This window comes from Artemia sp. Qi Xiang Cuo, chromosome 2, assembly GCF_049724085.1.
Source record: "Artemia sp. Qi Xiang Cuo chromosome 2, ASM4972408v1, whole genome shotgun sequence".
NCBI classification, from domain to species: domain Eukaryota; kingdom Metazoa; phylum Arthropoda; class Branchiopoda; order Anostraca; family Artemiidae; genus Artemia; species Artemia sp. Qi Xiang Cuo.
Window position 1 is genome coordinate 7365194 of NC_142795.1, and position 72089 is coordinate 7437282.

The 72089-nt window shown below is 32.3% G+C and overlaps 1 protein-coding gene across 1 annotated transcript; it reads right to left on the reverse strand.

Annotated features, from left to right (window-relative positions):
• Positions 1-7006: 7006 nt before the first annotated feature.
• LOC148954859 (pyrimidodiazepine synthase-like) lies at positions 7007-51655 on the reverse strand. Its single transcript, XM_089098938.1, has 6 exons — positions 51528-51655; positions 48257-48368; positions 46557-46797; positions 29667-29799; positions 27386-27501; positions 7007-7188 (listed from the first exon to the last, which is right to left on the reverse strand). Exons 1-6 carry the CDS (start codon positions 51610-51612, stop codon positions 7060-7062), a joined length of 816 nt encoding a protein of 271 aa, XP_088955064.1. The 5' UTR covers positions 51613-51655; the 3' UTR covers positions 7007-7059.
• Between the last annotated feature and the right edge of the window lie 20434 nt (positions 51656-72089).

Here is a 72089-nt window from a genome sequence, read left to right on the forward strand (position 1 = left end):
CATGACTGAATTACAGTGGACAATTTGGATATCTGCTATACCTACTTTGGTTCTAGTTAATGAACACATGCAGAAACTGACTGGCCTCGCGGTGTTGACTATTGAAAATCACGCAGAAGCGATATCTTCGAGGAGAGCTGGAGACGTGGCGGACATCGAAAAGATAGTTCGATGCATTTAGCCCCTAGAACACTTCAGGCAGGAATCACAGCTGTTGAACGTGGTTACTGGTGTCCGCGCTTCATCATCTGTAAACGCAGACGATACCAAATCTGTGGGAGAAACAATTTTGAAGGATATGGAAGCGAAAGACATTGACAAATATGTTTTTAGGAGAAATGAGAAAGCTGTAACTATGGCTGAGAAGTCATCTGTGGTGATAGATAGCGAGAGGGTAATGTTCGACCCTCCTCTAATCTTTCAATGTCTAGCCACAGTGGCTAGAACCAGTGGTTCTGACTTGAACGAGGTTCTGTCGTTCAAGCTCTGTACTTTTCCACCATTACTCTTTAGTTCGTTCGAGGTGATGAGGACAGCCGACAAAGCCTCTCTAACAAATGTACTGATGAAAATTGAGGGACTCGAGGGCCCAGTGACATTGCCAACCTCCCAGAAAGTTTTTGACGGTGGCTGGCTAGTTCATAAAATCTCGTGGACTGCCAGATACACATACTCTAAGGTAGCAAAATCTTACGTAGATTGTGTCAAAAGACATTTCGGCTAGGAAGCTGTTGTTTTTTACTCTCACTCTGATACATCGACGACGAAAAATTGCACACAGCTGAAGAGAACAAAAGTTTTGTCGTGTCCAATGATTGAATTCTTTCCTAATATAAAGGTTGTCAAAAGTAAGGAGGAAATTCTGAGACATCCCAAAAATAAACAACGCTTCGTCGACCTACTTACTGAGAGGCTGGCGAACTCAGGATGCAAAGTTCTACATGCTCAGGATGATGCTGATGTCTTAGTTGTACAAACTGTAGTCAGTTGCGCAGAAACTTCATCGACTAATTTGATTGGGAATGATACCGACCCATTAGTCCTTCTGCTGTACCATACCAAGCTTGATGCATGTGATATCTTTATGCGGACAGATACAAATGGAAATAACGGACGAGTGTACGACATAAAAAGGATCAATAACAAACTAGGAGCCGAAGCACCAGAAAATCTACTCGTTTGCCACGCAATGTCTGGTCGTCATACAACATCTAGACTTCACGGCGTAGAGAAACCAGTAGAGGTTTCCTCGTCACTTAAAGATGGGAGTTTTAAGGAGGCTTGCAAGATCTTCATGACACCAGAATCCAACCACCAGAAGATTGCCGAAGCTGGAGAGAAAGCTTTGCTCCACATATACAAAGGGAAACGAAATGAGAAGACCCTGAAGGATGTCCGGGTGCGATCATTTACAATGCAGGTTGCAAGTGCAAATGTTTCGTTCAGGCAGAGTGGCTTTCACCGACTTTTTCTGCCGCAAAGTATCACTTTTACAGGTGCCATTTTCAAATAATGAAGTGGCAAGACACGTCCAATTCGCTACAGCCCGAAGAGTGGGGTTGGTGCCTCTCTTCGTCACGGAATATGTATCTTCCTATTATGACAGATGCTTCACCAGCACCGGAGAACCTACTGAAGATGGTGCAGTGCCAGTGCACCAGCGGGTGCGAGTCGCTTAGATGAAGCTGCAGTCGGAACTGTTTTCCCTGCAGCTTTGCCTGCGGGGAGTGTAATGGGGCGTTATGCACTAACGCTGCAGTAAGACAGGATGAGGACGACAACAAAGACGAGCAGGAAGATGAATTAGCTTTAGGTTGTGCTTTAAAATTAAAATTATTCTTTTGATAAATTTACCTGAGTTCTAAAGGTTCCTTTTTATAACTAATTGATCTGAAGTTTTGATCTCGATTGAAGAATTGGTTTTTCAAGATATTATTCTTAGCAACCCTCATACTACAGGCCCCTTAGAAGTGGAAATGAGGTAAATAGTAAAAAAAAACTGCTTTTTGACCTCATTTTTGGCAATACGGTATTTTATTTGATATAAAATGATCCTTTAGCCACAGCAATCTGGCAAATAATGATCCGCGTACTTTAACCCCCCTCCCATTCCGTGAAGATTAAAATTGATACTAGGGTACGGAAAAATTGATTTCTGACGTCGGATTCGGATTCTTCATGCTTGATTTAATAGAAGACGACCACTTAAAACCAAAAATACGTCCAAATAGAAATTCCGATGTTCCCCCTCATTTTCCCCCTTTAAGGTGAATTTCGGGTAGTTGTGCAAGGGGGATTCGGGAGGATTTATTTTGTGTGATTCAACTGATTGGTCTAAACATTTTGGTGTAAAAAAAAATTCTGTAACAATTTCCCCGAGGTCAAACCGTATTTTTCCTCCACTATATATAAAAGAATGGCTGAGTTCCCGGAGAGGAAGGATTTCTTTTATGCAAACCAATTTGGTTTCAGAAAAGGATACTCTACGGAGCATGCGGTTTAGTATTTGACATCTATGATCAATGGTGATCAAGACATTTTGAAGGCATTCGACACAGTGGACCATGTGATTCTTCTGAAAAAGTTCGACAACTGTGGTATTAGAGGAAATGCTCTTAAAATTATTTCATAATATTTGAGTCACTGATCTATGTATGTGCAACTGAATGATGTGAATTCAAGTGATTACCATGTTAGTTGCGGTGTTCTCCAGGGGTCCCCTCTCGAACCTCTTTTCTTCTCAATATATATTAATGACATCCATCAAGCAATCTGAGATTTGACAACAAATGTTAGAAATGGAGACGAAACGTATAAACCTAAGGAATCTCTTGTCCTGTTTGCTGATGATACGAATTTTTCAGTTGCGGAGCGCACCGAAGCTCAGCTTTTTGGGACACTGAGCAATGATATGGAAAAAGTGGAGAAATGGCTAAAGCTAAACATGCTGAAAGTAAATCACAGCAAATCGGGGTTCGTTGTCTGGGGCAGATCACTTTCATATTACTCCTGGTTGTAAGAGCTTACAGTAGGAGACTCGAAAATAAGACGTCAGAAGTCAGTGAAAAACCTAGGCGTAATAATTGATGAAACACTAAGTTTTTCAGAGCATGTACAGTGTATATCGTCCAAAGTAGCTAGGAATATAGGTATGATAAGGAAGCTAAAGCATCAGTTTCTGCAGAAAGTTTTACGTCCTTTATATTTCTCATTAGTCCATCCTTATTTACTATACTGTTGTTCTGTTTGGTCTGGAATATTTTATGTTCACCTGAAACCTTTGCGTGTTCTCCAGAATTCAGCTGTGCGTGCTATTTATGGAATCGATAGACTTGCCTCAGTTAGAAATATTTATCCTTGAGTCCGTATTTTACCGTTTTCAGGGTTGTGCTGATTTTATAAGCTTCAACTAATGTATGATATTATTAATAATATTGTTCCAATGTTTCTTCGTCATATGTTTGAGACAGCTGCCGATATCCATGGGGATTTAACGAGACAGGTAGGTATGTATAGAAGGCCGATTAGAGTGTTTGCAGGGTCTGCTTTCTCTGCTCGTCATATTCTTCCGGTGCTGTGGTCTCAGACACCATCTTCTATTAGGGATATTGCTGAAAGGCCTGGCTTCTGTGAGTAGTTGAGGCACCATTGCCTACAGGTTTGTAAATTCTAATATATTTTTTTCAAGTAGTTCTATATGTTTAATATGTGTTATATGCGTTTTTTGTTTTGTTGCGAAATTGGAACCCGAATGTACTGATGTAAGTGGATGTAAGTTTTTTTTGGAGTGGCAATACAAGCCCAGGTTACTGGGCTTCATGCTTTTTTTTTATTTTTTGGGAATAAATTACATCTCCATTGAAAAAAAAATATTTAAATATGAGTAGCAAGCATAAAGTCACAACAAAAAATAGATTTAAAAATTCATCCACCACATAGTATTAAAAACATTTCCAACTTCTGCAGTTTTGCCCTGGAATTATATTCAGTTTAGAAAAAAAAGTTGACAATTGTCTTAAAGCGTTCATCCCATAACTGTCTTAAGTCCTATTTCGAGACATTTTCACTTAGTTTTCAGTATCTTGAGATGACTGGTGTGATTCTGCATTCATGAAGGTAATAGTATGTGCATAGCCACAGGTTAATTCCACCTCTTTCAAATCCTGTCTTTTGCCTGCTCAAGTGAAAATATACAATCCATACCAGTGAACTTCACTTCATGAAGATTAGATAATGAGGGCAGTAGTGCTTCTTTTATAAAGTACAATTTGCTACCAGTTACTAGACGTAAATACCACTGTCCTAATTGCTTTACTTGATATATATGGACGTTTTCAGTATACTTAAGTTTTTCATCGCTAACTTGTCTGATGGCTATTTTTTGGTGATTTATTTTTTCAAGAAAAAGTAACTTATTTTTCACCCCTGGTGAAAACCCTGCTCTTAATTGCAGATGAAGTTCAAATCTCTGTAATATCTGATGCCCCATTCCCTGGATTTGTCCCTGCTTCCTCAACACTTTTGTCTCTTGCTGTTCTTTGGTGTTCGTCGAATTTTTTCATGTATGAAGGATAAAACAGATCAACATCACTTATTTTCTCTTTTGAAATTTCATCTGGAGTCAACATATCACCTTCCACTCTTTTATTGAACATGGCTCTATTAGACGCATTAGGAGGATATTTGGCTTTACTGAGCTCGGTTTTATCACTGTATAAAAATGAATTCTTCTTTGGACTTTTCAGGAGACACTTTTCCATAATCTCATCACCAGAATCAGATTCCAGGCGCTGCAGCGGGTTATCATTAATATTTCCATTATCTATTTGACTTAAGTCCTTGTGTGGCTTGTCTACTCCCGTATCAACTTCATCGCTGTCACTGTCTTCATCAGTGCTCAACCATTCGTTCTTATTTGGCTTGAGCATGAAACTGCTAAGAGCATGCCAATTCTCGGTCTTATTTTTCCAAGGATTTTTTAGTTTAATGAAGGAAAACCACTTTTTAGGTCTCAATTCAGGTAAGCTTGATTGCTGCATTCTTTGTTCAAATTTACTTTCTTATTTTATGGGCTACTTATTTATTCGAGGCTAATTGATTTTATTAGATTACGACCATGTTTTGCTGCAAACATCCAAAAACTATCCTGCAAAACCAGTTCGATTCCTTAAATTATTCTTAAATTCAGCTTTGAGTGACAGTCCAATTTTGTACTTTGTAAAAAAAAAATTTAGTTCTTCAATTTTTAGTAGCTAGAGAAACACACAAACTGTGTAATCAACGGCATCATACGTGAAACCACACCAGACCGTGTTACAAATTGGAAATTTTGAGCGCGGATGTTGCTCACCATGCGTGTAATTTTCAACTCGAGTCGTTAGACTATGTGCTTAAGCATACAGTAATCATAGTACTTAAAACTAATATTCTAAGCCATTAGTTTTAAACGTTCAGCTGTATGAAGGGCCATTGAGAGCTAACAGTTGACTCAAATATTTTCAAGCACTACGAAGGCTGTATCCAGGGGGGGGGGGGTTAGGGGGTTTGACCCTCCCCCTGAAATTTTTGTCCAATTCGTAAAAACGTAACAAAAATGCAAATGACCAAAATTTTGTTGCGTTTTTTGAATTTTTTGTAGCCCCCCGCCCCCCCCCCCAGAAAAAAAATCCTCTTGTAAACTTTCGCATCGTAAAAATGGTCTGTCGAAAACAATAAAACCAGATATCAACCTCAGGGTATCTAAAATCTACCCAAATGAATTTTATTTTATCCATGTTCTCCTGGTAACATTATTTCGCCCCAACTAGGGTGTTTTGTTCAAGTCTAGAATCTTTTAGTATATTAATCAAATGCCTATTTTCCAATCTCTGCTCTGATTTTTTTTTTCCGAAAACCAAGAAGTGACCACGATCCATGCGCAACAGAGCTTCACGAATGCTTATTAAATCGCATGGGAGCTCACTGAAAAACTATCAATAAATAGGGTTATCTCCTGAGCAGAATTGTATTTATTTAAAAAGAATTTTAGGCACTACGTGACCCCGGTCTGTTTGTACACCGGTTCAAGCTGAAATTTTTTTTTATCGAAAACACTGATAGGAACGTTATTAGGGAAAGGGATTGCAGTTTGAAATCATAGTTTTGTCTTGATCGTGCAAATACCCGCTAAGGAACATCGACACTGCTTTCGAAGTCCCCTGTTTCTATTCTTTAAGCGTGTAAATTTATATTTAGAACTGCCTGAAAAAAATATGGCACATTACATAACATATTTCAAAGGGACAGTCTGCTTAGAAAAGTTGCACTTTGTGCTATTTAGTTTTTACGAACTACTACGTTTTTAGTTGTTTTACATTTATATAATGCCGGGAGCCTGGGCTTTGACCTGGCCCTACCACTTGGCACATGGCAGGCTTTTGTATATTTGATTCTCTAATTACGTAATAGCATAATCATCGCGTTATTCTTTAGTTTTAAGTAATGAGGTGTCAAAACTGCAATTTCAATTCGGTTAAGGAATACAAGAAATACAACCGTAATTCAATTTAGAAGTTTTATGTGCTATGCTGCGCATTTTCGGAAGAGCTTTGGGTTCTGAGGGGGCGGAATCTTCCCTCTTATGGCAAATATTGCAAGCGTAAAATAGAATTCGGAATTTACATGCTTATCTACAGAGACGGGCAGAGATGGGGTATCTTTCAGGAGCAACATTGGCCAAAGATTTCCCTTCCCTTTTTGAAAAAATGCCAAAATTAGAAAATAGAATTTTTACTTTTAGAATTGTGACCTTTGAATTTAGATTAATTTCACAGACAGTACAAAAAACGAAATAAAAACGAACAAAATAACAACAACTTGAAAAAGAACGTAACCAGAAGAAACTAAGCGTCTAAACCAACTGATTTAACAAGAGTACAGAACAGAAAGATCTGATTCTGTCTTTGGTCACTTTAGGCGCCAAAAAAGTGTCATCCCTTCACTGTCTTTCAGATATATATATGCTTAATCATATTCTTTGTTCATTTATTGCAATAAAAAAAACAATGAACAAAATACAAATCAGTTCTTGTTCAGATCGTAGTTTGGATTTCCACTGACGAAGCTTTCAATAAACTTTAAATGGACCTCAGGGGAAAAGTAGCTGACTCTAACCGCCGGGTCTCTCTTCATCCCTTCAATCCAGGTCTCCTAAAAAAATTAACAAATATGAAAAAACCAATCGACGAGATAGTACTACCTAAATATTGTTACCATATTGTTACCATAAAGATAGTACAGATAGTATAGTAAAGATGGTAAAGATAGTATAGTAAATAGTTACAGCAAAGATAGTAAAAAATATTGTTACCATAAAGATAGTACTACCTAAGATATTGTGTAAAAGATACAAATCAGACAGGGAATTATTTCGTTCCAAATACAAATCAACATTTAACTATCTAAAGTATCGAATTATTTCAAAAAAAGGATCAAATAATGTTTAAAAAAAATCGAATCGAATTTTAAGTCTTATGGCTGTTATCATTGATATAAAAGGTCTATATCTCCCCCTTATATGAAGTATTTTGAATCAAATAGTTCACGCTCACCAGCTAAGAAAATGCTCTTTTTTATATTATACTCTTTTTACTCGATGAGTATATTTAGATGACTGGATATCGGCTTAATTTGACCATAATAACGCAAGGGTGATTAATCTCAGAAGTTTCCTCAAGAGCACTAAAATCTGGACTGAGACGGTCTCGGCTCTTTCAGGCCCAAACTATCCTTAAAACTTTGGGGTGCCATATCCACAGATTAATGTATGAATAGATATTAGATATGACAGAAAAACATTGTAATAGGAGAACTGATAAACAACCACCGGGTATGTAGCAAGGTATTAAGGAACCTAGGCGGGCATCTTTTGTGTTAACAGAAGAGTAGACCTAAACAGCCAGGTTTGCCTGCTTCAAACATCTTGAGGAACCTTTCCCGGGGGCATAAAATGAAAAGTACAAAATGTTGTTCAAAACACACACTGTATGTAGTCTATAATTACCTTATACGTCTATATTCAAATCTGAAATGAGGGTCTTTATATATCTTGGCGCAGAGCAGACAGTCACGAGAGAAAAAGCTAGCGAAGTTGTGCTCAACGTCAGCTGGAGCGAAAGGAATATCATTTTATTGACCCACATTCATCTCAACCCCCCATCCTGCATTCGAAGCATGTCCAAACTAAGTAGCGGTCGTGAAGGATTTCACATACCCCGGCTCCATTCTGTCAAATGATGGATCAGTTGAGAGCAGAGTCAACGCACAAATGTGTTTAGGAAAATCTTACTTTAAAAGAATCCACAGTCATACTGTAAATGACAGTCTTATGACGAATTATTGCATAAATCAATTAAATATTTTCACAAAAATCTCAAACATCGATGCATTGTATTGGGAGGGGGAGACTGGCTAGGTAATTTCAAAGGGGGATAGAGACTTTAAAAACCCTATTTCATCTCAATTTCAATAGCTCTTCATTTCTATTTCTACACTGTGTTTTCTTACACTCAGATGTTCCTTGGACGAGCCAAACGTGTTCAGAATTGCTTCAGTGACTAAATGTAGTTAAATCACTAGCAAACTTCTCTATGTGTGAAGATCCCTGCTGTGTTGGATTGTGTTATAATACCTGGTTGTATTAATACGGTTAACACAAAAAAGGATCCATACTAACAAGTTGGTATACATATGCATACATACTAACAACTTTGTATGCATACATACAAAGTATGCATACATACTAACAACATTCTTTTCACAGCTGGAATATAATTCTATCTAGTACCTGAAATTTCCATATTTAGAATCTAACTTAATAAAGCTGGGTATCCCTAGAAACCAAGAATACAAAAACGTCAAAACAGTTTTAAAATCAACATTATTTTTTTCATTTTAATGTCTCCCAATTTCAACAGCAGTGTACAATTAAGCCTGAACAGATCTTCTCCCAAACCGGCTCTCCGCCCATGCATTAAAAAAGATATTTAGCTGATATTAGTTAAAAACTGTTCATTTCAATTTCAACAGCAGTTTACAATTAATTTTCACCAGAAATTTTCCCAACCCGGCTCTCCACTCATGCAATAAAAAGGATATTTAACTGATGTCTAGCTAAAAACTGTTCATTTTAATGTCTGCAAATTTAAATGCTAAACAGCAGTTTACAATGAATTCCCACCAAAACTTCTCCCAGCCCGGCTCTCCATTCAAGAACTAAAAAGGATATTTATCGGAGATGTCTAGCTAAAAATTGTTCACTTTAATGTCTCCCAATTTAAACAGCAGTTTACAATGAATTCCCACTAGAACTTCTCCCAACCCGGCTCTCCACTCATGCAATAAAATAGATATTTAACTGATGTCTAGCTCAAAACTGTTCACTTTAACTTCTGCCAATTTAAACAGCAGTTTACAACGAATTCCCACCAGAGCTTCGCCCAACACGGCTCTCCACTCATGCAATAATATAGATATTTAACTGAATTTTAGCTAAAAAGTTGTTCACTTCAATGTCTTCCAATTTTAACAGCAGTTTGCGATAATTTCTCACCTGAACATCTCCCAGCCCGGCTCTCCGCTCATGAAATGAAAAAGAGATTTAACTGATGTCTAGCTAAAAATCGTTCACTTTAATGTCTCCCAATTTAAACGGCAGTTTACACCGAATTTACACCAGAGCTTCGCCCAACACGTCTCTCCAATCATTAAATAATAGAAAAATTTAACTGATGTCCAGCTCAAAACTGTTTACTTAAATGTCTCCCAATTTCAACAGCAGTTTACGATGAATTCCCACCAGGACTTCTCCTAACCTGGCTCTCCACTCATGCAATGAAAAAGATATTTAACTGATGTCTAGCTCAAAACTAATCACTTTAACGTCTGCCAATTTAAACAGCAGTTTACACTGAATTTACACCAGAACTTCTCCCAACCCTTCACTCATGCCATGAAAAAGAAATTTAACTGATGTTCAGCTAAAAATTGTTCACTTTCGTGTCTCCCAATTTAAACAGCAGTTTGTGATAAATTCTCACCCGGACATCTCCCAGCCCGGCTCTCCACACATGCAATAAAAAAGGTATTTGACTGATGTCCAGATAAAAATTGTTCACTTTAATGTCTCCCAGTTTAAACAGCAGTTTACAATGAACTTACACCAGAATTTCTCCCAACATGGCTCTCCACTCGTGCAATAAAAAAGATATTTAACTGAAGTCCAGCTAAAAATTGTTCACTTAAATGTCTCCCAATTTCAACAGCAGTTTACAATTAATTTCCACGAGGACTTCTCCCAACCAGGCTCTCCACTCATGCAATAAAAAAGATATTTAACTGATGTCTAGCTAAAAACTGTTCACTTTAATGTCTCCCAATTTAAACAGCAGTTTACAATGAATTTACACCAGAACTTCTCCCAACAAGGCTCTCCAATCATGCAATAAAAAAAATATTTAACTGAAGTCGAGCTAAAAATTGTTTACTTTAATGTCTCCCAATTTCAACAGCAGTTTAGGATGAATTCCCACCAGGACTTCTCCTACCTGGCTCTCCACTCATACAATAAAAAAGATATTTAACTGATGTCTAGCTCAAAACTGTTCACTTTAACGTCTGCCAATTTAAACGGCAGTTTACTCTGAATTTACACCAGAACTTCTCCCAACCAGTCTCTTCAATCATGCCATGATAAAGAAATTTAACTGATTTCCATATAAAAATTGTTAACTTCCATGTCTTCCAGATTCAATACCAGTTTGCTATTATTTCTCACCCGGACTTTTCCCAGTCAAGCTCTCCGCACATGCAATAAAAAAGGTATTTAACTGAGGTCCAGCTCAAAACTGTTCACTTTAATGTCTCCCAATTTAAACAGCAGTTTACAATGAATTTACACCAGAACTTCTCCCAACACGGCTCTCCAATCATGCAATAAAAAAGATATTTAACTGAAGTCGAGCTAAAAATTGTTTACTTTAATGTCTCCCAATTTCAACAGCAGTTTAGGATGAATTCCCACCAGGGCTTCTCCAACCTGGCTCTCCACTCATACAATAAAAAAGATATTTAACTGATGTCTAGCTCAAAACTGTTCACTTTAACGTCTGCCAATTTAAACGGCAGTTTACAATGAATTTACACCAGAACTTCTCCCAACCAGGCTCTCCCACTCATGCAACAAAAAAGATATTTAACTAATGTCTAGATAAAATTGTTCACTTTAATGTCTCCCAATTTCAACAGCAGTTTACGATGAATTCTCACCCGGACATCTCCCAGTCCGGCTCTCCACACATGCAATAAAAAAGGTATTTAACTGAGGTCCAGCTAAAAATTGTTCACTTTAATGTCTCCCAGTTTAAACAGCAGTTTACAATGATTTCCCACCAGAACTTCTCCAAACATGGCTCTCCAATCATGCAATAAAAAAGATATTTAACTGAAGTCTAGCTAAAAAGTTGTTCACTTTAATGTCTTCCAATTTTAACAGCAGTTTGCGATAAATTCTCACCTGAACATCTCCCAGTCCGGCTCTCCACTCATGCAATAAAAAAGATATTTAACTGATGTCTAGCTCAAAACAGTTCACTTTAACGTCTGCCAATTTAAACAGCAGTTTACAATTATTTTCCACGAGGACTTCTCCCAACCTGGCTCTCCACTCATGCCATGAAAAAGATATTTAACTGAAGTCCATCTAAAAATTGTTAACTTTCATGTCTTCCAATTTTAATACCAGTTTACTATAAATTTTCACCCGGACTTCTCCCAGTCCGGCTCTCCACACATGCAATAAAATAGGTATTTGACTGAGGTCCAGTTAAATATTGTTTATTTTAATGGCTCCAAGTTTAAACAGCAGTTTACAATGAATCCCCACCAGAGCTTCGCCCAACACGGCTCTCCACTCATGCAATAATAAAGATATTTAACTGAAGTCTAGCTAAAAAATTGTTCACTTCAATGTCTTCCAATTTTAATACCAGTTTACGATAATTTCTCACCTGGACATCTCCCAGTCCGGCTCTCCGCTCATGCAATAAAAAAGATATTTAACTGATGTCTAGCTCAAAACTGTTCAATTTAACGTCTGCCAGTTTAAACAGCAGTTTACAATGAATTTACACCAGAATTTCTCCCAACCAGTCTCTCCACACATGCAACAAAAGAGAGATTTGACTGAGGTCTAGATAAAAATTGTTCACTTTAACGTCTGCCAGTTTAAACAGCAGTTTACTATGAATTAACACCAGAATTTCTCCCAACCAGTCTCTCCACTCATGCAACAAAAAAGATATTTAACTGATGTCTAGCTCAAAACTGTTCAATTTAACGTCTGCCAATTTAAACAGCAGTTTACAATGAATTTACACCAGAACTTCGCCCAACACGGCTCTGCACTCGTGCAATAAAAAAGATATTTAACTGAAGTCTAGTTAAAAATTGTTCACTTTAGTGTCTCCCGGTTTAAACACTAAACAGCATGATTTCCCACCAGAACTTCTCCAAACCCGGCTCTCCACTCATGCAATAAAAAATATATTTAACTGAAGTCCAGCTAAAAATTGTTCACTTTAATGTCTTCCAATTTTAATACCAGTTTACAATGAGTTCCCACCAGAACTTCTCCCAACCCTCCACTCATGTAATAAGAAAGATATTTAACTGAACTCCAGCTAAAAATTTTTAACTTTATTGTCTCCCAGTTTCAACAACAGTTTACAATGACTTCCCACCTGAACATCTCCCAGCCCGGCTCTCCACTCATGCAATAAAAAAGACATTTAACTGATGTCCAGCTAAAAAATGTTCACTTTAATGTCTCCCAATTTAAACAGCAGTTTACAATGAACTCCCACCAGAACTTCTCCCAACCCTTCACTCATTTAATAAGAAAGACATTTCACTGAGCTCCAGATAAAAATTGGTCACTTTAATGTCTCCCAGGTTCAACAACAGTTTACAATGACCTCCCACCAGAACTTCTCCCAGCCCGTCTCTCCACTCATGCAATAAAAAAGACATTTAACTGAAGTCCAGCTAAAAATTTTTTACTTTATTGTCTACCCAATTTCAACAGCAGTTTACAATTAATTTCCACCAGAATTTCTCCCAACACTCCACTCATTTTATAATATAGATATGTAACTGAAGTCCAGCTAAAAATGTTTCAATTTAATGTATACCTAATTCAACAGCAGTTTACAATGAATTCCCACCAGAACTTCTCACAACCAGTCTCTCCACTCATGCAATAAAAAAGATATTTAACTGAAGTCCTGCTAAAAAATTTTCACTTTAATGTCTCCCAATTTCAACAGCAGTTTACAATGAATTCCCACCAGAACTTCTCCCAACCCGTTTCTCTACTCATGCAATAAAAAAGAAATTTAACTGAAGTCCAGCTAAAAAATTTTCACTTTAATGTCTCCCAATTTCAACAGCAGTTTACAATTAATTCCCACCAGAAATTCTCCCAACCCTCCACTCATGTAATAAGAAAGATATTTAACTGAAGTCCAGCTAAAAATTGTTCACTTTAATGTCTCCCAATTTAAACAGCAGCTAACAATGAATTCCCACTAGAACTTCTCCCAGCTAAGCTCTCCATTCATGCAACAAAAAGGATATTTAACTGATGCCTAGATAAAAACTGTTCAATTTAACGTGTGCCAGTTTAAACAGCAGCTAACTATGAAGTCCCACTAAAATTTCGCCCAGCCCAGATCTCCATTCAAGCAATAAAAAGGATATTTATCTGATGTTCGGCTAAAAATTGTTCATTTCAGTTTGTCCAAGTTTAAACAGCAGCTAACAATGATCTCCCACCAGAACTTCTCCAAACATGGCTCTCCACTCATGCAATAAAAAAGATATTTAACTGAAGTCTAGCTAAAAATTGTTCACTTTAATGTCTTCCAATTTCAACAGCAGTTTACAATGACGTACCACCAGAACTTCTCCCAACCCGGCTGTCCACTCATGCAATAAAAAGATATTTAACTGAAGTCCAGCTAAAAAATTTTCACTTTAATGTCTCCCAATTTCAACAGCAGTTTACAATGAATTCCCACCAGAACTTCTCCCAACCCTCCACTCATGTAATAAGAAAGATATTTAACTGAAGCCCAGCTAAAAATTGTTCAATTTAATGTCTCCCAATTTAAACAGCAGTTTACAATGAATTCCCACCAGAACTTCTCCCAACCCGTCTCTCCACTCATGCAATAAAAAAGAAATTTAACTGAAGTCCAGCTAAAAAAATTTCACTTTAATGTCTCCCAATTTCAACAGCAGTTTACAATGAATTCCCACCAGAACTTCTCCCAACCCTCCACTCATGTAATAAGAAAGATATTTAACTGAAGTCCAGCTAAAAAATTTTCACTTTAATGTCTCCCAATTTCAACAGCAGTTTACAATGAATTCCCACCAGAACTTCTCCCAGCCCGTCTGTCCACTCATGCAATAAAAAATGCATTTAACTGATGTCCAGATAAAAACTGGTAACTTTAATGTCTCCCAAGTTAAACAGCAGTTTACAATGAACTCCCACCAGAACTTCTCCCAACCCTTCACTCATGCCATAAAAAAGAAATTTAACTGAAGTCCAGCTAAAAAATGTTCACTTCAATGTCTCCCAATTTAAACAGCAGTTTACAATGAACTCCCACCAGAACTTCTCCCAACACGGCTCTCCACTCGTGCAATAAAAAAGATATTTAACTGAACTCCAGCTAAAAAAATTTCACTTTAATGTCTCCCAGTTTCAACAGCAGTTTACAATGACTTCCCACCAGAACTTCTCCCAACCCGTCTCTCCACTCATGCAATAAAAAAGAAATTTAACTGAAGTCAAGCTAAAAAATTTTCACTTTAATGTCTCCCAGTTTAAACAGCAGTTTACAATGACTTCCCACCAAAACTTCTCCCAGCCCGGCTGTCCACTCATGCAATAAAAAAGACATTTAACTGAAGTCCAGCTAAAAATTTTTCACTTTAATGTCTCCCAATTTCAACAGCAGTTTACAATGAACTCCCACCAGAACTTCTCCCAACCCGGCTCTTCACTCATGCAATAAAAAAGAAATTTAACTGAAGTCCAGCTAAAAAATTTTCACTTTAATGTCTCCCAATTTAAACAGCAGTTTACAATGACCTCCCACCAGAACTTCTCCCAACACGGCTCTCCACTCGTGCAATAAAAAAGATATTTAACTGATCTCCAGCTAAAAAATGTTTACTTTAATGTCTCCCAGTTTAAACAGCAGTTTACAATGACCTCTCACGAGAACTTCTCCCAACCCTCCACTCATGTAATAAGAAAGATATTTCACTGAGGCCTAGCTAAAAATTGTTCACTTTAGTGTCTCCCAATTTAAACAGCAGTTTACAATGATTTCCCACCAGTATTTCTCCAATCCAGGCTCTCCACTCTTGCAACAAAAAATATATTTAACTGATGTCTAGATAAAAATTGTTTACTTCAATGTCTCCCAATTTAAACAGCAGTTTACAATGACCTCCCGCCAAAACTTCTCCCAGCACGGCTCTCCACTCGTGCAATAAAAAAGAAATTTAACTGAAGTCCAGCTAAAAAAATTTCACTGTAATGTCTCCCAATTTCAACAGCAGTTTACAATGAATTCCCACCAGAACTTCTCCCAACCCTCCACTCATGTAATAAGAAAGATATTTAACTGAAGACCAGCTAAAAATTGTTCACTTCAATGTCTCCCAATTTAAACAGCAGTTTACAATGAACTTACACCAAAACTTCTCCAAGCCTGGCTCTCCACTCGTGCAATAAAATATATATTTAACTGATCTCCAGTTAAAAATTGTTCACTTTAATGTCTCCCAATTTTAACAGCAGTTTACGATAATTTCTCACCTGAACTTCTCCCAACCCGGCTCTCCACTCATGCAATAAAAAGGATATTTAACTGATGTCTAGCTCAAAACTGTTCATTTTAACTTCTGCCAATTTAAACAGCAGTTTACAACGAATTCCCACCAGAGCTTCGCCCAACACGGCTCTCCACTCATGCAATAATATAGATATTTAACTGAATTCTAGCTAAAAGTTGTTCACTTCAATGTGTTCCAGTTTTAACAGCAGTTTACGATAATTTTTCACCCGGACATTTCCCAGTCAGGCTCTCCTCACATACAATAAAAAAGAGATTTAACTGAGGTCTAGCTCAAAATCTTTCAATTTAACGTCTGCCAGTTTAAACGGCAGTTTACTACGAATTAACACCAGAATTTCGCCCAACCCGGCTCTCCAATCATGCAACAATAAAGAGATTTAACTGATGTCTAGCTCAAAACTGTTCAATTTAAAGTCTGCCAATTTAAACAGCAGTTTACAATGAATTTACACCAGAACTTCTCCCACCCAGGCTCTCCCACTCATGCAATAAAAAAGATATTTAACTGATGTCTAGCTCTAAATCTTTCACTTTAACGTCTGCCAATTTAAACAGCAGTTTACAATGAATTTACACAAGAACTTCTCCCAACAAGGCTCTCCAATCATGAAATAAAAAAAATATTTAACTGAAGTCTAGCTAAAAAGTTGTTTACTTTAATGTCTCCCAATTTCAACAGCAGTTTACAATGAATTCCCACCAGAACTTCTCCCAACCCGTCTCTCCACTCATGCAATAAAAAAGAAATTTAACTGAAGTCCAGCTAAAAAATTTTCACTTTAATGTCTCCCAATTTCAACAGCAGTTTACAATGAGTTCCCACCAGAACTTCTCCCAACCCTCCACTCATGTAATAAGAAATATATTTAACTTAAGTCAAGATAAAAATTTTTCAATTTATTGTCTCCCAATTTCAACAGCAGTTTACAATTAATTCCCACCAGAACTTCTCCCAGCCCGGCTCTCCACTCATGCAATAAAAAAGATATTTAACTGAAGTCCAGCTAAAAATTGTTTACTTTAATGTGTCCCAATTTCAACAGCAGTTTACAATAAACTCTCACCAGAACTTCTCCCAACCCTCCACTCATGTAATAAGAAAGATATTTCACTGAGGTCCAGCTAAAAATTGTTCAATTTAATGTCTCCCAATTTCAACAGCAGTTTACAATGAATTCCCACCAGAACTTCTCCCAACACGTCTCTCCACTCATGCAATAAAAAAGAAATTTAACTGAAGTCCAGCTAAAAATTTTTTACTTTATTGTCTACCCAATTTCAACAGCAGTTTACAATGAATTCCCACCAGACTTTCTCCCAACCCTCCACTCATGTAATAAGAAAGATATTTAACTGAAGTCCAGCTAAAAATTGTTTACTTTAATGTCTCCCAATTTCAACAGCAGTTTACAATTAATTTCCACGAGGACTTCTCCTAACCCGGCTCTCCACTCATGCAATGAAAAAGATATTAACTGAAGTCCAGCTAAAAAATTTTCAATTTAATGTCTCCCAATTTAAACAGCAGTTTACAATGAATTCCCACCAGAACTTCTCCCAACACGGCTCTCCACTCGTGCAATAAAAAAGATATTTAACTGAACTCCAGCTAAAAATTGTTCACTTTAATGTCTCCCAGTTTCAACAGCAGTTTACAATTACTTTCCACGAGGACTTCTCCCAGCCCGGCTGTCCACTCATGCAATGAAAAAGAAATTTAACTGAAGTCAAGCTAAAAATTTTTCACTTTAATGTCTCCCAATTTAAACAGCAGTTTACAATGAATTCCCACCAGAACTTCTCCCAACACGGCTCTCCACTCGTGCAATAAAAAAGATATTTAACTGAACTCCAGCTAAAAATTGTTCACTTTAATGTCTCCCAATTTCAACAGCAGTTTACAATGAATTCCCACCAGAACTTCTCCCAATCCGTCTCTCCACTCATGCAATAAAAAAGAAATTTAACTGAAGTCCAGCTAAAAAAATTTCACTTTAATGTCTCCCAATTTCAACAGCAGTTTACAATGAATTCCCACCAGAACTTCTCCCAACCCTCCACTCATGAAATAAGAAAGATATTTAACTGAAGCCCAGCTAAAAATTGTTCAATTTAATGTCTCCCAATTTAAACAGCAGTTTACAATGAATTCCCACCAGAACTTCTCCCAACACGGCTCTCCAATCATGCAATAAAAAAGATATTTAACTGAAGTCTAGCTAAAAAAATTTCACTTTAATGTCTCCCAATTTCAACAGCAGTTTACAATGAATTCCCACCAGAACTTCTCCCAACCCTCCACTCATGTAATAAGAAAGATATTTAACTGAAGTCCAGCTAAAAAATTTTCACTTTAATGTCTCCCAATTTCAACAGCAGTTTACAATGAATTCCCACCAGAACTTCTCCCAACACGGCTCTCCACTCATGCAATAAAAAAGGTATTTAACTGATGTCCAGCTAAAAACTGTTTACTTTAATGTCTCCCAATTTAAACAGCAGTTTACAATGAATTCCCACCAGAACTTCTCCCAACCCGTCTCTCCATTCATGCAATAAAAAGAAATTTAACTGAAGTCCAGCTAAAAAATTTTCACTTTAATGTCTCCCAATTTCAACAGCAGTTTACAATGAATTCCCACCAGAACTTCTCCCAACCCGTCTCTCCACTCGTGCAATAAAAAAGATATTTAACTGAAGTCCAGCTAAAAAATTTTCACTTTAATGTCTCCCAATTTCAACAGCAGTTTACAATGAATTCCCACCAAAACTTCTCCCAACCCGACTCTCCACTCATGCAATAAAAAAGATATTTAACTGAACTCAAGATAAAAATAGTTCACTTTAATGTCTCCCAGTTTAAACAGCAGTTTACAATGACTTACCACCAAAACTTCTCCCAGCCCGGCTGTCCACTCGTGCAATAAAAAAGGCATTAAACTGATCTCCAGCTAAAAATTGTTCACTTTAATGTCTCCCAATTTCAACAGCAGTTTACAATGACTTACCACCAGAACTTCTCCCAACCCGGCTGTCCACTCATGTAATAAAAAAAGACATTTAACTGAAGTCCAGCTAAAAACTGGTCACTTTAATGTGTCCCAAGTTCAACAGCAGTTTACAATGAATTCCCACCAAAACTTCTCCCAGCCCGGCTCTCCACTCATGCAATAAAATAGACATTAAACTGAAGTCCAGCTAAAAATTGTTCACTTTAATGTGTCCCAAGTTAAACAGCAGTTTACAATAAACTCTCACCAGAACTTCTCCCAACCCTCCACTCATGCAATAATAAAGATATTTAACTGAAGTCCAGCTAAAAATTGTTCAATTTAATGTCTCCCAATTTCAACAGCAGTTTACAATGAATTCCCACCAGAACTTCTCCCAACCCGTCTCTCCACTCGTTGAATAACAAAGAATTGTAACTGATTTAAATATTAATTAATTTAAATATAATTTTTCCAGCATTCAACAGAAGTTTAATATTACGTCAAAACAGATCCACTCAAAGCAAGATAAAACACTAAGTAAAAAATAATGATAAAATAAAGAAGAAAAGATACAAATATATAAAATAATGGTCTCAACATTAACACAGAAGGATCAAATTAGATCAAACAAGAAATTCTCCCAGCCCTACACTCATCTAATAAGAAAGATATTTAACTGAAGTCCAGCTAAAAATTGTTCAATTTAATGTCTCCCAATTTCAACAGCAGTTTACAATTAACTTCCACGAGGACTTCTCCAAACCTGGCTCACCACTCGTGCAATGAAAAATATATTTAACTGAACTCCAGTTAAAAATTGTTCACTTTAGTGTCTCCCAATTTTAACAGCAGTTTACGATAATTTCTCACCTGAACATCTCCCAACCCGGCTCTCTACTCATGCAATAAAATGGATATTTCACTGAAGTCTAGTTAAATATTGTTCATTTTAATGTCTGCAAATTTAAACAGCAGTTTACAATGAATCCCCACCAGAGCTTCGCCCAACACGGCTCTCCACTCATGCAATAATAAAGATATTTAACTGAAGTCTAGCTAAAAAATTGTTCACTTCAATGTCTTCCAATTTTAACAGCAGTTTACGATAATTTCTCACCCGAACATTTCCCAGCCAGGCTCTCCGCACATGCAATAAAAAAGATATTTAACTGAGGTCTAGCTCAAAATCGTTCAATTTAACGTCTGACAATTTAAACAGCAGTTTACAACGAATTTACACCAGAATTTCTCCCAACCAGGCTCTCCACTCATGCAATAAAAGAGAGATTTGACTGAGGTCTAGCTCAAAACTGTTCACTTTAACGTCTGCCAGTTTAAACAGCAGTTTACTATGAATTTACACCAGAATTTCTCCCACCCAGTCTCTCCACTCATGCAACAAAAGAGATATTTAACTGAAGTCTAGATAAAAATTGTTCACTTTAACGTCTCCCAATTTAAACAGCAGTTTACAATGAATTTACACCAGAACTTCTCCCAACACGGCTCTCCAATCATGCAATAAAAAAGATATTTAACTGAAGTCTAGCTAAAAATTGTTCAATTTAATGTCTCCCAATTTCAACAGCAGTTTACAATGAATTCCCACCAGAACTTCTCCCAACCCGTCTCTCCACTCATGCAATAAAAAAGAAATTTAACTGAAGTCCAGCTAAAAAATTTTCACTTTAATGTCTCCCAATTTCAACAGCAGTTTACAATTAATTTCCACCAGAAATTCTCCCAACCCTCCACTCATGTAATAATAAAGATATTTAACTGAAGTCAAGCTAAAAATGGTTCAATTTAATGTCTCCCAATTTCAACAGCAGTTTACAATGAATTCCCACCAGAACTTCTCCCAACCCGTCTCTCCACTCATGCAATAAAAAAGAAATTTAACTGAAGTCCAGCTAAAAATTTTTCACTTTAATGTGTCCCAAATTCAACAGCAGTTTACAATAAACTCTCACCAGAACTTCTCCCAACCCTCCACTCATGTAATAATAAAGATATTTCACTGAAGTCCAGCTAAAAATTGTTCAATTTAATGTCTCCCAATTTCAACAGCAGTTTACAATGAATTCCCACCAGAACTTCTCCCAACCCGTCTCTCCACTCATGCAATAAAAAAAGAAATTTAACTGAAGTCCAGCTAAAAATTTTTTACTTTAATGTCTCCCAATTTCAAAAGCAGTTTACAATTAATTCCCACCAGAATTTCTCCCAACCCTCCACTCATGTAATAAGAAAGACATTTAACTGAAGTCCAGCTAAAAATGGGTCACTTTAATTTCTCCCAAGTTCAACAGAAGTTTACAATGAATTCCCACCAGAACTTCTCCCAACCATTCATTCATTACATAAAAAGTATATTTATCTGATGTCTAGATAAAAACTTTTCACTTCCATGTCTTCCAATTTTAACAGCAGTTTACGATAAACTCTCACCTGAACATCTCCCAGCTTGGCTCTCCACTCATGCAATAAAAAAGATATTTAACTGAAGTCCAGCTAAAAATTGTTCACTTTAATGTCTCCAAGTTTCAACAGCAGTTTACAATGACTTACCACCAGAACATCTCCCAACCCGTCTGTCCACTCATGCAATAAAAAAGACATTAAACTGATGTCAAGTTAACAAATGTTCACTTTAATGTCTCCCAATTTAAACAGCAGTTTACAATGACTTCCCACCAGAATTTCTCCCAACCCGTATGTCCACTAGAGCAATAACAAGAATATTCAACTGAAGTCTAGCTAAAAATTTGTCACTTCAATGTGTCCCAGTTTAAACAGCAGCTAACAATAACCTCCCACCAGAACTTCTCCCAACCCGTCTCTCCACTCATGCAATAAAAAAGATATTTAACTGAAGTCCAGCTAAAAAATTTTCACTTTAATGTCTCCCAATTTCAACAGCAGTTTACAATTAATTTCCACCAGAAATTCTCCCAACCCTCCACTCATGTAATAAGAAAGATATTTAACTGAAGTCCAGCTAAAAATTTTTCAATTTAATGTCTCCCAATTTAAACAGCAGTTTACAATTAATTCCCACCAGAACTTCTCCCAGCCCGTCTCTCCACTCATTCAATAAAAAAGATAATTAACTTAAGGCAAGCTAAAAATTTTTCACTTTAATGTCTCCCAATTTCAACAGCAGTTTACAATGAATTCCCACCAGAACTTCTCCCAACCCTCCACTCATGTAATAAGAAAGATATTTAACTGAAGTCCAGCTAAAAAATTTTCACTTTAATGTCTCTCAATTTCAACAGCAGTTTACAATGAATTTCCACGAGGACTTCTCCAACCACGGCTCTCCACTCATGCAATAAAAAAGATATTTAAGTGAACTCCAGCTAAAAATTGTTAACTTTAATGTCTCCCAGTATAAACAGCAGTTTACAATGACTTCCCACCAGAACTTCTCCCAGCCCGTCTGTCCACTCATGAAATAAAAAAGAAATTTAACTGAAGTCCAGCTAAAAAATTTTCACTTTAATGTCTCCCAATTTCAACAGCAGTTTACAATGAATTCCCACCAGAACTTCTCCCACTCCGTTTCTCCACTCGTGCAATAAAAAAGATATTTAACTGAAGTCCAGCTAAAAAATTTTCACTTTAATGTCTCCCTATTTCAACAGCAGTTTACAATGAATTCCCACCAGAACTTCTCCCAGCCCGTCTCTCCACTCATGCAATAAAAAGAAATTTAACTGAAGTCCAGCTAAAAAATTTTCACTTTAATGTCTCCCAATTTAAACAGCAGTTTACAATGAATTCCCACCAAAACTTCTCCCAGCCCGGCTCTCCACTCATGCAACAAAAAGGGTATTTAACTGAGATGTCTAGATAAAAATTGTTCACTTTAATGTCTCCCAATTTCAACAGCAGTTTACAATGACTTCCCACCAGAACTTCTCCCAACCCGGCTCTCCACTCATGCAATAAAAAAGAAATTTAACTGAAGTCCAGCTAAAAATTTTTCACTTTAATGTCTCCCAGGTTCAACAGCAGTTTACAATTACCTCCCACCAGAAATTTTCCCATCCCGGCTCTCCACTCATGTAATAAAAAAGGATATTTAACTGAACTCAAACTAAAAACTGTTCACTTTAATGTCTCCCAATTTAAACAGCAGCTAACAATGAATTCCCACTAAAACTTCTCCCAGCCCGGCTCTCCACTCATGCAATAAAAAAGATATTTAACTGAAGTCCAGCTAAAAAATTTTCACTTTAATGTCTCCCAATTTCAACAGCATTTTACAATGAATTCCCACCAGAACTTCTCCCAACCCTCCACTCATGTAATAAGAAAGATATTTAACTGAAGCCCAGCTAAAAATTGTTTACTTAAATGTCTCCCAATTTCAACAGCAGTTTACAATTAATTTCCACGAGGACTTCTCCTAACCCGGCTCTCCACTCATGCAATAAAAAAGATATTAACTGAAGTCCAGCTAAAAATTGTTCACTTTAATGTCTTCCAATTTTAACAGCAGTTTACGATAAATTCTCACCCGAACATCTCCCAGCCCTCCACTCATGTAATAAGAAAGATATTTAACTGAAGTCCAGCTAAATAATTTTCAATTTAATGTCTCCCCATTTCAACAGCAGTTTACACTGAATTCCCACCAGAACTTCTCCCAACCCGTCTCTCCACTCATGCAATAAAAAAGATATTTAACTGAAGTCCAGCTAAAAAATTTTCACTTTAATGTCTCCCAATTTCAACAGCAGTTTACAATGAACTCCCACCAGAACTTCTCCCAACCCTTCACTCATGCCATAAAAAAGAAATTTAACTGAAGTCCAGCTAAAAATTGTTCACTTTCATGTCTTCCAATTTTAACAGCAGTTTACGATAAATTCTCACCTGAACATCTCCCAACCCTTCACTCATGCAATAAGAAAGATATTTAACTGAAGTCCAGCTAAAAATGGTTCAATTTAATGTCTCCCAATTTCAACAGCAGTTTACAATGAATTCCCACCAGAACTTCTCCCAACCCGTCTCTCCACTCATGTAATAAGAAAGATATTTCACTGAGGTCCAGTTAAAAATTGTTCACTTTAATGTCTCCCAATTTCAACAGCAGTTTACAATGAATTCCCACCAGAACTTCTCCCAACACGGCTCTCTTGTTAAAAATTGACCTTAAACTATTTGCTAGGACTAAAAATACAATATTCTGTGATAGCACTTCATGCTTTAAGTTGACATGCAATGCTAGATATTCCGAAAATAAATGGTTCACAGGCCTTGTTGAATAAGTCAATAAAGCAGATAGTGGAGAGATAGTTGAGAAACTTGTTACAATTCAATTGTTAATGTCGTCCATAAGCCTATACAATTCACCTCCGATTCACCGGACAGCGGACACCGGACACCGGACAGCAGGCTAACTGCTCCTATTTAAAGCTAGATATTTAATTCTTTGAATTGTGTCTAAATAATTTAATACTTACATTATTGCTAAAATCTAATTTAACACCTTGAAAAAGTTTGAGGAGGGAACCATTCAATTCAATTTATTAAATACTACAATAATTACTCAGAAACACTTAAGGCGCTAGAGGTCTCAAGAAGCATAGCTTGTGGAGGACCTCGTATCAATCACAAAATCAACACAAAACAAATGAGGGAAGAAAAAAATACAACAATATCTGGAAAATATAGCCACAATACGAGAAAAATCAAGAAATTAAAAAAAAAAAAAAAAAAAAAAAAAACAACTGCTACACAAAAACATTAGACTTAACTTTATCCAAACTGAAAATTTAATGTAATTTATTTAAATTCCAAACCATTAATAATAATATTAAACAACAGAGTTCTAATCTGATCCAATATAATAAGAAAAGAAAAAAGAAAAGAAAAAAAAATGGATAAAGTAAAGCGGAAAAAAATAGATAAAGCAAAATGAATAAACAAATAAAGAAAACCAAAATTCTTCAAGCCTTAGAAAATATTTTTCTGCAAAGGGAAGAAGAGTTTTTAATAAGAGAAAGTTCACTGGGAATAGAGTTCCAAAGAGAAATTGCTTTATAAATTGGTGACATCTGAGCTGCTGAGGATACCCTTTTAGGCAGCCGAAATTGGTGAACAGAGCTCCAAAGCAAACTCTGGCACTTACGTGTTGATGCTCAATCAAATTAGGATATGATGTTTGGTGGAAGCGAGAAATTGAAGGCTCGATGAGCTAGTTTTAGGTTCTGCTTCTTGATAACCGCATCTAAGGCACCTAGACCTGTATCACTGTAAAGATCAGTTGTAGGATAGAGTCGGTGAAGACAAGAAGTTGCCTTCACCGCTCTATTCTGTGTTGTTCGGAGTTGCCGAAGGGAAGAATAGTTAGCATTTCCCCATACAGTGCAGCAATAAGAAAGATAAGGAAGGACAAATGCATAGTAAAGAGAAAGAATAATAATCTGAAGATTTCTGGGAAGAATTAAATATATAGCCTATATATATATATATATATATATATATATATATATATATATATATATATATATATATATATATATATATATATATATATATATATATATATATATATATATATATATATATATACACACAATATATATATATATATATATATATATATATATATATATATATATATATATATATATATATATATATATATATATATATATATATATATATATATATATATATATATATATATATATATATATATACTATTTCGATGGCAAAAATTGTTACGTCATATTTTTGGCAATAGCGTTTTTGTTTTTTTTGTTGTTTTTTTTTGGGGGGGGGGGTGATTCTTGTGAGTGTACAAAGTTAGACCTTAACTAGGCTAATATTAAAACCTCCATAGATGTAGAAGTCAGCTTTTCTGACTGTAATATAAAAGCTAAATAAAAACACTTTGTTTTTACTCTTTATTCAACTCATTTTTATTAATGTAAGAATAACGTAAATTGAACATGAATTCCAACAGTTATGATTTACCTCTAAAATAAAAGTGGTAAAAGCATGATTTTATATATAAAATCCCCTCCCAACCACATTGTCTTTAGCATGTCATCTGTTTTTCCTTCGTTTCCTTCTTAATATTACTTAATCATATCGGAGTAGAGTAAAAAGCTTTAAAAACATCTAATTCCATTAACATTCCCTTACATGTATGTGTAGGTTTTATTTTGGTTAAATTTTTTCATTGTTTTTATATTTGCATTACATTGAAGGAGAAATTATTTCTTTAAATAGGCATTTGTCTCGAATGTTTGCTTATGCTATTTTACTTAAGCTGTATTAAGAAAGGAAACACAGGGAAACAGTATTTAAATCAAAATCAGTACTTGTAAAAGCACTCGGTAAAGCCACGGGGATAATCTGCACTTGTAAAGGCTTAATCAGTTAAAGTAGAAGAGCCTTGATTATGGGATTTTATATCCTTAATTTTTCAATAGTGAGCTGTTTGCAAAAATTTTTGATTTGTACGATACACAAGCAGCCAGGTTTGTATTTCTATATTACATAGAATACAACAAAAATTTTACTTGGTGTTTGATTGAGGAGTAGAGTAAGAAGCTCTTTTCAACTCAACAAATTGAAGAAGAAAATACAATGATTAGAAAGGAGCAACTCCGCCTGCAAGGAGCAAGGAGCAAGGAGCAAGGAGAAAATACAATGATTAGAAAGGAGCAACTCCGCCTGCAATGAGCAAGGAGCAAGGAGCAAGGAGAAAATACAATGATTAGAAAGGAGCAACTCCGCCTGCAATGAGCAAGGAGCAAGGAGCAAGGAGAAAATACATTGATTAGAAAGGAGCAACTCCGCCTGCAATGAGCAAGGAGCAAGGAGAAAATACAATGATTAGAAAGGAGCAACTCCGCCTGCAATGAGCAAGGAGCAAGGAGCAAGGAGAAATTACAATGATTAGAAAGGAGCAACTCCGCCTGCAATGAGCAAGGAGCAAGGAGAAAATACAATGATTAGAAAGGAGCAACTCCGCCTGCAATGAGCAAGGAGCAAGGAGCAAGGAGAAAATACAATGATTAGAAAGGAGCAACTCCGCCTGCAATGAGCAAGGAGCAAGGAGCAAGGAGAAAATACAATGATTAGAAAGGAGCAACTCCGCCTGCAATGAGCAAGGAGCAAGGAGCAAGGAGAAAATACAATGATTAGATAGGAGCAACTCCGCCTGCAATGAGCAAGGAGCAAGGAGCAAGGAGAAAATACAATGATTAGAAAGGAGCAACTCCGCCTGCAATGAGCAAGGAGCAACAGATGTGTTTTTAGCTTTGCGATATTTTCTTCAGCTGACATACAAAAGACAATTTGTCTTAAACAGAAAATTTTATTTTAGTATAAAAGATAATGAAAACAGGAAAAAAAAAACATATAAAAATATAATGAAAACCTTACCAGATGAGTAAAGCGCTCGGAAGGAAAAACACCTTTCTCGCCTATATATTGAGGCAGTATGGCTAATCGTTCAAACCAAGGCCATATCATGTAGTCTAACATTCCTGGCTTTCTACCTAGAGATAAATTTAAGGCTTTAGAAAGAAGTAACAGACATGTAAAAACACGCCAATGATGAAATATTTCAGTGTATCACAATTAAACGTTTCGTTTTCTAGGTAACACAGTTGACCTATTTTAAGCTTTTTTAAAGCTATATTAGATTAAATTTTAGTCGTATTTCCAAAAGAATTTCCAGAAGTAATTTTTAAATAATCAATTAATGTGTTAAACAAAGAGTAGAGGTAACTTATAAGAGAGGAAACGGACACTTTAATCGAAAAAAAGTTACCAACGCCGTTCGGTATTTCTTCGCATTTTTCAAACTTCGTAATTGTGTTTTTATTCAGAAGCTGAGATCAAAAACTTATTACTACACTAGTTTTTTTTCCATTTACACTACCAGACTAATTTTGTCTTGTTATAATTTTCTAAACGTTATCTTCGCCTACGAAATTTTGTCGTACACTTTATAGGCAACTTTAACTTTTTTATGTTATCCATGTTCTTTAGTGTGAAATATAAACATCACCAAATACCATACTGTCTTCTTATTATTCAAACAATAAAAAAATAAATAATGCAGACAGGAAATTTTAAGGATAGAGTAGATTGCAGAAGAAAACTAATTGAATACTTCTAATACAGATCTAATAGCTAAAACGAAAAGTTTTAAGAGAGAGTATTGCATAACAAAATTAATTCAATATTTCGGCTATATATCTAATAGCCAAAATGGAGAAATTTCAAAGACAAGGAATTACAGAAAAAAACAATTGAATATTAAACAGTTTGAGGTAAAACCCGGCTCAATAGTAGCCAAAACCAGATAACAATAGATGAATCTAAAGAATTGAATTTTCATGCTGATTCCATATATATTAAGTTAATTAAGCTGAATGTTACCCATCGAATGTTATGAGCCTGAGAAGATTTACCCAATTTCCGAAAAAGGGAAGAACACCCCAAAAAAGTTAACCAATCTTAATGAAAATTAAACCATCATATTCAGCATATCAGAGAAGCCTAGTGTAGATATTTCAAGCTCCGATAAACAAAGATGTGGAGTCTTGCATTTTTGCTAGAAGAAAGATCATGAATACATCTTTATTTTTTTTTTTCCCAGGGGTGATCTTATCGAACCAGTGAAGATCGATAGAGGGCTCATCTGATTGAAAATCAATGGTTCTAGTGCCCTTTGTAAGTAACAAAAAAGATTGGAGGGCAAAAAGTCCTCCTCCCACACCCCTTTTCCTAAATGCATTTGATCAAAATTTGGAGATAGCCATTTGATTCAGTATAGTTGAAAGGTCCGATAACTAAGCCATTGGGGATGACATGACCCCCAATAGTCTCTGGGAAAAGGGTTGTAAGTAACGCGATTTGCTCATTGTTCACATAACGCATTTGATATTGAGAAATACACGGACATTCTAGGAGGGGTATTTTCTGCTGGGGAGATCTTTCAGGGGAGGAAAGTTTTCGGAGTGAATTTTTCAGGATAAATTTTACACGGGGGAAGGAAGGGGAAAATTCCTGGCAAAAAATTAAATAAATAAAATAACAGGTATAAATTAAATAAATAAAAAGTTCCTTAAACTGAAAGTAAGGAGCAGCATTGAAACTTTCAACGTATATGAGGGGGGGCTGCTGCCTCTTCCTCAACCCTCAATCTTTATGCTAAAGTTTGACCTTTTGTTACATTTCTTTAAGATTGTTCGAACACAAGGCCCTTTAAATTTGAATGAGAAGGTTTTTTTGAAGAGCTTTAAGACTTTAGCGTAAAGAGTGAGGGTTGAGGAAAGAGCATGCCCCTCATATACGGAACAATTTTTGTACGCCCTACCGTTCAAGTTGTTCATTCATTGTGCATTATAGAACCGGTTTGTTTTTCGTTAGTTTCTTTCAGCTTAACGTGATACAAGACAAAGAGAAGTGACATAATAGATAGAAAACCCATAATTTGGGCTATGTATTTCACATTAGGGGGGGGGGTAAATTATTTGGACAGTGTAAAGTTAAAAAATAATTCTTATTACGTAATATGCAGAACAATTGTACCTAACACATCGGGCATGTGTATATACATATACACATGCCCGTTTGTGTATATACATATATAGAGGACCATTTTTAATACTTTCCTAAAAAAGAAAACAACCTAAAACCTCCAGTTACTAACCACAAAAAAATATTTTGTTTCTTTGTTGGAGTTCAGATTCAAAGTGGTCAAGATTAGTGAAGAGACTTGCCAATAATGCGTCTTCTTCCGGTAGTCCTTTATACCTATATAGCTGGTGGAGTGGAAGAGTCACCTGTCAATAAATTTTGTTTATACATTTTTTGATAAATAATCAATATATACACATAAACACATTTTTCTCTTTGCCTCACAACTTCCTCTTTGATTACTAAGGAACGGTGTATTATACTACATTTTAAATAATTCCTCTAATCGAAAGTTTAAGCTTACATTGGCAAAATATAGCTCCATGAAGCTCAATCACCGAATTAGGACTGTTCGTTCGATGCTAGTTCCTAAATAGCAAAAATGGCGACGAAGAAAACACTGCTTTTCTATCATAAACAACAAGTAGAACAATAGGGAAACTTTGTATATAAGACAGTGGAATGTAAATTTAAATGAATATTTCGACCCAATATCCAAGGGCCGTCCTCAGCAAAACAAATGAAAAAAGAACATAAAAGAACTCACAATAAAATACAATCTTTAAAACTAAAATCTAATCAAAATAGTCCTAGCATCATTACTTCAGGGAAGTTCAACCAGGACTTTGAGTCTTTGGATATAGGGTCGAAATATTCATTTAAAGTTGCTTTAAAGTTGCACAATAAAAAAATGTTCCTGTTGTTGTTTATGCTAGTTCCTAAAAAGAATATGTAGATAGATTTACAATTTACAGAATTTATTTTACAGAAATCAGATTGAAATAAAATAGATACTATTGTTTCTCCGGTACCTATCCGGCTTTTGAGGGCCTTCAACTCCCCATTTCGATGTATTTTGGCTCCCATTCTATTTTGATGTGGGCAGGTGTGTTAAAACATAAAAATAAAAGGAACACCTGTACGTTTATCACAGTTGTTTACAAACATTCAGCCATGTATATTTACAATGTGTTTACAAACATACAGCCATTAATGTTCACAATGTGTTTACAAATAATCAGTACTGTATGAATACAATGTCTTTACAAACAAACAGCAATGTATGTTTACAATGTGTTTGCAAACATACAGTAATGTATACATATAATGTGTTTACAAACATATAACCATTAATATATATAATGTGTTTACAAACATACAACCATGAATGTTTACAATGTCCTTACAAACAAACAACCATGAATATTTAAAATGTGATTGCAAATATACAATCATGAATGTTTATAATGTGTTTACAAACAATCAACCATGAATGTTTACAATGTGTTTACAAACATACAACCATGAATGCTTACAATGTGATACAATGTGTTTGCATACAACCAGCAAAGGCTGTAAAACATTTCTAAAAACTCTATTGTACGAAAAGTGGCCCGTGGCGCTTCTGGCCTCTCTTGCACCCAGGGCAAAATCTTGATTAGCACTTCCATCCTTGTCTCCCACGAAATTTTCGGGCCAAATCTTAAAAACATTTTGTTTTATTAACAAAATTGTTTTTAATTTATTATTTAAATTATTTATATATTACTGATCATTTTAATTCAACTATTATAATTATTATCATTGAATTATTTTAATATTTAATTTGAATTATTTTAATTTATCAACTGCACCCTCTACTTTATTCTAATAAAAATAAAATTTCAAACACCACAAAATGACTATAATCGCTAGATTATTTATTTGAAATTTTGCACCCCTAAAATTACAGCGCCTCCGGCAAGTACCCCCTCCGTCCCTCCCCTAAAGCCACCTCTGAAAATGACAGTTTTCACATGTTAAGATTTATTTTGTGGAGCTCAATCACTGACAAAAATGAATCATAGTTGCCAGTTTTTTCTTCTAAAAAAAAAACTTTAAAATATAATTTTAGCGAATTTAGTGAGGCCTTTCAACTCCCTAACCTAAGCTATCCATGAACAATTTATACGTTTATTAACATGAAACTGACTTTCCCTCTAGCCGACACTATACATTTTTCATCATGACAAAACATGACCAAACTAAAGATTAAATTTAATAAATCACACAAAATTAGAGCATTGGAATAAATTCTTCCAGTTCGTGTCATAGCAAGGGATAAAAAATATTCTTTTGTGACAAAGAATTTTTGGCGATCCCTTTAGTTAGTTTCATGGTATATTAAGGCTGCAAATATTTACGCTCCAATGTTAAGTTTGTGTAATAAATATTTAAAGCAGTCTGACCAAGGGAAATTAGTTTCAGAGAATTAGTTTTTTAGAGAATTAGTTTCAAGTATAAATTAATGTAAATAAATCAACAGGTTTCCTTGCTTTAATATCTTAAATTGTTAGTAATTTGAATTATATTTTATTTACATGATAAAAATTTAAATCGAGAAAAAATCAACTTAAGGTTTTATTGTTGAGAAAAATTCACAGATTAGAGAGTCAAATATTTTTTCAAGTGCAAATTAGGTTAAAACAATCAACAGATACAATATTGAATTAATTTTTAGAGAATTAGTTTCAAGTATAAATTAATGTAAATAAATCAACAGGTTTCCTTGCTTTAATATCTTAAATTGATAGGAATTTGAATTTTATTTTATGTACATTATAAACATTTAAATCGAGAAAAAATCAACTTAAGGTTTTATTGTGGAGAAAAATTCACAGATTAGACAGGCAAATATTTTTTCAAGTTCAAATTAGTGTCAACCAATCAACAGATCCAATATTGAATTAATTTTTAGAGAATTAGTTTCAAGTATAAATTAATTTAAATAAATAAACAGTTTTACTTTATTTAATATATTAATTTTATATTAATTTTTTTTTTTTTTTAGTTAAATTATAAAAATTTAAATATAAAAACAAATAAAATTAATTTTTTATTGTTTATACTATTTAACATATTATAAATTCCAATATTTTTTAAAGTGAAAATTAGTGTAAACAAATAAAAATATCAAATATTGAATTTATTTTTAGAGAATTAGTTTAAAGTATAAATTAATGTAAATAAATCAACAGGTTTCCTTGCTTTAATATCTTAAATTGTTAGGAATTTGAATTTTATTTTATGTACATGATAAACATTTAAATCGAGAAAAAATCAACTTAAGGTTTTATTGTTGAGAAAAATTCACATATTAGACAGTAAAATATTTTTTCAAGTTCAAATTATGGTTAACCAATCAACATATCCAATATTGAATTAATTTTTAGAGAATTAGTTTCAATTATAAATTAATGTAAATAAATCAACAGGTTTACTTTCTTTAATATATTATTTTGTTAGTAATTTTAATTTTATTTTATGTACATGATAAAAATTAAAATCGAGAAAAAATAAACTTAAGTTGTTATTGTTGAGAAAAATTCACAGATTATAGAGTCAAATATTTTTTCAAATGCAAATTAGGGTAAACCAATCAACAGATCCAATATTGAATTAATTTTTATAGAATTAGTTTCAAGTATAAATTAATGTAAATAAATAAAAAGTTTTCATTGATTTAATATCTTAAATTGTTATGAATTTGAATTATATTTTATGTACATGATAAACATTTAAATCGAGAAAAAATCAACTTAAGGTTTTATTGTGGAGAAAAATTCACAGATTAGACAGGCAAATATTTTTTCAAGTGCAAATTAGGGTAAAACAATCAACAGATCCAATATTGAATTAATTTTTAGAGAATTAGTTTCAAGTATAAATTAATGTAAATAAATCAACAGGTTTCCTTGCTTTAATATCTTAAATTGTTATTAATTTTAATTATTTTTTATTTAAATGATAAAAATTTAAATCGAAAAAAAATCAACTTAAGGTTTTATTGTGGAGAAAAATTCACAGATTAGACAGGCAAATATTTTTTCAAGTGCAAATTAGGGTAAACCAATCAACAGATCCAATATTTAATTAATTTTTAGAGAATTAGTTTCAATTATAAATTAATGTAAATAAATCAACAGGTTTCCTTGCTTTAATATCTTAAATTGTTAGGAATTTGAATTATATTTTATTTACATGATAAACATTTAAATCTAAAAAAAATCAACTTAAGGTTTTATTGTGGAGAAGAATTCACAGATTAGACATGCAAATATTTTTTAAAGTGCAAATTAGTGTAAAACAATCAACAGATCCAATATTGAATTAATTTTTAGAGAATTAGTTTAAATTATAAATTAATGTAAATAAACAACATGTTCCCTTTATTTAATATCTTAAATTGATATTATTTTTAATTATATTTTATTTAAATTATAAGCAATTAAATATAGAAAAAATAAAATTCAGGTTTTATTGTGGAGAAAAATTCACAGATTAGACAGGAAAATATTTTTTCAAATTCAAATTAGTGTAAACCAATCAACAGATCCAATATTGAATTAATATTTAGAGAATTATTTTCAAGTATAAATTAATGTAAATAAATCAACAGGTTTCCTTTCTTTAATATCTTAAATTGTTAGTAATTTGAATTATATTTTATGTACATGATAAACATTTAAATCGAAAAAAAAATCAAATTAAGGTTTTATTTTTTAGAATAATTCACATATTATAGAGGCAAATATTTTTTAAAGTTCAAATTAGGGTAAACCAATCAACAGATACAATATTGAATTAATTTTTAGAGAATTAGTTTCAAGTATAAATTAATTTAAATAAATCAACAGGTTTCATTGCTTTAATATCTTAAATTGTTATGAATTTGATTTATATTTTATGTACATGATAAACATTTAAATCGAGAAAAAATCAACTTAAGGTTTTATTGTGGAGAAAAATTCACAGATTAGACAGGCAAATATTTTTTAAAGTGCAAATTAGGGTAAACCAATCAACAGATCCAATATTGAATTAATTTTTAGAGAATTAGTTTCAATTATAAATTAATGTAAATAAATCAACAGGTTTCCTTGCTTTAATATCTTAAATTGTTAGGAATTTGAATTATATTTTATGTACATGATAAACATTTAAATCTAAAAAAAATCAACTTAAGGTTTTATTGTGGAGAATAATTCACAGATTATACAGGCAAATATTTTTTCAAGTGCAAATTAGTGTAAACCAATCAACAGATACAATATTGAATTAATTTTTAGATAATTAGTTTCAATTATAAATTAATGTAAATAAATCAACATGTTTACTTTATTTAATATATTAAATTTTTATTAATTTGAATTATATTTTATTTAAATGATAATAATTTAAATCGAGAAAAAATCAACTTAATGTTTTATTGTGGAGAAAAATTCACAGATTAGACAGTCAAATATTTTTTCAAGTGAAAATTAGGGTAAACCAATCAACAGATCCAATATTGAATTAATTTTTAGAGAATTAGTTTCAAGTATAAATTAATGTAAATAAATCAGCAGGTTTCCTTGCTTTAATATCTTAAATTGTTAGGAATTTTAATTTTATTTTATGTACATGATAAACATTTAAATCGAGAAAAAATCAACTTAAGGTTTTATTGTTGAGAAAAATTCACATATTAGAAATGCAAATATTTTTTCAAGTGCAAATTAGGGTAAACCAATCAACAGATCCAATATTGAATTAATTTTTAGAGAATTAGTTTCAAGTATAAATTAATGTAAATAAATCAAAAGGTTTCCTTGCTTTAATATCTTAAATTGTTAGGAATTTGAATTATATTTTATGTACATGATAAACATTTAAATCGAGAAAAAATAAACTTAAGGTTTTATTGTGGAGAAGAATTCACAGATTATACATTCAAATATTTTTTCAATTTAAAATTATGTTAAACCAATCAACAGATCCAATATTGAATTAATTTTTAGATAATTATTTTCAAGTATAAATTAATTTAAATAAATAAACAGGTTTCCTTGCTTTAATATATTAATATATTAGGAATTTGAATTTTATTTTATGTACATGATAAAAATATAAATCGAGAAAAAATCAACTTAAGGTTTTATTGTGGAGAAAAATTCACAGATTAGACAGGCAAATATTTTTTCAAGTTCAAATTAGGGTAAAACAATCAACAGATCCAATATTGAATTAATTTTTATAGAATTATTTTCAAGTATAAATTAATTTAAATAAATCAAAAGGTTTCCTTGCTTTAATATCTTAAATTTTTAGGAATTTGAATTATATTTTATGTACATTATAAACATTTAAATCTAAAAAAAAATCAACTTAAGGTTTTATTGTGGAGAAGAATTCACAGATTATACAGGCAAATATTTTTTCAAGTGCAAATTAGGGTAAACCAATCAACAGATCCAATATTGAATTAATTTTTAGAGAATTAGTTTAAATTATAAATTAATGTAAATAAATCAACAGGTTTCCTTGCTTTAATATATTAAATTGTTATGAATTTGAATTATATTTTATGTACATGATAAACATTTAAATATAAAAAAAAATCAACTTAAGGTTTTATTGTGGAGAAGAATTCACAGATTAGAGAGGCAAATATTTTTTCAAGTGCAAATTAGGGTAAACCAATCAACAGATCCAATATTGAATTAATTTTTAGAGAATTAGTTTCAATTATAAATTAATGTAAATAAATCAACAGGTTTCCTTGCTTTAATATCTTAAATTGTTAGGAATTTTAATTATATTTTATTTAAATTATAAAAATTTAAATATAAAAAAAAATCAACTTAAGTTTTTATTGTGGATAAGAATTCACAGATTAGAGAGGCAAATATTTTTTCAAGTGCAAATTAGGGTAAACCAATCAACAGATCCAATATTTAATTAATTTTTAGATAATTATTTTAAATTATAAATTAATGTAAATAAAAAAACTTTTTTCATTTATTTAATATATTATTTTGATATTAATTTTATTTTTTTTTTTTTTAAATTTTAAACATTTAAATATAAAAAAATAAATAATTTTTTTGTTATTTTTTATAAAACTTAAAAGATTATACATTAACATATTTTTTAAATATAATATTATTTTAAAACAATAAAAAGTTACAATACTTAATTAATTATTAGAGACTTATTTTCATTTATAAATTAATGTAAATAAATAAAAAGGTTTACTTTATTTAATATATTAAATTGTTAGTAATTAAAATTATATTTTATTTACTTGTTAAAAATTTAAATATAGAAAAAATCAACTTAAGGTTTTATTGTGGAGAAAAATTCACAGATTAGACAGTCAAATATTTTTTCAAGTGCAAATTAGGGTAAACCAATCAACAGATCCAATATTGAATTAATTTTTAGAGAATTAGTTTAAAGTATAAATTAATGTAAATAAATAAACAGGTTTCCTTGCTTTAATATCTTAAATTTATATTAATTTGAATTATATTTTATTTAAATTATAAACATTTAAATATAAAAAAAAATCAAATTAAGGTTTTATTGTTTATAAGAATTCACAGATTAGACATTAAAATATTTTTTCAAGTTCAAAGTAGTGTAAACAAATCAACATTTCCAATATAGAATTAAATTTTAGATAATTAGTTTCAATTATAAATTAATTTAAATAAATAAACAGTTTTCCTTGATTTAATATATTAAAATTATAGTACTTTGAATTTTATTTTATGTACATGATAAACATTTAAATCGAGAAAAAATCAACTTAAGGGTTTATTGTGGAGAAAAATTCACAGATTAGACAGGCAAATATTTTTTCAAATGCAAATTAGGGTAAACCAATCAACAGATCCAATATTTAATTAATTTTTAGATAATTTTTTTAAATTATAAATTAATGTAAATAAATCAACAGGTTTCCTTGCTTTAATATCTTAAATTGATAGGAATTTGAATTATATTTTATGTACATGATAAACATTTAAATCGAGAAAAAATCAACTTAAGGTTTTATTGTGGAGAAAAATTCACATATTAGAAATTCAAATATTTTTTAAATTTCAAATTAGTTTAAACAAATCAACAGATCAAATATTGAATTAATTTTTAGAGAATTAGTTTCAAGTATAAATTAATGTAAATAAATCAACAGGTTTCCTTGCTTTAATATCTTAAATTGATATGAATTTGAATTTTATTTTATGTAAATGATAAAAATTTAAATCGAAAAAAAATAAAATTAATGTTTTATTGTGGAGAAGAATTCACATATTAGACAGTCAAATATTTTTTAAAGTTCAAATTATGTTAAACAAATCAACATATCAAATATTTAATTAATTTTTAGATAATTAGTTTAAATTATAAATTAATTTAAATAAATCAACAGTTTTCCTTGCTTTAATATCTTAAATTGTTAGTAATTTGAATTTTATTTTATGTACATGATAAAAATTTAAATCGAGAAAAAATCAACTTACGGTTTTATTGTGTAGAAAAATTCACAGATTAGAGAGGCAAATATTTTTTCAAGTGCAAATTAGGGTAAACCAATCAACAGATCCAATATTGAATTAATTTTTAGAGAATTATTTTCAAGTATAAATTAATTTAAATAAATCAACAGGTTTCCTTGCTTTAATATCTTAAATTTTTAGTAATTTGAATTATATTTTATGTACATGATAAACATTTAAATCGAAAAAAAAAATAAACTTAAGGTTTTATTGTGGAGAAGAATTCACAGATTAGACAGGCAAATATTTTTTCAAGTGCAAATTAGGGTAAACCAATCAACAGATCCAATATTGAATTAATTTTTAGAGAATTAGTTTCAATTATAAATTAATGTAAATAAATAAACAGGTTTCCTTGCTTTAATATCTTAAATTGTTAGGAATTTTAATTATATTTTATGTACATTATAAACATTTAAATCGAAAAAAAAATCAAATTAAGTTTTTTTTGTTTATTAGAATTAAAATATTAGACATTAAAATATTTTTTCAAGTTCAAATTAGGGTAAAACAATCAACAGATCCAATATTGAATTAATTTTTAGAGAATTAGTTTCAAGTATAAATTAATGTAAATAAATCAACAGTTTTCCTTGCTTTAATATCTTAAATTGTTAGGAATTATAATTTTATTTTATGTACATGATAAACATTTAAATGTAAAAAAAAATCAACTTAAGTTTTTATTGTGGAGAAGAATTCACAGATTAGACAGGCAAATATTTTTTCAAGTGCAAATTAGGGTAAACCAATCAACAGATCCAATATTGAATTAATTTTTAGATAATTATTTTCAATTATAAATTAATGTAAATAAATCAACAGGTTTCCTTGATTTAATATATTAAATTTTTAGTAATTTTAATTATATTTTATGTACATGATAAAAATTTAAATCGAAAAAAAAATCAACTTAAGGTTTTATTGTGGAGAAGAATTCACAGATTAGAGAGGCAAATATTTTTTAAATTTAATATTAGTGTAAAAAAATCAACATATAAAATATTTAATTAATTTTTATATAATTTTTTTAATTTATATATTAATTTAAATAAATAAAAATTTTTAATTTATTTAATATATTAATGTTTTATTATTTATTTTATTTATTTTTTTTATTTTTTATATTATAATTCGAGAAAAAATAATATTACTGTGGTATTTTTTAGACGAATTAAAATATTATACAGGCAAATATTTTTTAAAGTTCAAATTAGGGTAAAACAATCAACATATCCAATATTTAATTAATTTTTAGAGAATTAGTTTCAAGTATAAATTAATGTAAATAAATCAACAGGTTTCCTTTCTTTAATATCTTAAATTGTTAGTAATTTTAATTATATTTTATGTAAATGATAAACATTTAAATCGAAAAAAAATCAACTTAAGGTTTTATTGTGGAGAAAAATTCACAGATTAGAGAGTAAAATATTTTTTCAAGTTCATATTAGTTTAAAAAAATCAAAATATACAATATTGAATTAATTTTTATATAATTAGTTTCAATTATAAATTAATGTAAATAAATCAACATGTTTCCTTGCTTTAATATCTTAAATTGATATGAATTTGAATTTTATTTTATGTACATGATAAAAATTTAAATCGAGAAAAAATAAACTTAAGGTGTTATTTTTGAGAAAAATTCACAGATTATACATTAAAATATTTTTTAAAGTTCAAATTAGGGTAAACAAATCAACAGATACAATATTTAATTAATTTTTAGAGACTTAGTTTCTAGTATAAATTAATGTAAATAAATCAACAGGTTTCCTTGATTTAATATCTTAAATTGATAGGAATTTGAATTATATTTTATGTAAATGATAAAAATTTAAATCGAGAAAAAATCAACTTAAGGTTTTATTGTGGAGAAAAATTCACAGATTAGACAGTCAAATATTTTTTAAAGTGAAAATTATTTTAAAACAATAAACAGATAAAATATTTAATTAATTTTTAGATAATTAGTTTCAATTATAAATTAATGTAAATAAATCAGCAGGTTTCCTTGCTTTAATATCTTAAATTGATAGGAATTTTAATTATATTTTATTTAAATGATAAACATTTAAATCGAAAAAAAATCAACTTAAGGTTTTATTGTGGAGAAAAATTCACAGATTAGACAGGCAAATATTTTTTCAAGTGCAAATTAGGGTAAACCAATCAACAGATCCAATATTGAATTAATTTTTAGAGAATTAGTTTAAATTATAAATTAATTTAAATAAATCAACAGGTTTCCTTGCTTTAATATATTAAATTTATAGGAATTTGAATTATATTTTATGTACATGATAAACATTTAAATCGAAAAAAAAATAAACTTAAGGTTTTATTGTTGAGAAGAATTCACAGATTAGACAGGCAAATATTTTTTCAAGTGCAAATTAGGGTAAACCAATCAACAGATCCAATATTGAATTAATTTTTATAGAATTATTTTCAAGTATAAATTAATGTAAATAAATAAGAAGTTTTCCTTGCTTTAATATCTTAAATTGATAGGAATTTTAATTATATTTTATGTACATTATAAACATTTAAATCGAAAAAAAAATCAACTTAAGGTTTTATTGTGGATAAAAATTCACATATTAGACAGGCAAATATTTTTTCAAGTGCAAATTAGGGTAAACCAATCAACAGATCCAATATTGAATTAATTTTTAGAGAATTAGTTTCAATTATAAATTAATGTAAATAAATAAGCAGGTTTCCTTGATTTAATATATTAAATTGATATTAATTTGAATTATATTTTTTTTACATTATAAACATTTAAATCTAAAAAAAAATCAACTTAATGTTTTATTGTGGAGAAGAATTCACAGATTAGACAGGCAAATATTTTTTCAAGTGCAAATTAGGGTAAAACAATCAACAGATCCAATATTGAATTAATTTTTAGAGAATTAGTTTCAAGTATAAATTAATTTAAATAAATAAACAGGTTTCCTTGATTTAATATCTTAAATTGTTATGAATTTTATTTTTTTTTTATTTACATGATAAAAATTTAAATCGAAAAAAAAATCAACTTAAGGTTTTATTGTGGAGAAGATTTCACAGATTAGACAGGCAAATATTTTTTCAAGTGCAAATTAGGGTAAACCAATCAACAGATCCAATATTGAATTAATTTTTAGAGAATTAGTTTCAAGTATAAATTAATGTAAATAAATCAACAGTTTTCCTTGCTTTAATATCTAAAATTTTTAGGAATTTTATTTATATTTTTTTTAAATGATAAACATTTAAATCTTAAAAAAAATCAACTTAAGTTTTTATTGTTGATAAAAATTCACAGATTATACAGTCAAATATTTTTTCAAGTTCAAATTAGGTTAAACCAATCAACAGATCCAATATTTAATTAATATATATAGAATTAGTTTAAAGTATAAATTAATGTAATTAAATCAACAGGATTCCTTGCTTTAATATCTTAAATTGATAGGAATTTTAATTATATTTTATGTACATTATAAAAATTTAAATCGAAAAAAAAATAAACTTAATGTTTTATTGTGGAGAATAATTCACAGATTAGACAGGCAAATATTTTTTCAAGTGCAAATTAGGGTAAACCAATCAACAGATCCAATATTTAATTAATTTTTAGAGAATTAGTTTCAATTATAAATTAATGTAAATAAATCAGCAGGTTTCCTTGATTTAATATATTAAATTGATAGTATTTTTAATTATATTTTATTTAAATTATTAACATTTAAATCGAAAAAAAAATAAACTTAAGGTTTTATTGTTGAGAATAATTCACAGATTAGACAGGCAAATATTTTTTCAAGTGCAAATTAGGGTAAACCAATCAACAGATCCAATATTGAATTAATTTTTAGAGAATTATTTTCAAGTATAAATTAATTTAAATAAATCAACAGGTTTCCTTGATTTAATATATTAAATTTATAGTAATTTGAATTATATTTTATGTACATGATAAACATTTAAATCGAAAAAAAAATCAACTTAAGTTTTTATTGTTGAGAAGAATTAACAGATTAGACAGGCAAATATTTTTTCAAGTGCAAATTAGGGTAAACCAATCAACAGATCCAATATTGAATTAATTTTTAGAGAATTAGTTTCAATTATAAATTAATGTAAATAAATCAACAGGTTTCCTTTCTTTAATATCTTAAATTTATAGTAATTTGAATTATATTTTATTTACATGATAAACATTTAAATAGAAAAAAAAATCAACTTAAGGTTTTATTGTGGAGAAGACTTCACATATTAGACATGCAAATATTTTTTCAAGTGCAAATTAGGTTAAACAAATCAACAGATCCAATATTTAATTAATTTTTAGATACTTAGTTTAAATTATAAATTAATTTAAATAAATCAACAGTTTTACTTGCTTTAATATATTAAATTGATAGGAATTTTAATTATATTTTATGTACATTATAAAAATTTAATTATAAAAACAAATCAAATTAAGGTTTTATTGTGTATAAAAATTCACAGATTATACAGTAAAATATTTTTTGAATTTAAAATTATGTTAAAAAAAGATAAATATCAAATATATAATTAAGTTATATATACTTATTTTAAATTATAAATAAATGTAAATATATCAGAAGTTTTAATTTATTTAATATATTAAATTTATAGTAATGTGAATTATATTTTCTTTAATTGATAATCATTTACATCGAAAAAAAATAAACTTTATGTTTTATTGTTGAGAAAAATTAACATATGAGACAGTAAAATATATTTTAAAGTTCAAATGAGGTTATAAAAATACAAATATACAATATTGAATTAATTTTTAGAGAATTAGTTTAAAGTATAAATTAATGTAAATAAATAAACAGGTTTCCTTTCTTTAATATCTTAAATTGATAGGAATTTGAATTATATTTTATGTACATTATAAAAATTTAAATATAAAAAAAAATCAAATTAAGGTTTTATTGTGGAGAAGAATTCACATATTATACATTCAAATATTTTTTCAAGTTCAAATTAGGGTAAAACAATCAACATATCCAATATTGAATTAATTTTTAGATAATTATTTTCAAGTATAAATTAATGTAAATAAATCAACAGGTTTCCTTTATTTAATATCTTAAATTGTTAGGAATTTGAATTATATTTTATGTACATGATAAACATTTAAATCGAAAAAAAAATCAACTTAAGGTTTTATTGTTGATAATAATTCACATATTAGACAGTCAAATATTTTTTCAAGTGCAAATTAGGGTAAACCAATCAACATATCAAATATTGAATTAATTTTTAGAGAATTAGTTTCAAGTATAAATTAATGTAAATAAATCAACAGGTTTCCTTGCTTTAATATCTTAAATTGATATGAATTTGAATTATATTTTTTGTAAATTATAAAAATTTAAATCTAGAAAAAATCAACTTAAGTTTTTTTTGTGGAGAAAAATTCACAGATTAGACAGGCAAATATTTTTTCAAGTGCAAATTAGGGTAAACCAATCAACAGATCCAATATTGAATTAATTTTTAGAGAATTATTTTAAATTATAAATTAATGTAAATAAATAAGCAGTTTTCATTTATTTAATATATTAAATTTTTAGTATTTTGAATTTTATTTTATGTACATGATAAACATTTAAATCGAAAAAAAAATCAACTTAAGGTTTTATTTTGGAGTAGACTTAACAGATTAGAGAGGCAAATATTTTTTCAAGTTAAAATTAGGGTAAACCAATCAACAGATCCAATATTGAATTAATTTTTAGAGAATTAGTTTCAAGTATAAATTAATGTAAATAAATCAACAGGTTTCCTTGCTTTAATATCTTAAAATGTTAGGAATTTGAATTATATTTTATGTACATGATAAACATTTAAATCGAAAAAAAATAAACTTAATTTTTTATTGTGGAGAAGAATTCACAGATTAGAGAGGCAAATATTTTTTCAAGTGCAAATTAGTGTAAACCAATCAACAGATCCAATATTTAATTAATTTTTAGAGAATTAGTTTAAATTATAAATTAATTTAAATAAATCAAAAGGTTTCCTTGATTTAATATATTAAATTGATAGGAATTTTAATTATATTTTATTTACATGATAAAAATTTAAATCTAAAAAAAAATCAAATTAAGGTTTTATTGTGGAGAAGAATTCACAGATTAGACAGGCAAATATTTTTTCAAGTGCAAATTAGGGTAAACCAATCAACAGATCCAATATTGAATTAATTTTTAGAGAATTAGTTTCAAGTATAAATTAATTTAAATAAATCAACAGGTTTCCTTTCTTTAATATATTAAATTTATAGTAATTTGAATTATATTTTATTTACATGATAAACATTTAAATCTAAAAAAAAATCAAATTAAGGTTTTATTGTGGATAATAATTAACATATTAGACAGTCAAATATTTTTTAAAGTGCAAATTATTGTAAACCAATCAACAGATCAAATATTTAATTAATTTTTAGATAATTATTTTATATTATAAATTAATTTAAATAAATCAAAATTTTTACTTTATTTAATATATTAAATTTTTATTAATTTGAATTATATTTTATGTACATGATAAACATATAAATAGAAAAAAAAAAAAACTAAATGTTTTATTTTGGAGAAGAATTAACAGATTAGACAGGAAAATATTTTTTAAAGTTCAAATTATTGTAAAACAATAAACATATCCAATATTTAATTAATTTTTAGAGAATTAGTTTCAATTATAAATTAATTTAAATAAATCAACAGTTTTACTTGATTTAATATATTAAATTTTTATTAATTTTAATTATATTTTATTTAAATTATAAACATTTAAATAGAAAAAAAAATAAACTTAAGTTTTTATTGTGGAGAATAATTCACAGATTAGAGAGTCAAATATTTTTTCAAGTGAAAATTAGTGTAAACCAATCAACAGATCCAATATTTAATTAATTTTTAGAGAATTATTTTCAATTATAAATTAATTTAAATAAATCATCAGGTTTACTTTATTTAATATATTAAATTTATAGTAATTTTACTTATATTTTATTTAAATTATAAAAATTTAAATATAAAAAAAAATATAATTAAGGTTTTATTGTTGATAAGAATTCACAGATTAGAGATGCACATATTTTTTCAAGTTCAAATTAGTGTAAACCAATAAACAGATCCAATATTGAATTAATTTTTAGATAATTAGTTTCAAGTATAAATTAATGTAAATAAATCAACAGGTTTCCTTGATTTAATATCTTAAATTGTTAGGAATTTGAATTATATTTTATGTACATGATAAACATTTAAATCGAAAAAAAAATCAACTTAAGGTTTTATTGTGGAGAAGAATTCACAGATTAGACAGTCAAATATTTTTTAAAGTGCAAATTAGGTTAAACCAATAAACATATCCAATATTTAATTAATTTTTATAGAATTTGTTTCAAGTATAAATTAATGTAAATAAATCAACAGGTTTCCTTGATTTAATATCTTAAATTTATAGTAATTTTAATTATATTTTATTTAAATTATAAAAATTTAAATATAATAAAAAATAAAATTAAGGTTTTATTGTGGATAAGAATTCAAAGATTAGAGAGTCAAATATTTTTTCAAGTGCAAATTAGTGTAAAACAATCAACAGATCAAATATTGAATTAATTTTTATATAATTAGTTTCAATTATAAATTAATGTAAATAAATCAACAGTTTTACTTTATTTAATATATTATATTGTTATTAATTTTAATTATTTTTTATTTACATGATAAACATTTAAATCTAAAAAAAAATCAACTTAATGTTTTATTTTGGAGAAAAAATAACATATTATAGAGTCAAATATTTTTTCAAGTGAAAAGTAGGGTAAAACAATAAAAAGATCAAATATTGAATTAATTTTTAGAGAATTATTTTCAAGTATAAATTAATTTAAATAAATCAACAGGTTTCCTTGATTTAATATCTTAAATTGATATTAATTTGAATTATATTTTATGTACATGATAAACATTTAAATCGAGAAAAAATCAACTTAAGGTTTTATTGTGGAGAAGAATTCACAGATTAGACAGGCAAATATTTTTTCAAGTGCAAATTAGGGTAAACCAATCAACAGTTCCAATACTGAATTAATTTTTCCAACGTGCAAAATAGGATGGATCAATCAATAAGTTGACTTGCCTTAGTATGTTATATTTTAAATTACACCTGCATAATTATATTACATCTGTATAATATGGTTTTATATTAAACTTGAAGTTTTATGACAGAAGAGAATTCACAGATCCAACGAGGAATTGATTTTTTCTTATGGGCAAATTATGGTCAAGCGATTAAGAACTTCCCTTACGTTAAAATAGAATTCTAAGGCATATATATATATATATATATATATATATATATATATATATATATATATATATATATATATATATATATATATATATATATATATATATATATATATATATATATATATATATATATATATATATATATATATATTCACGCTCAAGTTATCATGTTACCTGGCTAAAACGGTCAAGTTGAATTCGATCAAGGAAATTAAGGACAGGATCAGTTGGATTCAAGTGCCCCTTGTCTGGATACAGCTCGTCGAGAAGATTAGTTACTAAACAGCAGTTAGGATTTACCAAACTCTCATAGATTGGCCTTCCTTCAATTAATATACAAGGCACTTTGCCACGAGGATGTATCTTAAAATACCATTCAGGTTTCGAAACTAAATTGATATTCACAATTTCGTGTCTAGAATAAATAATTGTTGAATTAAGCTTTAACAGGATGTATCAAGCAAAATAGAGTAAATAGTTAAATAGTCTTAAGCGATGTAAGAAATTCTTTCTTATTTTAGATTCAAATTAACCATTTTTATGTCTATTTCTATAGAGATTTTACTACAAAAAACAATCATGATTTTACTTAAAAATGATAAATTTCACACGAAAATTGTTCCAACTAGGCTGTATTTTCACACTTTTTGTAAAAATAAAACTTCTGTTTTGTCAAATTCCAGAATCATTTCAGTGTGCATGGCCAAGTTACATGTGATTTTGCATGGTAGATTTTTCTTCGTCCCATATTCAAAGTGAAGTTTCTAATCTACCACGGTCCTTTTAGAGGCGAGAAGAAAAGAGACAATAGCGTTTGAATCGTTAGATCACTGCTGCCTTCGTTATATTTTTCATCCAGCAGATGAATCAGAATTTTCAATAGCGAAATAAATTGTCGTTGTTGTTGCCACTGAAAAGAACTATAGCTCCTCATTGGAAACCACAGTCTTAAACTCCTCGAACACGCCTTTCACCATCCCATCGGTATGTCGAAACGTCCATGAACAAGAACCCTCCTCGGAACACAACCGGATGAACAGCAAAAGAAAATCTAGCCAAAATTCAAAGTGGAATCGACGGCAGTATTCAAAAGACACGATCAGATATGAAAAAATGCTTTCGGGCCGCACAAACAAGCTAAGGTTGTCCTCGAGATAAATTCTTATGCCCTGGTTCCTATAATAAGCAGGAAAGTAGGCTCATTTTCAAGGACACTTGCAATTTTCAAGAATGGGAAAAACAAACAATAAGTCTGGACAATTGCATTGTCTGACAATCAGCTTACTCTTCGCTGTCAGTCAGCTTACTCTTATTCAGCTTACTCGGCTTGGTGGTATTTTCTTGTAATTTGTAGTCAAAATATTCGTTTTTTCCGCTGCTCACTTACTTTTCTGGATTCTTTACTCTCAAGTGTATCTTTTAGGTTCAACTGTAACAAAAGCATACATTTGAAATTATTTTTTAAGTTCAACTGTAACAAAAGCATCTATTTAAGATCACCCCTAAAAGAATTTGGAGCAATATTGGATAAAAATTCAAATATCTGTGGGAAACCTGTAAAAAATTGCTAAAACGTTTATTTGGTTTCAGCGAAAATGAAGACGAAAACTTCCAAATATTTATGATTTTTGTGATATTTTCCTAGATCTATTACCCGAAAATTCACAAATGGTTTTGGAGATTTTTTCTTCTTTCTGGGCCAACCATCTTTTCTTCTTTCAAAAAATAAAGCAAGACAATGTGTTCAGTTTGTCCACTTGGCAAAGTTTCTAGGCTTTTAGCCTAGTTTTTCAACATACCCTATATTTTAGATGACTCACAAATTAAAGAGGATTGCCCATTCCATAATGTAGGTAAGAACAAATTACACTTACGGTATTTTTTTTGCAGAGAGAACCAGCCTAGTCCGTTGTGCATATGGACAGAATCGCATGCTATACAATCGAAGAACATTCTTGTCTTTGTTTGGCTCAGGTTCAACTGACCCTAAAACAAGAACTGAAATTGAAAGGTACAGTTCTACACAGGAAAACAAATGTGCTGAAACTTGTTTTGTGGGTGGAAGGAATTCCGAAATAAAAAATACCAGAAAAAGGGCGAATCATACACATAAGATGTAATACATTTTGGTGATTTTGGAATTTTTCATGGAAGAATGTAGGAATATTCAGAATTTTCATGAGATAGAGCGAGAATGAGCCCCTCCTCCTCCCCTGACAATACAGATAGTGCATATTATGCAAAATAATCAGGAATTGGTGCAAGACCCATTTAAAAGAAATCAACTTCGCTCCATTTTATTAGACTGTTTTTCTTCTTTTCTTCTCGTGGAATAGGCCAGAATATTGAGCCAAAAGAACATTTAGTTTATTCAATGAGCAGTGACATCAGTTCACGAAAATTCAAGAGTTACCCCCACTTCTCAACTATTTTTATAAGTAATTGGATATGGGGCAAAAATTGTCTTTTTAATTTATGGAAATTCAGGAGGTGGGGCAAACAATTATTTTTTTTTTAATTTATGGGGGTAAATTTGTTGTTTTTCAGTCTTTTCAATGAGACTACCAAAACAAGTGCTTTAAATGACAATACCGAAAAAAAATATTTTACGCAATCTAGAAGGGGGATAAGGGGGATCCCTCCTCCCTCATTAACTGATACCATTGCAAAATAAAATAGGATACTGATAGGGAAGACAGTGTAAGTAGATAATTGAGCAAAAAAGTGACCAATGTTATTTAACGCTACCCCACAAAACGAGAAAGCTAATTCCAAGAACCTAAATAAAAACAATTTTTTTTTTAAATCATATCCTTTTTTACTTTTGCTTTACCTTAGACCGGAGAAAACAGTCCCTTTGGGATCACAAGACATTTTACTGCATTTTTCACCATCACCGTTCCGCTTCTCTGCAGTAGCCAAACTTTTGCATTCGCACTTTTACTAATGCTTTGCTTTCCTGCATTTACTCTTAGACTGTAAGTAAAACAAAATTTGGATAGATCAAAGGTTAAATTAGGCTTAACATTTCTATTTCACTCATTCCAAATGGCAAAAATTCTCTTTTGTTCACTTGCCCTTTTTTTATTAGTCTGTTGCAAAGGTCTCTGAAACACCTCCCTTCAAATAGACACTATCTGTGTAACATTATATTAACTAGTTAAAAATAAGATTTCTAAAATATTCAAAGTCTAATTCATTTCTAATACTTAACAAATTTGTGTATCTAAATCTATGGAAGAAAAGTTTTGGCGAAGTTATGGATGATTGGCTTTTGGCTATACTGAGAAGTAGTTGAGTTAGGCGAATGAAACTTACCGGAATGGATCCAGAGCCGAAATTGTGCACCGAGAAAATGTTTCTATCTCCTTTTCTATGGAACAATGTCAATAGCATTGAAAAATCAGCCAATGACGAGGAAGAGTGCATGTGCAGCCTTTGCAGCCAAAAAATTTAGTTCTGGGAAAAGATTTGTCTTATTAGAGTTTAATTTTAAAGAATGCACATTTTTAATTTTAATAAAAATTAATAAAACCAACCATTATGCATAAAAATAGTCAGTCTGCTGTCATTAGTTTTTTACTGTAAAGGTAGTCTATCTGTATTGAACTTCGACAAAATAAGAACTTTTAACCTTAATTTTGGTTCTGGCCTAAGTTATGCCCAAGATATTTTAGAGCACCTACCGTAAATTTTCCAAAATATCCTCGCAGGTATAGTTTAGGATTTGGCTGCACTTTTGAAAATCTTATTCACAACTACTTTTATAACTAGCCAGGAGCCCATTATCTAGAGTTTTACAAAATTTCTGTAACCTTTTAAAAAAATTTAATATAAAATGAATAAGCTAAAGATTTTAAGAATAGCATCGTTTGGAATTCAAATTCTGAATATATACATACATGCTTTCTTGATATTTTGGGCAAAAGTCTTGGGTATACTTCTGAACTAAACACTATAATAGCAAAATAGTAGCACCATTCTATTTCCCAGTCAACACTGTTTCCAAATATAGTTTCACTATTTTTGGTTGCTACCATGACAATAATACCCCCCCCCTCAATGGGGAAGGTAGACCCAGGCTATACACATAACTTACTGTTTTTATTTCAAATTGGCATTATTAACCAACTACTGACTGGAAATAAATACAAACAATAATATAAACTAACAGAATAAGAAAAGTTTTCGATACAATCCATGGCTACTTCTGGTCCAATTAGAAGCTCTGGGATATAATTTTAACGAAAGTAGCAATCATTACATTTAGAAACAGGAGTGAAGGGGAATTGAATGGTGCAATCGCTTATAATTTCAGTGTTTGGTTGAGAAGAGGCTTTGCAAAAGACTGTTACCCCCTATTCTGTATAAACATTATGACATAACATGAACCCTCCTAGGGAGGGAGAACGGCACTAGCCAACCCTTGGAAGAGGAAGACATTTAAAAAGTGTATCAAACGAGGAAAACAGATACAATCCTGGAATTGAGCTTGTTGTGAAGAAAAGATGTTAAGAAAACAATTGTAACTTCATAATATGCAGAATAATTGTAGTTAACACAAGTTGAATGCAATTCTACTGTAATTTACCCCTAGCCCTTCCCGTAATATGTAAATATATAGCCAAAATTATATATTTCCTATGTGTTTTTCCTTTCTTGATTCCGTCGCAGTTGATTCAATTTACGGGTACACGGGTTGAAACAAGAGCATTTCATGATAAAATGTATGGGAAATATATAATTTTGAACTAAATATTTGGACATTAGGGGGAGGGGAGTAAACTAAATTGGTATTGCAGTCAAAATATGTTAACTACAATTTTTCTGCATATTATGAAGTAAGAATTGTTTCCCTCTCAATAGGCCCAGTTCTAGGCTTGCATCAGAAAAAAGCTCCCACTTAAATCCTGGAAAGAAAACTCTTGGTATTACTATCTCACAACCTTCCAGGGATAATTTCCTGGTAATACGTCTGTCGTTCAGGGCAGCTTAAAAGAATGCACTAATATTAAGTGTTTCAACGATACGCGCTCTCTAATATTATTATGAAACTATGAAAATAGACAGCGCTACTAACAAAAGTTTGATTTTTTACTTCAAAACTTAATTAGTTATACTGAAAAAGATTCAAAATGACTTTACCAGCAGCAAGATGAGGTGTTTCAGATATTGCTTCCATTTTATTTCCAATATTACAATTTCTCCTAAACAAAAAACAAGAGAACATATAATACACTATTTGTAATAGAGTCAATTATACGCTATGGCCATCTGCTGGTTTTATTGCTCAAGATAAGACAAATCTCAGATTAGAATTATGGCACTTAAATTCAATAGCTTCCAATTTTTCCAAATTAAAAGATAGCATATATAAAAAAAATTAGGTTGACTATAATTAATCTAATCTGTAAAAAAATTCACAAAAAAATATTGTTTTGACTTCTTTTTTATAGACATTGAGTTTTCTGGGTTATAAATAAAACCATTCCCGATTAAAACAGGTCATATAGAAAGAATAAAATATTCCGTTAGTGTTACTGCTTCAAACTCATGGTAGTACCAAGCCCACTGAGGCCAACACTTTGAAAGACCCTTTTCTTCTTTAAAGCCTAGCCAAAGACACCCTCAAAGATTTCAAGTCAATTCCTGAATTCTGACATAGTCAAATTGGCAGTTATGTATTATAGCCACCACAGTCAAGTTCTTGTCTGAGTAGAACAGGTTTCTTTCTGTATCTCAGTATGTACTCGATGATACTCAGCTTAGCCTGAGAAAGATAAATTACAATGTAAGCATATTTTAATTATATATTTTATATATAGAGTTGGTATGGTATTTTGTAGTTGGTAGTTGGTTATGACATAATTGCACAGGATCAGAGCCATTCAAGGAAGAGGCGACCGGGACAGCTTGCCCTAGAGCCGTGGCTGGGGGGACCCTGGCTGGGATTGTTGCCCACTTAGATCAAATTTGTCCCTTTGATTCAGTTTTTTGCTCATATTTAAGTAGGGTGGGGGCGCTGTAATTAATTTTTCCCCGGACACCACCAACCCCGGGAACGGCTCTGCCCAGAATGGTTTGCTAAGCTGTTCTAAAAGAGAGGATCAGCAAAGCAACTTTCGTTCAATCGCAGTTCGATTGTCCTCGTGTACATTGCTTAGCTGGTCCTTTCTTTAAGCTGATGCTTCCTGACGAAAGCCCCCCCCCCGCTCTCATCCACAATGGTACAATCTTTGTATTGATTCTGAATGTTTGTTCGAGCTTCAGTTATTTGAGTTTCATGGATTGTTTGGTTTGAAATCATGCACTACTCTCCTGCCTAGCTTGTGATTTCGGAGATTTTTGAGGTTGAAGATTGGATTTAGTTTTTCGTTTTCTTCATATTTTTTTTTGTTGGTATATTTTTTTCTCCATACTCCTTCCTGGTCATGGAGCTTTACAGGGAGACTGTGCATAAATTTTTTTTTAGTTGTAAAATGTTTGTTAAATAAACAAATTCTGAACTTAATTATGTATCAAAGCAGGAAATAAGAAACAATCCCACTGGAATCCTGCCAAAAAAAACTGGTGGTGGTTGCCCCCCCCCCTCATAGGAAAATACCCTGTTGGTGCTCTTTTGCTTCACTGTAAACATCTAGCTGGAGCAATTCAAATTAGACGGCAATATCGTCTGAACAGAAATTATTAAAATCAACAGAGCGCCCAGCTTCTTTATTCCATTTTTGTCAAAGCGCTAAGTTTTAAGTAGTTCTTTGGGGACTACCAGTGGCAAGAACGATATATTGCAAATTGTGAAAATAATAAATTATACGAATTCATTTACTGGGAAGTGTTATCGGGCCAACTACTCTCACTTCGACCAAGAAAGTAATATATATAAAAAAAGATAAACAAAATAACCTGAACTATCCAGGCCTTTCTTTGCTAAGCCCATTTATCTTCTACTTGTGCTTGAACCTACACCAAAGTAGAGGTCTTAAAATTCACTTTTACCTATAACTTCAATAATTATTGGTCCCAAAAAAACTGGGACAGTTCCAAATGCTGTGGATCTGCCCTGGTTTCCCTACAGACTACAAAAAGTCTTAAATATTTTTTTACTTGTGTATTATACGCCACTCAAGCGCTCCATTTAATTAGAACCAATTTCTTTGACGGTCAATCCTAATGAAATATCACAAGATATGATGAAAATATAATACCTTAGAAACAAATTTAGGCTATATATTTGCAAATTAGAGGGGGGAAGGGGGTAAAGTATAGCGGGTCTGTGCGCAAAGTCTGTACAATTGTTCTGCATGTTATGAAGTAAGAATTGTTTTCTAACTTCAAACTGTCCAAATACTTTACTCCCTCTCAGGGGCGCAAATTAGGGGGGGGGGGGCAGGGGGGAGCCATGGCCCCCCCTAGACTTTGAAAATTACCTTCTTATTTATATTTCACAGCTATTTTCTATTTTAGCTATGTGCTATATTAAACCAGAAACTGGTCCAATAAATAGGACCAACAAGCTGGTGCCCTAATTATATAATCTTGTTTTGAAATGTCTAAGAGCGAGCGCGTCTACACTATTTTATTTCCGAGTAGGGTTCATTCGAAACTAAGCTTCATGTGGTCAGTACCCGTTTCGTTATTGTTCTTGTTAAGAATTCGTTGTAAACTATGAGTTTTGTATATTGCCTTTTTTAGTAGCTGGGAAAGGAAATGTGTTCTAGGGTTTCAAGGGGTTTTGGTCAGCAGATTCCTGACGTTGTTGAATAGTTTATGGGATGACTAGTCCTAGTGGAGTGTATGGGACTGTCGTGAACAGGAAATGTAAGTGATTGGTTTATGGGGTTTCTAAGCGGGGTAGTTTCACCGTGGAGTATGGGAGTGATTTTCTAAGTGAGTTTCTACGTGTTTCTTCAGTTCTTCTCTTGCAGTGTCTGAGTGAAGTCATTGTCTACTATTCGTTTAACTATGAGTAAAAAGCCACAACAAACTTTGGATTTTTTTCGGTGAAAATGCGGAAGAAAAATGAAGAAACTTTAGTGCAAGAAACTGGCAATAGTGTCAGCGCCCAAAGTCTCGGGTTAGTTGAGATAAATTCCCTCACCTGTGACAGAATTTCGGAAACAAGCGGAACAATAAATCGCTCAGATCAACATGAAAATTCGGTCTGCATCGCTGAACCCCTTGCGGGTTCCAGTAGCAGTCAAGAAACTCTCTCAGATATCTCTAGGACGCGTCATGACAAACCAGCTCAACCTATTCTTGAGAGATATCCGGCTTCCACTTCTAACGGAAGGAAATTCAGTGCACATTACTATAAGACTTATGAATGGATTGAATACTCAAAAAACTTGAATTCCGTGTTTTGTTTTGCTTGCCGCCATTTTTCTATGGGGACTCTAAGGGCTGGAGAAACTGCTGGAAAAAGGGCTTTCATTGAGTCAGGATTTTGCAAGTGGAAAGACAGTTCTGCTATATTAAAGTAACATGATGATTCTGAAAGACACAGGTATTGTATGTCAGCATGGACGGGATTTAAGATAATGAGTACTGATACTTCGAGATCTGTAGCAAATGCCTTAATTCAATCCAGATCTCAACAGGTTCAGGAAAATAGAGATCACGTGAAGTTCATTTTTCGCGCTATTTGCTTTCTTGGCCGCCAGGGTCTTGCTTTGAGGGGTCATGACGAATCAGAAACATCTGCAAACTGGGGTAATTTGGTTGAATAGATGGAGGAAATGTCTAAAGGCGACGAAAAGCTGAAGGCCAAGTTAAAGCGCCGATATGGTCACTATAGCAGTCATCAGTACCAAAATGACGCAGTTACACTGATAGGAAATGCCTTGCGCCAAGATATTATTTCAGAAGTAAAATCAGCTAATTACTTTGCTATTCTTGTCGACGAGACAAAAGACGTTTCTAGAAAAAAACAATTAGCGATCCTACTCAGGTACATATCAAATGGAAAAGTAGTAGAGCGACCAATCGGCTGCTATCACATGCACAAATTAGACGCCGAGAGCTTATCCACCTCGATTTGTGAAACTATAGAATAGCTTGGTGTAGATTCGATGCTGTGTATTGCCCAATGTTATGACGGCGCATCCGTCATGAGTGGGGAATTTAACGGAGTTCAAGCAAAGTTTAGGGAGAAGGTGCCTCATGCAGTTTATGTACACTGTCACGCCCACAGATTGAACTTGGTTTTGACTGACTGCCTAAAAAATATTAGCGAACTTTCTGAATTTTTCTCTGTGGTGCAAAGACTTTACGCATTTATATCATGCAGCAATACTTGTCACGAGCTATTTGTGGAATCCCAGCGTATTAGCGGGCAAAAAGTCTTGGAGCTAGAGAGGACCGTCCAGACTCGCTGCTTTTACGCAGTCCGCTCTATTTCGAAGGTGAAGGTAATATTTTATTGTATGGTTGCTTTGCTTGCCGCAGTCTCTGATAATTTCAACGGCGAGGCAGCGTGTGAAGCAAAAGGACTACTGGACAAAATCAATTCTGCCTCTTTCGTTTCAACTTTACACATAGTGGAAAAAGTATTAGTCATTGTAAATTATTTATCAGAGCAACTTCAATCTGAAAGTTTGTTGATTTATAAGGCACTTGCACTGATTTCTGGGACATATTAGACACTCAAAAATCTGAGAAATGATAACTATTGGAACAACTTAAGCAAAAACATATCTGAATTCTTAGCTTTAAACGATATCCAGGAATCGAAATCTCCACAATCTAAAACCAGTGCTCGAAACAAGAGAAGTCAAGCCATTTCCATTCGTCTCAAAGCCTTTCTTTCAAACTCAACAACCGGTAAACGCAATATCAGTCAGCCAGTTGAATCAGACTGCGGTAAACTTCTGTACTTTGAGGTAATAGATCGTTTCACGAGTGAGATGGACCAACGTTTCATGCAGAATATGCCTCTGCTCGACGCTTTATCTGCCTTCGACCTTTCAAGTTCCAATTTTCTCGAACTTTCGAAAGTGGAAAGAGTTATGTGTCATTATCAAGAGATTCTCGGTGTCGACGACCATGCCATAGAATCCCAGCTTTCTCTTGCAAAGCTGCATCTTTCAAAAAGTGATATTCCAAAAATGGATCTTCTTCGAGCTATCGAAATCTTATTCGACCTCCCAATTGCCTATTTTGCAGTGCTAAAACTGATGAAGCTAGTTGCTACTTTGCCTGTGACCACTGCCAGTAATGAACGATTCTTCTCGGCATTAGGGCGTGTGAAAGACTATCTGCGATCGACGATGGGAAACGACAGACTCAATGATCTCATGATAATGACCGTTGAAAAAGAGGAGGTAAAGAAAATGGATTTGGTTAGATTAGTCGACGATTTTGCCAAGCAGCAACCTCGCTGCTACCCTCATTCGTAGGTACTTTTGCTAAATTTTCTTTTTTTTCATCTTAATTAAAAAAAAAATCGAAAAAAAATCCTTGCCCCCCCCCTACATTTTCGTGAATTGGCGCCACTGCTCCCTCTTCTCCTAATGTGAAGATATAGCCCAAATTATATATTTCCTTGCTATTCTGTCATTTGTTTTGTCTTGTCTCACGCTAAGCTGAAAGAAACTAATGAAGAAACCGGTTTGTTCTCGACTTGTAGACAGCGCAAACTTGAGCGGTGTATAATACACAAGTACCAATTTTTTAAGTTTATATGTAAAATTTTGAGTTTCCAGGCTTCACAAGTTGTATTACTGTAAGAGTTTTGCGAATCAACAATTAATGTGCGCTAGGGTTTAGTTTTTTCCAGCACGAGGTATGTTAAACTCTTCTACGCAAAAAAAAGAAAGATCCTCCCCCGTAATTCCCTCCTCTGACCTCCCCACCCAGAAAAAATCCCTCCAGAAAACGACTGTATACTTCTCAATAACAAATACTATGTGTAAACAATGGGCAAAGTTCATAATTGCAGCCCTTCCCCCGGGAACTGTGGGGGACTAAGTCATCCTCAAAGACATATTTATTAGGTTTTTGACTATCCTGAACAATATGGCTATCTCAAAATTTTGATTGGGTCACTTTGGAAAAAAATGAGTGTGGGACGGGGGCCAAGTTGTCCTCCAATTTTTTTGGTCACTTAAAAAGGGCACTAGAACTTTTAATTTCCGTTAAAATGAGCCCTCTCTTGATATTCTAGGACTACTGGATCGATAAGATGACCCCTGGGGAAAAAAAAAAATAACAAATAAACACGCATCCGTGATCTTTCTTCTGGCAAAAAATACAAAATTCCACATTTTTGCATATAGGAGCTTGAAACATCTACAGTAGAGGGTTTTTTATTACGCCGAATCTGATAGTTTGATTTTCATTAGGATTCTATGACTTCTAGGGGGTGTTTCTCCCTTTTTTCGAAAATAAGGCAATTTTTTTCAGGCCCGTAATTTTTGATGGGCTTAACTAAATTTGATAAAACTTATATATTTCAAATCAGCATAAAAATCTGATTCTTTTGATTTATCTACTGGTTCGTTTTTTAGAGTTTCAGTGACTATTGAGCCGAGTCGCTCCTTACTTACAGTTCGTTACCACTAAATGTTTGATAAGCTTCCATATCGCAAAAGTAGTCACAAATTTATGATTAAGAAGATCAGAGATCTTCCATTGTAAATATTCTGGTAAAATCCAAAGCCATTTTAGAAACTTTTCTTAAGACGCTCAAAATACAATTTCTGCCTCAAAAATTGTGGGTCAAAGCCTACAAATTATAGGTGTTTGATCCCACTTCATTTACAAACCCTATACTTGTGGGGTTTTGCTTCTGGATGAATATGTTATATTATTGCCCTCAGGTTTGTAATAAACCTAGTCCAGGAATTCTCCCCCAAAAATGCGGTAGATATACTGAGCCACTATCAAACAAGTAGGCCGCCTATTGTGTTTTTGTTTTTGGACACGTTTTTGTAATGTTAGCATCCTAACATTTTTAAAATCTGGTTAGATCGGCTGATAGGTTTAGGGTCTTGGTATCAATTATGCCTTGAATATTAGAGGGATAGCTCAAACTACATTGTATTTGAAGACACCAATTTTAAAACCATGGTTGTTAATAGTGGCTTCCAAAATTCTTAAATATCCACTTGGGTGGAAATTCAACTAAGTTTCTTGACCCAAAGCAGGGCACTGAGGCTAGAGCTTCCCGCGCCCCAACCCTATAAATATACAATTTTTTCATGTCTCGTGACTGCTGCCCATTCATGGATCATTTGGAGATTGATTTAAATGATCAAATGCATGTCCAAAACCAAAAATGTAAGAACGTATAGTGTTTAAATTCATAGTGTTTAAATTCTCATATATTCTCATAAAACACACAAAAAATTCTTAAAATTCTCATAAAACACACATAGTGTTTAAATTCTCCTGATAAAATATTTTGCTAAAAATGCAATGTGGGTGTTATTAAAAAAACAAAAAAGTTGCATAAATAACAAAAGTGGCCTCCAAATTCTACTGCCGTTTAGTATTATCGATGAGATTCCGGGAGGAAAGAGTTGGATGCGTGAAGGCCCTCTTGTACAGATACGTAGGCCACGTATTATAATATATGCTGTTTTGTATGTTCCTCCGGTGCCTATCCATATTTTGTCATCTAGGCGTAACACTTATTTTCCGTTTCTAAGTTAAGCCTAAGCGACAGGTCTAGTGATGTATTACGACATGATAGAGCATGAGATACGCCTCTAATCAATCTTTACTATTCTCAGGTGAAACAATTTCAGGTCGAATTTAAGATCGATGTAAACAAAGAGCCATCTTAAACTTGACATTTGGTTAAGATTCTCCAGAAAAATTTAGTGGGCGTGCTTATATACAGATTTTGGCTCTTTTTCAAAGATTGTCTGAGGGGGGGGGGGTTAAAAGAGACTGAGTCCTTACCTAGAAATGTTGCTTCTTGATAGAGAATTTGGAAAAAGGCAATTTCAAATTTTTTTTTCTACTCTTTAATTTTAAAAATCTTTACTGATCCAGTGTATAGAGCAATCGATTGCCAATTAATGAAGAGTTTTTCAAATAACTAGGCCTTGTTCTAAAAATGATATAAGGCTATTTATTAATGAACAAAAAGAAAAATAGAAAACAAAACAGGTAAATATCATGTTTTTCAAACGGTAATAATGGCTAGCTGAAATCAAAGATAGAGGAATGAGCCCCAGGTCAAGGTACCAGAAATGAAACTTCTTGAGTGAATCTTTTTGTTTTGCTTTTTTGTCTTTTGGCTTCCATTTAGTTTGGAAAAATGACAATTTTGAAAACATTTTTCTTATTAATCTATATTTTTTAATACTTTACTAATCCAGTATACTGAGCATTTGATTGATAATTAATACAGAGTTTTTCTAATCACTAGGCCTTGTTTTATAAATGATCTAAGGCTATTTATTAATGAACAAAAAGAAATTAAGGAAACAAAACAGGTGTATATCATGTTTTTTAAACGGTAATAAATATTAGTTGAAACCACAGATAGAAGAATGAGCCCCAGGTCAAAGTACCAGATATGAGTCTGCTTGATCAAACCTTTTTTTTTGTCTTCCATTTAGCTTGAAAAAGTGACAATTTTGAAAATATTTTTCCTATGAAGCTATATTTCCTGATACTTTACTAATCCAGTATACTGAGCAGCTGATTGATAGTTAATGCAGAGTTTTTGTAACCACTAGGGCTTGTTTTATAAATGATCTAAGGCTATTTGTTAATGAACAAAAAGACATTTAGGAAACAAAACAGGTGAATATCCTATTTTTAAACGGTAATAAATGTTAATTGGAACCACAAATAGAAGAATGAGCCCCAGGTCAAGGTACCAGAAATGGGACTACTTGATCAAACGTTTTTTTTTTTTTGGTTCTATTTAGTTTAGAAAAATGATAATTTCGAAAATATTTTTCATATTAAGATACTTTTTAAAGAGTTTGCTAATCCAGTATACTGAGCAATTGATTGACAGCTGATGAGTTTTCAAATCAGTGGGCTCGGTCTAAGGTTATTTGTTAATGAGGAAGAAAAAATTTAGGAAATAAATAGGCAAATATCAAATTTTTACACGGTAATAAGTTCTAGTTGAACCCAAAGATTGAGGAATGAGCCCTGCATCCCGCAAGTGTAAATGAGACATTCGTATTTAGTAAGTAAGGAATTATTTCGATATTTAAGAAAAACAAATCTAACAACGGAGCAAATATATTTGTCTTTCTATGGAGCCATGGTATATTAAATACAAAAAATAAGTTTTCTGAAATGAAAGTAAAGAATGATATCTAAACTTAAAACGAACAGAACTTATTCTGTATGTGGGGGGGATTACCTTCGTTAATATTCCCCTCTTTACGCTTAAGTATTAAAGGACTATGCTGAAAGGATTCGAAAGTGAAAAAAAATGAAAAAAAAATGTGCAGCCAATCGTCTTTTAAAACATTTCAATCAAAAATTTTAAATTTTATTTTCAAATTAATTTATTTAATATAACAAATACGAACAATTTACAACACCCATCTACAAAAACCCGAAGATTTGTTTACGATGGCTCCAAATCCATTATTATAAAGCTCTACATAAAAAAAAAAAAAATCCACAAAACAACTATCTCTTTGCGGGGAAAAATCAGCATTTGAATTAAATCATCATAAAGAACATCTCCTACTGTAAAAGTATTACTCTCTAGAAATTGCAAGTGAGAAATATTACCCATCATCTTTACAACATCTACTCAAAAAAAAAAAAAAAAAAAAAAAAAAAAAAAAAAAAAAAAAATGTGCAACAACAGAGGTAAGAAAAAAAACAATAAAAATAAAAAAAGAGACACTTCTAACTAAATCAACCACGACAGATTCTTTAAGTATCAGCTAGACTATAGAGCCGACGCGGTGCGCTTTGGCTGGGTAATCAGAGGCAACGCTATAGCGTTGCCTATAGTAAAGGCCATACGGCTCTAATGTTTTATTATTATTATTTATTATTTATTTTTATTTTTTTCCCAGAGGCACTTTATATGGAAGGGGCCGTCGTAGAAACTTCGAATGGGGCTCATTCGAATGGAAACCGAGAGTTCTAGTGCCCTTTTTAAGGGTCAAAAGTGATTGGAAGGCAACTAACACACCTTCCACGCCCACCAGTTCCCCAAACACATCCGATAAAAATTTTGAGATAGCCATTTTGTTCAGTATAGTTTATTTCCACATAGAAATTATGTTTTTGAGGAGAAGACTCCCCCACAGCCCTCAGGGCAAGGGTTGTAAGTCATGCCCTGGGAGCATATAAGGTTTTTATAGAAAACTTTGTCGTAGAAACTTCAAAAAGGACTCATTCGATTGGAAATTCAAAAGGCTAATGCCCTTTTTAATATTCGGAAGTGATTGGACGGAAACTAACGCCTACCTTTTCCCCAAACACATCCAATCAAAATTTTGAGATAGCTATTTTGTTCAACGTAGCTGAAAATTCAGGAAATTAGGTCTTTGAGGATCATAAGCCCTCAGAGCTCTCAGGGCAAGGGTTGTAAGTTATGCCCTGGGGGCATATAAGGTTTGTATGGAAAGTGTTGTCGTAGAAACTTCAAAAAAGGCTCATTCGATTGCAAATTTAAATGGCTAGATCCCTTTTTAATAGTCGAAAGTGATAGGAAGGCAACTAAAACCCCTTCCATGCCCACCATTTCCCCAAACACATCCATTCAAAATTTTGATATAGCCATTTTGTTCAACGTAGTTGAAAGTTCTGGAAAGTATATGTTTGAGCAGGACACTCCCCCCCCCCGTAGTCTTCAGGGCCAGGGTTATAAGTTATGCCCTGGGGGCATATATTGTTCTTATGGAAGGATAGTTCGTATATACTTCAGAAAGGGCTCATTTGATTGGAAATTGAAAGTTCTAGTTCACTTTTTAAGAGTCAAAAGAGATTGGAGAGCACCTATCCCCCCTCCGCCCCCTTTTTTCCTCAAACCCACCCGATAAGAACTCTGAGATAGCCTTTTTTTTAAATAGTTCAAAGACCATATAACGAAAACTCCGTGGTCGACAAATCCCACAGGGCCCGAGGGCAGGCGTTGTAAGTTATACCCTGGGGGAATATGCGGTTCTTATTGAAGGGATACTCTTAAAAACTTCAGAGAGGGCTCATTTGATTGGAAATTTAAAGTTCTAGTTCAGTTTTTGAGAGTCAAAAGAGATTGGAGGGCCACTAGCCTCCCGCCCCCCCCGTCTCACGCCCCTTTTTTGCCAAATGCATCCGATAAAAATTTGGATATAGCCATTAAGTTAAAAATTGTTCAAAATTCAGATAGAAAAAATTCCGGGGTAGACACAACCCCCCAGGGGCCCGGGGACAGGCGTTGTAAGTTATGCCCTGGGGCATATATGGCTCTTAAGAAAGTGATAATCGTGTATACTTCAGAGAAGGCTCTTTTGACTGTAAATTGGAGATTCGAGTTAACTTTTAATAATCAAAAGAGATCCGAGGGTAACAGGCCCCTCCCACTCTTGTTTTTTCAAAACCCATCTGATGAAAATTTTGAGATGGACATTTTGTTAAAAATAAAATAGTTCAAAAGTCAGATAACAAAAACTCCGGTGTCAATATAACCCCCCAGGGCCCGGAGAAGGCGTTCTAAGTTATGCCCTAAGGGCATGTATGTTTCTTATGAAAGGGATGCTCGTATAAACTTCATAGAGATCTCATTTGAATGGAAATTGAAATTTCTAGTTCAATTTTTAAGAGTAGAGAGATTAAGGGCAACTAGCCCCCCTCCATGCCCTTTTTTCCTCAAACCCATCCGCTACAAATTTTGAGATAGCCAGCTTTTTTTTAATTGTTCAAATATTAGATAACAAAAACTCAGGTGTCAACACAACCCCCCAGGGCCCAGGGGGTAGGTGTTGTCCTGGGGGTGTGTATGGTTCTTATGAAAAGGATGCTTTTATAAGCTTCAGAAAGGGCTCATTTGATTGGAAATTGAAATTTCTAGTTCACTTTTTAAGGGTGAAAAAATATCCGAGGGCAACTAGCATCCCCCCCCCCACTCCATTTATTTTTTTCCCAGACACACTTCATATAGTTGAGATAAAAAAAATTCAGATAGCAAAAACTCAGGTGTCGACACAACCCCCCAGGGCCCAAGGGGTTGGTGTTGTGAGTGTTGTCCCGGGGGCGTGCATGGTTCTTCTGAAAGGGATGCTCGTATAAACTTCAGAGAGGGCTCATTTGATTGGAAATTGAAAGTTCGAGTTCACTTTTTAATAGTCAAAAGAGATCCAAGGGCAACTAGCCCCCCCCCCACGCCTAATTTCTCCAAACCCATCTGATGAAAATTTTGAGAGAGACATTTTGTTAAAAATAAAATAGTTCAAAGGTCGAATAAAAAAACTCAGGTGTCAATACAACACCCCAGGGCCCGGGAGAAGGTGTTCTAATTTTTGCCCTAAGGGCATGAATGGTTCTTATGAAAGGAATGCTCGTATGAACTTCATAGAGATCTCATTTGATTGGAAATTTAAATTTCTAGTTCAATTTTTAAGAGTAGAGAGATTAAAGGGCAACTAGCCCCCCCCCCCCTGCCCTTTGTTTCCCAAACTCATCCGCTACAAATTTTGAGATAGCCAGTTTTTTTTGAATTGTTCAAATATTAGATAACAAAAACTTAGGTGTCAACACAACCCCCCAGGGCCCGGGGGGTAGGTGTTGTGAGTGTTGTCCTAGGGACGTATATGGTTCTTATGGACAAGGGTTCTCCTATAAACTTCAGAAAAAGTTCATTTGATTGGAAATTGAAAGTTCTTATTCTTTTTTTAAGAGTCAAAAGATATCCAAGGGCAACTAGCCCCCCCCACTACATTTTTTTTTTCCCAGACACACTTCATATAGTTGAGATAACAAAGTTCAGATAACAAAAACTCCGATGTCGACACAGCCCCCCAGGTCCCGAGGGTAGGGGTTTTAGGTTATGCCCTGGGGGCATACATTGTTGTTATGGAAGGGATGCTCGTACAAACTTCATAGAGGGCTCATTTGATTGAAAGTTGAAAGTTGTAATCCACTTTCTAAGAGTAAAAAGTGATCGGAGGGAAGCTAACCTCCCCCCACGCTCCATTTATTTTTTCCAGACGCACTTCATATAGAAGGGGTCGTCGTATAAACTTCAAACGGGGCTCATTTCAAAGGGAGCAAACTTTCTTCACTTTGATATTCTTACTTTGATACCAGTTTTGATAATTTGATTAAGATTTGATTTTTTTTTTAGTTTGATTTTGAAATAAGGAATTTTTAAAAACTTCAAACTTTTTGCAATGAAAAAAAGAACAAAATCAATTAAAAAAAAACTTTCCGAAAAATAATTTTTTCAAAGAAAACTAATGGCCATTTTAAACTTAAGCTCAGCAGATAAAAACACCTGTTAAAATTCAAACTGAAAACGACCAGAAATTACTATTAAAGAATAAATGAAACCCAAAACGAACAAAAACTAAATAAACAATCATAGGAAAAAACATACATCAAGTAATAATATAAATAAATAAATAGATCTTAAAGCGAGTAATGATAAGATTGAATATGAAAATCAAGCTTAAGAGGAAAAAAATATTTTGCTATTAAAGTATAAATGAAACTTAAAACGAACAGAAATTAAATAAACAATCACTGCAAACAAACATACAATAGATATTAATGTAAATGAATAAATAAATCTTAAAACGAGTGAAACTTACATTGAATATGCAAATCAAGCTTGAAACGAACAAAAATCACAACAAACAAGAGTTTGGGTAACACCTCCTTCTGTCACTGTAAAAGTCTAAAACTTACTGCGTCACTGGCGCTTTACTGAGAACTATATGTTTGTTGAACAGTCTTTGAAAGTATGAAGAACATCAAATTGAATATTTGATATATAATGATATTAGTTGTTGAAAAATCCATCAGTTCAAGAATTTATTTAACTCTAATTTATTTTATTTTGAATGCCGTAAGAACTGGAAAAGAAAATATTTGTAATATAACTCGTTTTCAGTGAAGCGCCAGAGACGCAGTAGGCTTTTTGGTTTTTATTTACAGTTAAGGAAGGGGATAGCATCCTAACCCTTGTTTGTAGTGAAACTATATTCGTCTAGAAGAAACTTAGAAAGAACTAATAAATTAAACTGAATATTTGATGTATAATGATATTAATTGCTGAAAGCTCGTCAGTTCAAAAATTTTACTATAATTTTGATGTTTATTTTCAATATTAAGAACAAAAGAAAACATCTTTAATATATTTGTTTTCAGTAAGCACCAATGGCACAGTAGGTTTTAAACTCTTACATTAAGAGATAGAGGCGATACCCAAACTCTTGTTTCTAGTGATTTTTGTTCGTATCAAGCTTGATTTGAATATTCAATTTAAGCTTCACTCGTCATGAGATTTATTTATTCATTTACATTAATATATAATGTATGTTTGTTTGCATTGATTATTTATTTAACTTCTGTTCGTTTTGAGTTTCATTTATAATTCAATAGCAAAATATTTTTTTTTCGTTTTAAGCTTGATTTTCATATTCAATCTAAGCATTTCTCGCTTTAAGATCTATTTATTCATTTATATTATAACTTGTTGTATGTTTTTTCCTATGACTGTTTATTCAATTTCTGTTCGTTTTGGGTTTCATTTATTTTTTAATAGTAATTCCTGGTCGTTTTGAGTTTGATTTTTAGCAGTTTTTTTTATCTGCTGAGCATAAGTTTAAAATGGCCTTTAGTTTTCTTTTGAAAAATTATTTTTTGGAAAGTTTTTTTTTTTTTTTTTTTTTTTTTTTACCAATTTCTTGAAAATACGACCTTCGTCTGTCCAAATATTTTTCACACCAAACATTTTTCACATGGATTCCCACCTCCATTTTTCGAAACTTGTGAAAAACATTCTTTATTGCAGTTCAATTGCCCGTGTGGTTGAGCAGTGGTTCTTAAATCAGTTGGAACGAAAATATAAACTCTAGAGTAAAGATAAGGAGTCCGAGACCATCACGTTTGGGGAGGGGGACGCCCCTCCCTCAGCATTTTTGGTCACTCTTTAAAAGCAAGAAGTCGGTACAATCTTTACGCTTTGTGCCAAAATTTTTCCGACGCCGCTAAAATTCTCTTTTCGGTTCAATAAAGACAAAAATACTGATATGTCATCTGCAGATATTTAGAACTTAGTCGGTAAACGCAGTAGTTTTACCGACTCCTGCCGCGATTTTATAGATGGTGCCACAACTTTCTATTTGGTTAAATAGAAGTACCAAAATCTGAATCTGAATTGGTAAATGCAGCGGTTTTAACGACTCGTGCAGGGATTCTACGTATTTGTCGTAACGGATATTGTGCTAGTTTTTTTTTTACAAAAACAGTCGGTAAGATCTCTTGCCCCCCTCCCAAACATTTTCGCTAGTAACGACCCTGACGGAGGCTAATGAGATTGCTCCTCATATACAGATTAACGTCTCTTCGTTTTAATGCTAATGTCGCTCTTTACTTTAGTTTGAAAATTTTTTTTTCTTATTAATTTATTTTCTTGTTTACTTTACCCAAAATATGACCAGGGCTACTGCCCCCTTAGAAATGGCTCTTTAAGTCAATGTTTCAGTTTTCCTGACTATGCTTTGAGAAACACAGCTTATTTACTGTATTCGTTCACATATAAGCTATCATTCTCCCCTGATCAGAACACACCCAAAAGTACAATAAACACTGTAAACATGCTCTAGCTCGAATACGTTGGTCAATCTATATAAAAGTCGTGTTATGTGCCTAGCGTGAAATAGCACATACGCAAGAGGGTCTTTGGATCTATTCTTTTAAAAAAAAATGAGTTTCTAAGGATCGCTCCAATAATATCTTATAGTTCTATCTACCCCTCCCCCCATCTTCAAGGCTATAGAATGAGAACAAGGTTCCTATCCATGTCAAAAAGTGGAGTGCTTTCATCAGGCAGATGAGACATTTCAAATGAGCTGTCACTCACCATAAGTTTCAACAGGATCTCTAACAGTAACGGTAATCCAACCATAATCCAACCGTAATCTCTAACAGTATTTTCACTATTTGATGGACCCACTAGAACAAATACCTACTCTACAACGTTTCTTTTTCCACCTTTTTCGTTATTTATCTGAATGGACTTAGTCAATATGGCTTCGGAATATCCCATGGAACATTCTGTCTTAATCTGTTTTCTAATAGCCAATGGGATTTTGCCATTAATTTTTCCAAGAAAATATTTCTCTTTATTAAATTGTAGTCACGAGAAAGTCAGACGTGGTATAACTACAAAAAAAGTGTCGTACGTAGGTGAATTAATGGTTTTATAGTCGATGATAGTCGTATGAAAAAGTCAAGGCAGAGACTACGACAATTTTCAAATTAATAACAGGTAAAACTGAGAGCAACAATTCCAAGAATTTTTACAAAATTGGTTTCTTGGAAAAAATGTTCTAATTCAGTACAAGGTTTGTGGGCTACGAGTCAACAAGTCAGGAAAGACCTCGGTTAACGAATTGTTAGAACTTGTAAACAGTTTTATTAGCTAATTAAACTGTGACAAAATCAAAAAAGTATCTCTTGAGTGCACCAATTTTATTCAAAAAGTTTATTGGACTATTTAAAAAGCTCATGGAATTTTCTTGCGTTCGCTATTCTCTCTTAGTTGAATCACTAATAGTGAATTATTATATTCATGAAATTGTAACTTGAATATCAAGAGATATTCAGGAAACTATAAATAACTTTGAAATAAGGCCCTCTCACCAAAGAAAAGTAATCTAGTCTAATGAAAATTGTACCATCAAATTAAGCATGTCTGAGAATCCTGAAACAAACAATTGTTATTTTTTGACAAAAAAAAAAAATAATATTGTAAATTTCTTTAGGAGAATGGAACTTCGTTCTTTATTGTCTTTATCTTTTCTCGAGGGGATCTATAATAAAATTATTATATATCCCATTCCCCTTGACTATCCGGATATAGACCCCTTTCCCCCCAGTAAAACTGCTGGAGCTATGCCCCTGGTGATGATCGCATTGAACCAGTGGGGGTAGAACCTTTGAGGAGGACCATAATTTTTGGGCGATTTTTGAGTCTAAATAGATAGTAGATACATTTTTTTTTATGCTTTTTTCTCATTACAGCATCATTCTTTGAGACATTTTTATAAGAATTTCTACAATGTTATGCTTTTAACCAAATAAATAAATACATGATTTTCTATGTAAAATATTGGGCGAAAAATATTGATTTGAAACATTAAATGAGCAAAAAAGATAATATAAGATGTCAAATTTAAAACAAACAGAAATCACTAAAAAGGAAAAAATAAAACTTGACAGAAAAAAAGCAAAATCATTGGCCTTGAAAATACAGTACACACACGTGATGCTCCTGCAACAGAGTTGCAACGAATAATTAAGTCAAATCAAAAGCGAATAGCAATTGCCAAAAGAAAGAACATTCTTGTCATCCCTTAAACCCCTCCAAAGTTTAGGGTGTTATTTTCCCTTTAGTGAAGATTGCTTAAATTGACAGTTTGTTTAGTCAATTGATTTTTCTTTACATTTAGATGAAATATATTCAAAGGAGAAATTCTAGTTACAAATAACTGCCACCAAGGTGCCCCTTGTGATGCCACCAAGAGGGTCAATTTGGGAATATGTAGGGGGGAGGGAATATAGTTTCCAAAATTTATAGGGGCAACTATTTTCGATGAAAATACTAAAAAAGGTTTTTTTTTTAATATAGGGGGGGTGTAAAAGCCTAGGCTGTGGGTGGGCAGGTGCCCCTCTTCCATCCCTTAAAACTCCCTGAAATCAGTGGGGCTAGTTCAAGAAGCAGTGGCTCAAAAGGCTAGTGTGTTATTTTCTTTTTAATAAGGATTACTGAAGTTGAAAGTTTCCATTTAGGCAATTAGCCAATATAGCCAATTTACAGGCTAGTGTGTTATTTTCTTTTTAGTGAAGATTGCTAAAGTTGAAATTTTCCATACAGTTGATTGGCCAATATACCCAATTTCCTTATAGCCAATATACTTACTTTTACATCCGAGTGGAATATGTTCAAAAGGGGAAATTTTTTCACAAATATGTGAGGTGCTGCCGCTAGAAGTGGCAACTTAAGAATATGTAAGGAGGGTCAAGGGTGAACCCATGGGGATAAAGGGAATACACCCAATCCCTGAAATTTGGAAAATTTGTCCTGTAAGGTCGACGTTCTTATAGATCTTGAGCAATACAAAATGATAATGTACGCTTTAGATCTTATTTTGATGAGGATAAAAACTGAATTATTTATTCATTAAAAAAAAAAAAAAATTAGAACAAAATTGTCTTAAATGCAAACCAAATTCATTATGGGAATTATCCCATTGATGTAGAGTAATGTATGCACAACAAGTAGGTAATTTGTGATGATATGGTGGCCGGCGTTTACCCCCCGGTGATTATCCCACCGGGAAATACCCCCCCCCCGCAAAAAATACCCCCCCCCTGGGAAAATCCCCCTCGCGAACCCCACCCCCCACCCCCCCTCGGAAAGTACCACCGTGGGAAATGCCCCCCGAAACCCCCCCCCCCCCCCCGTGGAAAATAAGGCTTTCCAAATTTGAGAATTTCATTTGTTTTATTTTTTTATTTTCCATAGGGGGAAGAAATTTTTGTATTTGTGTATTATGTGCCACTCACTCAAGTTTACGCTGAGTAAATATCGAGAACACACCGGTTTTTTCGTTAGTTTCTTTGTTACTTAGGAAATAAATGTGGGCTATAGATTTGCATATTAGGGTGGGGGGGGAGAATAGTGGGTCTGCATGCAAAATGTGTTTGGTACAATTATTCTGCACATTAGATAAATGGATAGATAAGTGTGCTGTAAAGGCAAATATATAACCGTGACCACAATAAATTAATACAAATGAAAGGCACAAAAAACGTAAACTTTGATCAACAATCATCATAAAACACTTAAATGAAACACTATATTAACCTAATAATGATACTTAATACTTGGAAAAACGGCCATTGAAAAAAAACAAAAAAACACTTAACACTTGGAAAAAAACTTAAATGAAACCTTGCATTTACTTTATACTGGGATTTTTTTTTTTTTTTTTTTTTTTTTTTTTTTTTTTTAGTTAGCAAAATTTCCAGATACCTCGCTATTCTTCTGTAATTTTTTAGTGGCCATATACCTAGAAAGAATTGTTCTCTGACTTCAAACTGTCCAAATCCTTTACCGCCCCCCCCTCCTTAGGTGCAAATATATAGCCCAAATTATATATTTCCCATATAATATGTCACCTGTCTTTGTTTTGTCTCGCGTTAAGATGAAAAAAAAAACAAAAAAAAACGAAGAAACCGGTTAGTTCTCGAGTTTTACGTAGCGTAAACTTGAGTGAGTGGTGCATAATACACAAGTAACAAATTTAAAAAAATTAAACTCAAATAAAAGTCTCAAATTTGGAAAGGCTTATTTTCCACGGGGGGGGGGGGTATTTTCCGGGGAGGGGGGTGTTTCCCGTGGGGGGTATTTTGTGGGGGGTATTTTCGAGGGGTATTTGCGGGGAGGGGGTGTTTTCCGTGGGAGGATTTTCCGCGGGGGGGGGGGTATTTTCCGCGGGGATATTTTCCTCGGGTGGGTATTTTCCGGAGGAGGGTATTTTCCACGCGGGGTAGGGGGGAGGGGGTTAATCACCAGGGGGGGGGGGGTAAACGCCTAGAACCGATGATCCCCGCACAAGAATTTTTGTTTTGTGAAAATGCAGTTAGGAACAATGCCAGGCTGCTGCCAAATAAGCCACGTGCTGTTATAACCCGAGCTTCTAAGATCGTTAAACTCTATTCAAATCACGCGTGTGCTTTTTCAGAGTTTATATATAAGTCTACGCCCCTGTTTGTTAATTAGTCGTCCATTTCAATACGGAAATTAAAATTATAGACTGTTTCAAAAAGAGACAGTTGGTTTATACAAACCTTAGTTGGAATGAAAAGCAATTAAAATACTTAAGGGGCCAAGGTTATGATGGAGCTTTATCTATGAGCGGCCAGTTTCAAGGCTGGGCTGCTGTACTCCGTGAAATTTTTCCTCATGCAGTCTATGTTCACTGTGCAATTCACTCCTTAGACTTAGCCCTGTGTCATTTGTACAACATACCTGTTAAAAGAAATTGCTTAGGAAATTCGAAAGAAGTAATTAATTTCTATAAAATTTCACCTAAACGCTCTGCAATTTTCAAACAAATTGTTCAAGAAAGTAATCTTATCACAGGAATCAGAATTGAACAAATTGAAAAAAAAGAATCAAATTGAACAAGTTCTGTGAGACTAGATGTGTGAAGCACTTAAAGGCAATCATTTTGTTTAAAGAGATGTTCATTATTATCTGTAAGGCTATGAGGGAAATTCAAGAACATCCTGATTCAGATTCTGAATCCTCAAGCAAAGCTTATCTTTGCGACCTGTTGTATAGAGATGCAGTTTTGGTGCAGCTATGGTTACTGTCTGTAAATGTTTTTCTCTGTCAAACAAATTGACGATATCTTTGCAATCAGAAACTATAGATCTCATATACTTTCTCAAACACGCTGATGGTCTTAAGAGCAAAGTTAGAGATATGAGAGAGAAGAGTGAAGCTATGTTTTATCCACTTTTTACTGAAGGGACTAAACTATTTCAAGATTATGA

Coding starts and splice junctions, on each gene's coding strand:
- LOC148954859 (XM_089098938.1), bottom strand. CDS start 51,612: ATGTTCTCTTGTTTTTTGTTTAGGAGAAATTGTAATATTGGAAATAAA. Junction 29,800..46,556: donor AACTTGACCGTTTTAGCCAG/GTAACATGATAA, acceptor ATTTATTGACAG/GTGACTCTTCCACTCCACCA. Junction 7,189..27,385: donor CCGAGCGCTTTACTCATCTG/GTAAGGTTTTCA, acceptor TAATTTTTTTAG/GAGACCTGGATTGAAGGGAT.